General features: G+C 40.2%; 3 long non-coding RNA genes across 3 annotated transcripts; 1 reads left to right on the forward strand and 2 right to left on the reverse strand.

The window, feature by feature from the left end:
- Window positions 1–6,755: 6,755 nt before the first annotated feature.
- LOC310897761 lies at window positions 6,756–33,807 on the forward strand. The gene is made up of 4 exons (XR_014582574.1): window positions 6,756–7,067; window positions 18,886–18,977; window positions 23,946–24,029; window positions 33,269–33,807. It is a non-coding gene; the product is annotated as an uncharacterized lncRNA (long non-coding RNA).
- Window positions 29,065–38,040, reverse strand: LOC310897757. The gene is made up of 2 exons (XR_014582570.1): window positions 35,346–38,040; window positions 29,065–29,488 (listed from the first exon to the last, which is right to left on the reverse strand). It is a non-coding gene; the product is annotated as an uncharacterized lncRNA (long non-coding RNA).
- A 54-nt stretch (window positions 38,041–38,094) lies between these two features.
- LOC310897760 lies at window positions 38,095–47,111 on the reverse strand. Its single transcript, XR_014582573.1, has 3 exons — window positions 44,102–47,111; window positions 42,143–42,328; window positions 38,095–39,204 (listed from the first exon to the last, which is right to left on the reverse strand). It is a non-coding gene; the product is annotated as an uncharacterized lncRNA (long non-coding RNA).
- Window positions 47,112–72,089: the final 24,978 nt, after the last annotated feature.

The raw sequence follows: 72,089 nt of genomic DNA on the forward strand, positions 1-72,089 counted from the left end.
CACATGCATACACATGTATACATTTTTAAAGCATCTTATTGTGCATGATAGCAATTCCCAAATCATCATCCTTTTCAATTTTTGGTTTGTGGCAAATACAATAAAGGAAGCCCCAGTTGCTACATTGCTGCTAATTCCTCCAGCACTTGCTGTTTTCTTGCAGTCATCCTAAGAAGTCGTGACTCCTGTTCGAACTTATTTCAGGACTGCAGGAGCTATCTAAGATGCTAAAGTAATATTAAAAGTGTTTTTTAAGAGTTAAGACTTTTACTTCATGCTGTTTTCCTCAGGTATGAAACAAATCCTGTGAGATTCTCCTACTAGACCAAATGACCAGATAGATACCTCACTCCTGGCAATAAATGGCGTATCTATTCATGAGACAGAAACATAACCATTTTATTTCTTGTTCTTTCTGTTAATGGTGGAGTTCACACTCATTTAGGCTTTCTGTCAAAATTTATATTTGGAGAGTGTTTTGGATGTTAAAGGGGAAAATGTTTTTGATATATGGAAGTGCATGAGAATTAACTCTTATTGTATACTGCACATTGAGTGAACAACAGTTAGCGACTGCTGATTTTCATTTGCTAAAACCTTTAGGATTTATGGAGTCTTCTATAATCCTATCATACTCCCATCTATGAGTCAGGCTTGCTGTTGCTCTTTATTGCAGCTAATGTTCTCTAATGTCAGAGCATGGCATTAAAAACTTTTAAAAAGAGAGCATGAGAAAAAGATTAGGTTTTTGTGTAAAGTAGACTATCACCTTCCTTTGGAGACATTTACTGTTGAAACTTTGGAGTTCACTTCTGCCACTGGGGACAAAACAGACAGATTGTCTGTAGATATTTATTTATTATGAACCCCTGAAATACTTTCCTATTCCAAATCTCTGTGTTCCCTTTTTATCCCTCCTCACTAGCATGGCTCAAAGTAACACTAAGTCCTTGAACACATCCCAGCTACACTTATGCCATAGCAAAATTTGATCCAAACTTCTACAGGATGGGTTATCATGTCCCATGGTTTCAGAGAGGTCCTTTATTCTTCTTTTTGTCTTAGGGTTGTAGTCTCCAATACAACAAGCAACTGAGAAAGCTGAGATAATGAACATAATCTCAATATCAATGCCTTTTACATTTCATTCTTTATTTAAAAGGTCAGCTGTAATTAAGGTGCTTACTTATTTAAACACCTGTAGGTAAGGACAAACGATCTCATTGAAAAATGCCATGAATACTTAGATAAAGATAAGCTAGATATTTTCCAAACTGCTAGATCTAATTAAATTTCTCCTAAAATACTTACAGAACTGGTTGGAGCAGTCTCAGATTGCCTAGCTTTGAAAACTGAAAAAATAAAAATAAAAATAAATCTGAAGATCCCAAACACCCCAAAAGGATAAAAAAAGAGCTCCTTTTACCAAACCAAAGCAAAAAAAAAAAAAACAACAACAACAACAACAAAAACACGATATAGTTTCTTTCCTTGGCATGGTAACATGCTTGTACTTTGTGAGAAGCTGCAGTAGATACCATGTATCTTGACTTTAGTAATATTTCTGACCTTATCACTTATAAAATCCTCATAAGCAACCTAAGAAACGCAATGTAAATGAAACTAGAGAATGAATATCAAATTGGCCAGAAAAACACATAAACAGGGTCTCCACATCCAGGGAGTGTATGCTGTCAGAGTACAACACCATGCTCCAAGTAAAAGGAGCAGCAAAAGTCTCAACTCTCCAACACTGGCTGAAGCTGCTATGGAGCAGGTCAGGGACTCAGATGTGACAGATGCAGGCCTGCAGTGAGAAGAGTCAGACCTACTTACGATATAGATGATTCTGTCCTCATTACTGCAAAAGAACAGGAAAAACTCCATGCACCTTCCCATACACCTTCTTTGTTATAGCAAACTTACTCAGCTAAAATATTGCAGGATTTATCCCCACGTTTGATTACAGCTAAATCACTACCAAATGAATGCAGACTACTATGTTGGATTTGAGTTCCAGCATTTCCATATAGCGTTACCGCTCATTGATTTCAGATACCTGTTTACAGACACAATTTTTTTAAAGCGCTAGATTTTAGTAGTTCCCAATTATTTTCAACAAAGATCAATCCCAAGCATCTCTGAGACTTCAGTGCGAGGTTGATCACTTCTGACTAGTATGAAATATTTTAAATGTGCATGCTTCCATCTGAATACCCTCTCACTCTTAATACATGCCTGCAATTGCTCTAAGCTTGTGAGTTCACATCACAAATACAAAGTACATGCTGGAAAACCCTGGGAACATTTTACTGCTGCTGCACACTTTAATTAAATAAATTGCAATTGCCATTCTTTTTTTTTTTTCTTTTTTAAGGAAACAATAAGCCTTATTTGAGTCTGAAAATTATTTTGTTCTGAAAATTATGGGTACAGCTCTTGAACATATCATCATCTATTTTAGAAGCTTGTACTTTTTGACTATAGCATACTTCATTTTGACATGTCCATCATTTTTTAATTCGATGTATGCCATTATCCAAAAACCATTACTTGTACCATGAATTGCGTAATGCTCTATTATTTACTTCCAGCATGGTATAATCAGACACATGCATCTTTGTTGGCTTTGTTGCTGTTTTTCACTTTCCAATACAGAAACTTGAACACATTTATTTAACATTTTAATGAATCTGTAACAGTAATTGGTGCTTGGAGGATGGATTGCTTTTGTAACGTGCTCCTGTATTGAGAAGCATACCGAAGTGTTGTCCAATCTTTATCAAGTACTTAAGAAAAGTGTGATTTATTTTGGACTAGTTTTATTAGGCAGTTATTGATAGCCATTTAATGATTAGTATGCAAGAAAAAGCATTCAATTGCTTCTTTTAAACCTGTATTGTCATGTACTGTAACCAAAACAAACAATTTCCTTTTAGTGACTGCTTAAATCACAGAATAAATCCCTACCAGCACTAAATGAAGGGCCTCTCAAAGCACTCATTGAGCAAGCATATTGCAAAGTACTAGGTATTTTTTACTCATATATCTGTGACGCAAAATTATTCTGCGCAAGTTGTAAAGGTGGTAGCATCCCTTCCTCTTTACTCCTTTCTCATGTATACAGTGTAGTAAGACAGAGAACATACTTCCTTCAGAAAAAAAAATAATAATGCAGTGGTTCAAGCTGTAATGAATCTAGAATTTGTCTCTAGCAGGGTAATCTGCCATCCTCTGTTTTGAGACTGTACAAAGCCACCGAAGAAAAAAATAAAATTGAATTTCAAATAAAAGTTAGATAGTAGTTTTAATCATACCAAATGCAAAAAGTGGGGAACTATATCTAAGTATGAAAAATCAGACTGTGATATCAGACTACTTGCTCTATCCCACCAATAGCTGCTGTCACCAACTAGAAAATTATTAATCAATCATGGATTTATTCAAATTCATATTTTGAACAACATCTAAGCACATTTCTGAAATACATCAGCAAGAGGCCATCTGTGCATTTTCAACTGTACCATTTGTATTTCATAAAACCAAGCAGCTGTTTGCTGTGATTTTCCTGAGCCTTTAAAAGTGGCTTTCAAGACCCAAAGCCACTGAGGTTACAGAACATAAACCACAATGTGTCTATGTTTGCCTGGAAGGGGGATGATGAGAAAAACCCACGAGATGCATGGAGAAATTCTAAATGCTGAGTTATGTCTTCACAAGCTCAATTAGAATGGAAAGTAATTACCAGCATTATTTTGACCCTCCAGGCTATTTGTCCAAAGTCCCTCTTTCCATTAGAAAGTGTCTGATACTAAAGGTGGGAAGACAAACCTGAACTCCTGATAGGGAAAGACATCAGACAATATGTTAAAAATAATTACCACGTCTAATTCCACCAGAGTGAAAAACTTAGGTTACTACTGAGCTTCTATAATATGGGTAAATAAATGGAAGAAATGGCATTTAATCTACTGTGTACTGCATTTCTAAGCACAGATGAGTTGCATTTACTGGAGGGCAGCTAATATTTGAGTTGAAGACAGAAAGTAACAGTGAGTCACTGTCTTTATCTGAGACTTTGTTCACTGTTGCTGCCTGAATCAATATAAGCCATTTTGATTAAAATGGTAATGTATATCTCAGTACAAAAAAAAAGTATAACACAGACTTTATGTTTAAATACCATATTCTGTGATCAGTTGCATTTCATCTAAATATGATACATGCCTATTTATTATAGAAAAGAAACTCTAAGATCTTTGTTGTTGTTGCTTCACAAACCACTATAGGGGTACAGCTTTAAGAGATTAGATACAGGTAGGAAGATTAAGAGGAATAAAAAAGAATTGTATCTTCCAGTAATATATATATGTGTATATATATATATATATATCACAGAATAATTCCAGTTTGAAGGGACCAGGGGAGATCTCTCATCCAACCTCTTGCTCAGAGCAGGGTTAACACAGAATTCTGATCCTGTTGCTCGTGACTCTGTCAGGGCTTGAAAGCCTCCAAAGATGGAGACACCATGACCTCTCTATGCAGCCTCTTGCTGTGTTTGACTATCCACACAGGGCAAGTGCTCCTGTCCTGACCATTCCAGTCACCTCTCTTGTACTTCCTCCAGTACACTTTCTTCTGCTAGGGGTCCCAACCAGGATGCAATAATCTAGATGTCTGGATGTCTAATCTAGTCTAATGAGTGCCAAGATGAAAGGAATAATCACTTCTCTCAATCTAGTGTCTACAATCTTCTTGATACAGCCCTGGATGCTGTTGACCTCTGTAGCCCTGCTGGACCACGTTCAACCTGCTGCACTCCAGGACCCCCAAGGCCCTTTCAGCAGAGCTGCTCCTCAGCCTGTCTGGATATAAGGGGCCAATCTGTCCAAAGTGTAGGACTTTGCACTGAATGGCAAACTTGATGAGGGTGCAAATCTGTCTCCTCCTCCAGATTACTGGTACTGAGGCACCCCCCTCATGGTTGGCTTCCACCAGGTGTGATACAAGCCATTAATCACTGCTATTTGATCCTGGTGAGCCAGACAGTTTTTTCACTCACCCAGTAGTCCACTCATCTGGACTGTAATGTCCCAGCTTGGATACAAGGATCATGTAGGTGACTGTGTCAAAACCCTTGTAAAAGTGAATGTAGACGGCATCCTCTGATCTCTCATCACCCACAGCTCTAGTCAAGTATGATTTGCCCTTTGTAAGTCCATAGTGGTTACTTGCAACTACTCTCTCCTTCATATGTCAAAAAATAGTTTCTGAAAGGATTTGCTTCTAGAAACAGAATGAATTTGATTGACCTGTAGTTTCTCTGTTTGTCTTTCTTGCCATTTTTGAATATGGGTGAGACAGCTGTCTCTCACAGGATCTTACCAATCAGTTTCCTGAATAAACCAAAGCCTGTTCCCCTCGGCTCCAGGGTCTGCACTTTGCTACTTGCCTTCCTCACACCAGGCAGCAGCCCGGACTCCACACTTTCATGATCACCACAGTCGAGGCCAGGTCGCATCCCCAACCAGTTCTTCCTTGTTTGTGATTAGCACATCCAGGAGAGCATGATATCTACTTAACTTACCTAATATCTACATTAAGAAACTACCACTGACAGACTCCAGAAACCTCGCACACTGCTTGCCTCCCAGTGGGCTGCCCTTGCAAGGGCGATGCCAAAGTCTCCCCACAAGGACTAAGGCCTTTTATTTGCCAACTTCCTCAGACTGCTCAAAGAGCACTTCATCCTGCCCCCATATACTTACTACCCCAGCTTCTGTCTCCTCATTTAACTGCAAGGTGTTATCACCAAGACTCGTGTAGTTTAAAGATCTCTTTACCAGGCTGCTGGCAAAGATGCTTTTACCCATGTACTCAACTGGCTACCTTGCAGAACGTGTTTACTCCTATCCAAACTTTTCCCCTCATCTATTGGATAAAGGAGGCCTAACCAGGTCCTTCTCATTTGCCCCTAAAGCAGTCATTCTTGATTTACGCCATGTCACCTGAAGCAGCATCACTGCTGCCTGCATGGATGAGCAATATGGCTTAACAGCCCAAGGACCATAGCAGAAAGTGAAGGGGTACTTTCAGCTTTCATCGTCCAAGAAAACTGAACATGGTCTGCAACAGAGCAGTATCCACAGGGTGAAATGTGGGTCTGCTGGAGTCAATGGCAAAAATTATATTGAGAGAGAAATTCTGATTATTCTTCAACTTGGGCCTAATCCCAGCTGCATTTGACTGTACTAGCTGTAGTCTGAGGTGATGTATTTCCCAACTAAGTCCAAGGCAGAGGTAGCACAGCTGGAAATTGGCAGCCTCACTGGAGCTGCTTAGGTCAGGGCTCAGTGTGGGGTGCTCTCCATGTCGGTGCTCATAATCTCATTTCAACAAGGTAAATTACTACCCCTGAAGTGAACTAACAGTCAGCTAAAATTTTTAGGAGTACTTTGTCATTTAGTCTCATACAATGCCTAAAACAGGAGTAATACCTAGAGACCGCACAGTAATATTTAAACAATCAGGTTTATTATCTACTTATTTTAGTTAAATGCCATTTTTTCCCTAGAGGAAGAAAAATTTTAACCTTCAACAATTGCATTTGAAGTGAATGGGCCTGTAAAAGATACATCATCTCCTCTGATTTGATTCACCTTGCACAGAAGATTCCTGCTCATGAACTGTTAATATGACTTAGCCCAATCAGATCGGTTTCATTTGTGTCCTACTTCAAATCTTTAGGCTTTCCATCTGTCAAAAATGCTTGGGCGGCTGAATGATAAAGTCTTGTTGCTATGGTGATTAGTTCCATTACCTAGGTGACAGTGTTGGCATTATGTCACCACTAAAGCAACCTAACTCCCGAAATATTTTTAGTGTCTGTTGCAGATGAACTACAGTAAAAACACCATCTATCAATGACCCCAAATACCCAAGGATATTTGAAGGTAAGGAAGGTGTAGGTTGGCCACTCTCTGCATGACTTGAAGAAGGGCAAGTAATGAGCAAAATACTCAAGAGGACCATCTGCACACAGCAACACTGCCAAAGAAAGACAGGTAAGAACAAACAAACAAGCAAACATATGTGAACAAGAGTGTGAGAGAGAGAGGACTGCAGTATAGCTCCCTTGTTTTGGCAACAGCTGGATAAACTACGCCCTTCTGCTCCTGCTGCATCGCCCTCACCTAATTCATTTAAGTAACACAAAAGAATATTCAACAGATGCATTCATCTCCGTATTTTAAGCCTTAGTGTTAATTATCTTTAGCCATATAGTCACACTTTAAAATCCCGGTCAGAGGTCAATGTCCCATTGTACCAGGAACTGTACAGGCAAATACAATACTTGACAGCCCTCCAAGAGCTTACAGACCTACACAGGGTTTCAAGTAATGATGCCATTTTCAGTTGCTGCCATTTTCCTGTTAAACAGGAATTTATTAAAGCTTATATTTTCTAGTCACACCAGTTCATAGGGCCCAAAATGCAACTGAAGCCCACAGGTAGCCAATCTGGAAGTGATTAAAAGGACAATGATGGAATGATGGCAGCATCTGTTATGGTTTTTGTTGTTGTTTTTCTTATCCCTTGGCTTTGCCTTCTGTGGTATTCTGAAGTGAGCCTGTACTAGTTGTGTAGCCAGCAGCTGGATCACACCTGCTTTGACCAGGGAAACTGTATAGAACACAAGAGGATTTTCTTTCTACTTTTTAGAGAAATTAAACTCCATGTTTTGGAAACCAGCCAGGGAACCAGTAGTTACAGGAACACCCATAGCTGCATTAATGCAGATGAAGGACTTCATTAATCTTTAAATGTTCAGAGTGATTAACAAAAATGTTATTTTCACTGTTGCATATGCTAGGTCTTGTCTTCCCCCTGCTAGGTTAGTGTTTAAATGACTAAATACGACTGAGTGAAGAATTTGCATCAAATAACCAATGAGAAGAATTCTCTTCCCTTTTTCTGATGATGAATTACTCCCCAAACCAATAATTTATTGGCTTATTCATTATAGAACTGTGAGGCTATGCCTACAGCAAGTAGTCCTTGATACATAATACATTGGCAAACAATTACGCACACTCAATGCTTGCTATCCTGTTTAGTCATATAAATTATATGGCACCCTGAACAGGTGAAAGATAGATCCTAAGCATTGCAATTTGTTGCTTTTATATCACTTTTTGTCCTCTATTGGACTTTGTCAGGAACACTATGTCCCACTTGCACACAAGCAGCCTTTCTCTCCAAATATTCATTGACACAAATCACATTTGCGGCAGATTTCTAAACTTGCCTAGTTCAGAAATAGTTTATTTAGAGGCCTATGCTCTCCTTCATACTCTTGCCCATACCAGATGCCATAGCAAAGCTGAAAAAAAACCCACAGCAATAATGCCATTGTAGGGGAGAATGAAAAAAATAATAAGAGAGAAAAGTTTCCGTGATGAAGATGCAGAGTGACTTCACAGATGTAGGGATTATGCTGCCCTTACTCCAAATTGTCAACAAACTGCCAGAGGAATTCTACATGCGGACACGCTTCTGATGTGGTCTAAGGTCACGTCAGTAATTTCTCTCTCACGGGGATTAGTGTTTCATATTGGCCTTCTCCTGGGACATTCAAGTAAATTAACAATGGTGACGTGCCCTTTACTTGCTGGCCTGTGGACCTTCATTAGGGCAGCAGCAGATCATTGTTTTCTACCAGAAGCCGCAGCAAGCCTGTATTTTGCTAACCTGCCTATACATTATTTTTCGCATTTGATCTGACGTTGACACTCTGCTCTCAGAATATTTAATTCTGTCAAATTTTCTGTGCCTGTGCTCACTGACAATGAATGCAGCTGACAGTGTCAGAAGCCCACACTTACAGATCCAGGAAGACACAGTTTTGCAGAATAGTCCAAAAGGTGATAGAGGTTACACGCAATGCTCACCTTCTGTATTCATTGAAAATATAATTTGACTAACTGGATTTCTATAAGCTATTGAGAATTAGAACAAGGATCTCTAGCTGACTGAGAAACATGGAATATTAAAAAGCTCATTTGGTATTTATGAATAGTCACATTTAATACTATGGTTATATGTCAGAGAATCACAGAAGGTTACTTAATCTAGCTGTTCATCTGACAGTTGTCTTATCCATTCCTTCTGAGATATCCACTGCTCTTACATCCGAGGGACATTAGTGTTCATATGTGGAGTAACAGAGTTCTCATTCTTGATGCTCCAAGCCCTGTGCATTGTATTTTCCACTCTGTGCTGTGTAAAATCTGCTTTAAACACGACAGCCTTCAGGTTACATACTGGCAGACAGTGGCAAATACTTAAAAGAGTTTTGTATGGTAGGTTGAGAAGGACTCTTAATTTCTTATAGACACCTTTTTTCAGTTTCAAGGAGGCATCTTTGGCCTAGGTGCTTTATAATGATTCATAGCTCCAACAGTGGAACCACAAGGCAGATGTTGAATGGCTGTATATAAGGGAAAGAAGGTGACTGACTCAGAAAGTGGCAAATCCAAATAACCTCCTTGCACTACAAGGAGGTTACACAGATGCATCCAGGAGGAACTGCTCAGTCCAGAGCAGGGGATGAGGTGTCTCCAAGCCCACTCCAAATTACAACCTTAGACCCTATACCAGATCAGCCAGGGAGGCATCACTGTTCATTCACAGTCCAGTGTTGTGGTTTAACCCGGCTGGCAGCTAAACACCACACAGCCGTTCGCTCACCCTCCCCCCTCCCTCTCTGGGATGGGGGGAGAGAAACGGGAAAGTGAAGCCGGTGAGTTGAGATAAAGACAGTTTATTAAGACAGGAAAATAATAATAACAATAATAATAATAATAGTGATAATGGTAATAGTATTAACAATAATAATGTGTAAGAAAACAAGTGATGCACAATGCAATTGCTCACCACCCGCTGACCGATGCCCAGCCTATTCCCGAGCAGCCGGCCCCCCCACCCCGGCCAGCCACCCCTATATATTGTTTAGCATGACGCCAGATGGTATGGAATACCCCTTTGGCCAGTTTGGGTCAGCTGTCCTGGGTCTGTCCCCTCCCAGCTCCTGCTGCACCCCCAGCCTGCTCGCTGGCAGGACAGAGCAAGAAGCCGAAAAGTCCTTGGCCTGGTGTAAACACTGCTCTGCAACAATTAAAACATCAGCATGTTATCAGCGCTCTTCTCATCCTAATCCAAAACATAGCACCCTACCAGCTACTATGAGCTACTTAACTCTGTCCTAACTGGAACCAGGACATCCAGCTACTGGGAAAGCTGAGCAGCCTTCTCTGCCTCAAAAAAGCAGCAGCATCTGAAGTCAAGCAAGTGCAGGTGTACATTTTGAATCTGGACATTTCAAAAGAAAATGCTCAAACTTCACCTAAAGATCATTTAACAAATAAATAAGACGGCTATGTAAGGTGGAACCAACACCAAAATGTTGTGTTGTGCAGCAGTTTGGTCTATCAGCTGAAAACTGCAGTATCCAGTGTAACTGTAGAAAAACATCTAGGCATGCAGGAAATAAATCACAAGTGAGAATTGGTCAAGGCATCATCTATGAAGATTGAGGGCTATAAAAAATAATTTCAAGTGGTCAGGAACTCCATATCATATATCAGTTGTAAATGAGATGATCACTAAAAGGTGCTACCACTATTGTATGTATTTGAACCCATGTCTGCTCCATATGTAACATAAGTTCCAGTTTACAGATAAAAATGTTTAAAAGGTTGTTAGTTGTATAGGACAACATGACAAATCAAACTTTGCTATCCTTACCTATCCTTATCCTGTCATGGTGAACTCATTAACTTATGATATCATCTAGCTCCTATCATGAGAGAGTGTGGTGGTTTTACCCAGCAGGGCAGCTGAGCTCCATCACAACTGCGCTCTCACTCCCTCTCATCAAAGGTAAAGGGGGAGAAAACATGATGAAAAGGGCTCAAGGGTTGAGATAAGGATAGGGAGATCACTCAACAATTATCGTTATGGGCAAAACAGATTCAGTGTAAGGAGATTAATGTAATTTATTGCCTATTACTAACAAGCTAGAGCAGTGAGAAACAAACAAACAAAAAAAACACTCCCCCCCCCCCCCCGTGTGGGGCAGGGGAATGGGGGCTGTAGTCAGTCCCTAACACCTCCATCTCCACCGCTCCTTCACATTCACTCTCTGCCCCTGTTCCATGTGGGGTCCCTCCCACGGGATGCCGTCCTTCTGAACTGAGCCTGCGGGGGCTGCCCACAGGCAGCAGCTCTTCAAGAACTGCTCCCACACGGCTCCGTGCCATGGACAGACTCCCTGCTCCTGCGTGGGCTCCTCTCCACGGGCTGCAGCTCCGGCCCGGGGCCTGCTCCTGCGGGGGCTCTCCATGGGCCGCAGCCTCCTCCAGGCCACATCCACCTGCTCCACCGGGGGCTCCTCCACGGGCTGCAGCGTGGAGATCTGCTCCGTGTGGGACCCATGGGCTGCAGGGGGACAGCCTGCTCCACCAGGGGCCTCTCCACGGGCCGCAGGGGAACTTGTGCTGCGTGCCTGGAGCACCTCCTGCCCTCCTGCTGCACTGACCTTGGGGCCTGCAGGGCCGCTTCTCGCTCCTTGCTCTCCCAGTTGCTGTTGCCCAGCAGTATTTTTTTTCCCCCTTGCTTAAATCTGCTCTCACAGAAGCACAAACAACATCGCTTATTGACTTGTCTCTGGCCAGTGGCGGGTCTCTACTAGGGACAGATAAAATCGGCCTTTACTGGCCCATGCGGCAGCTTCTGAATTCTTCTCACAGAGGCCACCCCTTCAGACCCCACTACCAAAACCTTGCCACATAAACCTAATACAGAAAGACCTAGAAAATCTTAGATTTTCCATAGAAGCTAACCAAATTCATCCAAAGAAGTAATATCCAGAAAAGAACAGCTTGTACCAGTGGTACCTACATTGCAGAAATTAATATTATCAGTTTTGTACACCATGATTTATACTTAATAACCAAAATGTATCAGCTTCACAAAAATTCAAGGTGAACATGGTAAAAATGGAATAAAGATATTGCTTTGGACTGGGGTAAAGACAGCTTTCAACACAAAGATTTTAAAATGTTACCAGTTTGCTTTCTGCAATATTGGGATTAGGAAACTATTTTAGTTTTACCTTAGAGACAACTTAATTCAAGCTATGTAGTTATCATATTAGCTCAGGTGCAAGTATATCAGAAACTATTGTATATAATATGAGTTATTTATTTTAACTTGTTCTAATGTTGGAGAGAGAACATGGGGAATGTGCGGGTATAAATTCCTTATGCACAGTTCCTGATTTTCAATGATACCCAATTAACTCATTTTTATTTCCTTTAAAGAGAACATCTCAAAATCTGACATAGTGCAAACATTATGTCACCTAGCATCATCCAAGAGAAAATGTAAAACGTACGGACTGCCAACAGAAATGCCTTTAAACCCATACTTCATGTTACCCTTGGTAACCAATAAGGCACACTATCGTGCTGTAATATTTTTGTTTAAGACTTTAAAAAAACTAGAGCACTGGCTATTTAAGGCATACATATATAAATGCAAACACAAATTATCCTTAAAAAATGCAATCTTGCAAATAGCATTTGCATTTTCAACTGCAGCCATTTTAATTTTTAAGGGGGGAGGGGGAGGAGGGAGGGCAGGGAGGTGCAGAATAAAGGTTCTGTTAGTTAGTAGTCCTACAGGTCAGTTTATTGCCAGAACCTAGAAACACATGGATGTCTCATTTAGGGTGTAAACTGCCATGCTAAATCTCACAAAATAAAGAAAAAAAAAAAAGGGAAAAAAAAACACCAACAGTCAAACACATTTTTCCCAAAGGAGGAAAGAACAGATATTTCAGCTGATAATTATCAAATCCAGCAAAAATGGTCAGCACTGCAATTACTGTGTTTTTAGTCTGTGCACATTGCCTTCTTACCAACAAAACACTGTTGTTGCTGGCAGCAGGCACACCAGCCATCCAGGGTTTACCTTAGTGCTGCTTGCTGCAAAGGTGAGTCAGGCACGGCTCTTCCTCAGACACGGCATCTTTTAATGTTTAGTTTACAAAAAATAAATAGATGACCTTAGCAGGGCAGGAGAACCAGAATGGTCAGATCCAGTGGAAGGGACATTCCCTACTCCTCCCTGTGTTACAGCTTGGAGAGCAATGTACTGATACCAGTGGGACTATTTTTAAGCAGAGGGAAGGGCTTGATATTTTTCCTTAACCAAGCAGACAAACAATGACTGACTCTCTCTTTCTCCACGTCTTTGTGTCCTTTTTCAATTGTAATCCTACTGCATAGTATGAATTGTTATATATTTGCGTGTGCTTCCCCAGTGTCCAACAGTCACACCAATTATAAAGGAATGAAAGAAATAGACTGCTTTTCTTTTCTAACCATAATCTTCCAAAAATCTCAGCTATTTCTACTACTAAGACATGCCTTGGCTTCTGTGTACTTCACTGAATACCATCTGTACACATCCAAGGACAAAAATGTCCCTTTTGTTGCTAAGAAGTGGCCTTGTATAGCTCTCAAGTTGCTGAGGGAGTTTGGCGACACAGGAGATTAGTTTTCTTGCTGAAAAATATTCTATTGTGACAGCCATGTTATTCCTTTCTTTTTAAAAAACGGAGACAAGAAAGAGGCAATAGAAAGATTACTAACTATGCAAAAAAATATTAAATATTTTAATGTATTAACATGTATCTTTACAAGTAAGCACTGCTGTATAGTAGTCACCAGTATTCTCACTCTGATTTTCTCACCTTGCAAGTCACTCTAATAATGTAAGACCTATCCTCAGAAACACATTTATTTAAAAAAAAAAATAATCTGAATAGTCTTCATCGCTTGTATCAGCATCTTCTCATGGCATAAGCAACCTAAATGATTTTAAGTATATCCAAAGAATTTTACTTCGCACATGATGTGTTTTCACGAAACATTACCCAATATGATCCAGAGTGGCAGAAAGACAAGAGCGACTCAAGACCCCAGTTGTTCTTGGAAAAATTTTCAAGTTCTTAACATAACCATGCATTTTCTATGTATGCACCATACAGAATGGAATCTGCTTGACCTTCCCCTGCTTTACCTATGCCCTGGGAATACGGAGATTGTCCTGTTGGTGTTACAGAAGGAAAAAAACAAATGTATGTCAGGTTTCCCATTTATCTTGAAGTTTTGAAGTTTGAACTTAGTTTTAGATCACCAGTGTTCAGAGAACATGGCGTTCTGATCAGCTGGAAGGATCCATCTCGCAGAAAAGCTTAATGACTCTGAAGGAAAGTAAGATCAGGAAGAGGATGCCCATGCCTGGAATAAAATTGGCATGAAGAAAAGAAGTAGACTGAAATTGCAATTCTAGAATCTTAGTATCATATTTACCCTCACTTTGAGGTGTGGAAAATTAGTGGGCATGGCCTGTCAAATGGTAACAGTAAAATCAGAGTTTTGATTGCACTCCAAAATAACCAGTCCAAATATTTTAACTCCCTTTCTTCACTCAATAAAAATAATTTCAACTGAAATATTTTTGAGCACCTGTTTCTCTTTTATTCCAGGATGCTTATTTGCAACTAATGCATGAGAGAATAAAAATTTAAGTTCAAGTGCAAGAGAGGCTTAGGTAAGCTTCATTGGAATAACTAAGCCTTATTCATCAACCAATGCTCAAACATTAGAGCATTTGAAATCTGACCTACATTCAAAATATGTTGATTGTAGCGCTTAATTGTAATTTCTGTTTTTCAGTCTCCCCAGTCTGGGTCCATAATATTTTTGCTTCTCCAGAAATACCATTCTTAAGCTGTTTTATTTATCTTTAAACACATACAAAGGAAAAAGGTCCACTAATGCAATTTCACTGTCATTGCTTTCAAAGGTATTGAACTATAGACCCTACATATTAGGCAATTGGTGTGTGAACACCACATCCAGCAATCTCTCTTCAGGTAAAATATTTCAGTATGTAAATTTAGTTAAATTGTGTACAGTTAGAACGTGCAAAGCAACTTGTTTCATGGAGTACGTAAGACTCTAGATACAGTACTAGTATCTTGATTTCATTGCAGTATTGGATTTCCACATACATAATACTATCAATGTTGGAAATATTGTATATGCTCCAGGCAAAAATTCTGAGTTTCTCCTCAAATTATACTGTGAATTACTCTGCTTATTCAATACATTGAGGTAACCTGATATATATATATTATATAAAACAAAGAGCAAACCTTGGATCTAAAGTTATTTGTGCTTAGATGTGGAGTCCTCAAGTATTACTGTTACATGTGTATAAATTAAATCAACCATGAGTTTTGAATATCATTGGAGTAATTCTTTTCCCACCACTTTTAATGTGGCATTACCTTGCTACTCTGAACAAGAAATCAGGAATACATAAACTTCTGAAATCCATTCAATTTGCATTTTCAGCTACATAAAGGGTTTTTCCTTGTCATTTATTTTTATTTCAGTTAGTCCATAAAATTCAGCATGTTCAATATTAAAGTATAAGACATAAAATAGTTGATTCACCACACTTGCCAGTGGTTTGGTGGCAATTATGGAGAAATCTTTACATCAGCATTCTTTGATGTATTAGCTAATCATTAGTATTCATTTATTAAAAGGGGATTTGTGAATTATTCAGTGGAAGAATTGACACAGATGACAAAATAATAAAAATCCAGGTTTGAAGATCACAAAATTAGAGCAGAAAAAGAATATAGAGTGTGAGGTAATTGCTAAATCCTATGCATAGAGCATCTGGATTAGTCAGTGACATGAGTTGCCTTACTTCACCTCATTGTCTAACCATTAGGCATTGTCCAGCCTCAAGTAAATATTCTAGAAATAAACTGAATAGAAAAAAAATCTATCCTAAGAAAATCATCATTCTAGCCATTGTCTGTATCGACAAAGTCAGCATTCAGCTGGTAATCAGTACACCATAATCCCTGAGTTTCACACTAATTGGTAAAGTGACTTGTATTTGGCAACCCAGACTATGATATACTGATAACCTTCAGCTGAACATTACCTTTGACACACCGTGCTTCCCAAATCACTCCTCAGCTTCCCTAAACTGACTAAAACCACAAGGAAAAAAACAGCAAAATTAGTCTGCAATGGTCCTGATGTCCACACCCATTCAACTAACTTCCTTTGCCAAATTTTAATCTTCTTCCCCTCCCCTGCTCCTCCTAAAATAATAATAATCTGGTGAATTTCCAACAATATCTGAATTTGGATAAATTAAAAAATAGTAGGCAAGTTGTCACAATAAATTTTTCATCACCATTTACTCCACAGAGGAGGAGGAGGACACCTGTGGAAACTCTACAGAAGACATACAAATGAGTTATGTTCAGAACAGGTAGATGTATGAAGAAATGGAAATAGAGGATTACGAAGTGTAGAGTCAATTAGCACTGAAGAATGGACATTTAAGAGTAAAATGTAAATAGTGAATTTCTGGTGCCATTCTGGACATTAGTGGAAATACAACTTTAAAATGAAGACTTCAGATTTACTGTATCTTATTTATTTCAAAGCACAGTTCTCATGTTACAGGTGAAAACATAAGTTCTGTAGACCAATATTGGAATCTAAATTGAAAACCAAACACTGAAATTAAAACTAAAAAGGCAAGTTTTTCCAAGTGCCTATTCTATCACGAATGATAAAGTCCTTCCTGATTATTTTTTGTTGTTAATGTTCTGTAACAAAACCAGACCAGTTTTCTACAGATAGCCACTGCTGGCAGAATTTATTTGACATTGCTCAACATAAAGGCAGTCTCCTACTCAGCCTACAGAAGAACTGCACTTCTGTGTAAGAAAAAAAATCCTGTCTAACTTAATACCTTGTGTACAGCTGCAGACATAAATGGATGTTTAAGAAAGAGTAAGAGCAAGACTTCAATATATCAATGTATGATGCTCCCCTGTAATACTCTCTCAGCCTTCCACTTGGGGGACTTCATAACTGGATGATGCTCTCTAGTATTTAGCAGCTCCACGACTGGGTCCAATTTCACTGAAAACCTCCTATTGTTGTTCTAGTACTGCAAAGGTAACAGGAGGAAGGCCAGTATAAACTGTGTTTCATCATAGGAAACTGACAGATAGAATTAAGTGCAAAAAGTGCCATAGCTGTCTTTTTTTCTTTAACATAGTTGCTTTTAAAAACAGGACCATAAAATAATTAAAAGTGGAAAAAATGAACAACGAATAGCTTCTTCAGTACTTTTGGGGGAGAAAGATTGGCGTTCTTGTTTTCTTTTTAACACTTTACAAAAAAAAATATTGAAATGGTGATGAGAAAAAAAACAAAACAAACGAAAACACCAACACACTAGAATAAACTGAATTATAGAATCAGATGACTATTGAAGACAACCTATAATGTGGAACAATAGCTGTTAAAAATACCCTATTTTTTCAGTTCTCCTACTTGTCCAGCTTAACCAATAATCTGACATATAGCATCCAACTCTTCACCAGAGTTTAAATAAATCTGCTAGATGAAAATTCTGTTAATTTTATAAAATGCTAGCTCAAGCAGCAGTAGTCACATCTTTTGCCCTGGGTGTAAATATTGCACTCTGGGCATGGCTTTGCAGTTGAACTACATTTGGCCTATTCTAGTCTGGAGAGATTCTTCTTTCCTCAAAAGCCTTACTATTCAGAGTTGTGTGACCATGTCTGCCTTGCTAGATGAGAGAGAAAGAACCTGTTAATGTAGTTTGTTCAGTGATCTAGTTAAATGCCTGTCAGTGGTACTTCAGTATGCATTCAACTAGATCACTGAGCAAACTAGGTAAGAAGAGGCTGTCTCTCTCCTGAAAGGTATTGCTGATCCAAGAGTGACAAGAGAACAATACCTTACGTAAAGTGAGTATAAATATCTGATTAGTGCCGACATTGTGAAGGCAAGAGGACATCAAAATTTGGCAAGAAGAGCTTTGTCATTAAGTAATTCAACCACTGAATCACAAAATGATATCTGCATGGACTTCCTGCCTTTACTTCTCACACTTCAATACACTACAAACAACAGTGTAATTTAGAATCCTTTTCCCTGAACTATACTTTCTGATCTCACATCACAAGCGTACCAGAAGTCTTCTGTCATCTTCTAGGAAACAGTAAGAGGTTTGAGTACCACCCTTATTTAAACATTGTGAAATGTAACAGAAAAAGAGCAGTTAATCATGGAGTTAAATCACAATGAGGAGTAAGGAGAAATGAAACGTAAACACATAGCTCAGATGGAAGTCTGGAAATCATCTAAAGGAGACAGGTAGAAAGGGACAAATTCCTACTCTCTCCTTGGCTGTGATTAACATGTCTGCTTTGAAAAACAAGCTGCTCTATGCCAGCAAGACTCTGAAGACATACTTTAAACACATGTGGACGGATAGAGCCTCGGTCTTCAGTATAATCAGGACTTCACAAAAGCTGTGCCAGCATATTTTGCCACACCAGTCTGACAGTGAGTCCATGGGCCCATGTGGATCTTTATGTCTCTATTGCCATTACACGTGCCCTGCTTCCTTCTCCAAAGAGAAGGCGCTTCTGCCCCTATCCTTTGATTCAGCCAGCTCTGGAAATAGACATAAGAATCAACATAAGCAGCCTGATTTTTAGATGTGTTAACAAGACACAGCTCTCAGGGTTACCATATGGAAAAATCAGGACTCTTTCTAGGTGCCTAAGTACCCAAATATAAATACTTTTTTCTTAATTACCTGACAGAAAATCACTGTTTTCAATATTATTGTTCCAACTATATTCTAAGGGATCTCTTTCCTATCTTTCAGAGAATCGACTCAATTCTGCAGTTCCAACCGCATGCTGAAGTCCCTGAAGAGCCACTTCTATATCAGATGATTCATTTTCTGCGGATGATAAGGTACAATAAATGCAGCCACCAATAAACCACACCCACTCACAATTTGGCTTATGTAATTGCTACGTTTAAGGGTTTTTCACATGAAAACATACTGGTTGTTTTCCACACAGGTGCAGACTCAGTTTCTCTGCAGGCAGAGGACTCAGAAAAATATTGTTCATTTTAGGGAATCAAATACTGTCAAGGAAAGTATTCTTCTATACTAATTGATGGTGTGGGACTTCAGTCAGAACAAAATTCTCTTCATGGTCTGTATTTAGAAGGTAGTGAAAAAATCACTGGCAGCAAGCTTAGCTTGAGGTTAAGGATAAATGCAAAATGAGTGGAAATTCCAGCATTGCCTCTCATAACTATTTTGTCACTATTTGGACTTTTACTATGACTGTAATCTCCTACAAATAAAACTGTTTACCAGAAATACATCAAGAAGACGTTATCAGAAAATCAGTCAGATGGACAGCTTCAGCTGTAGCAGTGCCTACCTATCTTAAAGGCTCAGATTTATAAGGCAGAAACATTGCTTCTGGCAGTTTTCAAGAATAGGTACAGGAGGCGGAGATTACAGAGATGAGGGTGTTGTGTTGTGGTTAAAGGTTATAAAGCTACATTTACACAGCACTGTTCAATAGCTACAAAATTAACTTGGATATTTCAGGAAAGGACAACTACAAAATCATCAGTGCAGCAGAGACAAGGGGAAAATAACTTTTCAGCAAAACTCCTGTCAAAATGGAAAATAGGCAATTTATGCAGAGGTAGCAGGAAAAAAAAGTTTCAGCTACAGAAGCTTCAGCTTAGAAGCAGGATGTGGGAGACGGGGAGAGGATGAGGGGTATGAAATTTAGCATGCTTCCCAGGCACCTGCTGCCACAGTACAATTCTTGCCTCCTAAAGCCCATGAATCAAAGGTATTGAAGATTCAAGCATTTTTCTCCTGGCAGTGGGTGGCCTAGTCCCTAAATGCAGTTGCCTTTCTGCATGAGAAACAGCTGAAACTGTCTTTATGCACACTAGATGCATGTTATTATGCAGATCATATCAGACGTGTGCTTTGGTGAGTTTTCTCCTGATGTTGTCTCCAAGCTAAGCACGTCCCATCACAAACCACCACAGGCATACCCCAAAATCAAGCGAATTTGGAGATGACTATAAATAGCCAATTTTGATTTCTTTTTTCCTCTTCCTGCTCTCCAGTTTCCATCTGCTTCAGATTTTTTCAGTACTGACCTGGAGCTCAGCTCTTTTCAGAGCAGCAGGAGAAGAGAGCTCAGCTGAAGAGATGTCAGTCCAAGTACCTACCTGATTATTCAATGTAAATAGGTTGAACCTATCAAGGTATTTTCACATATTTTAAATCAAAATCAAATGCTTGCAACGATGGACAAACTGCACAGGTCCTCGAGATCCCTTCTGAAGAGGTTCCTCAGCAGTTGCCTGTCCAGTCAGACATCCCATCCTTAGCACTGACCAAAACATCTCTAGAGGAAAAATCCCCTTATGAGGTGGGTACACAAGAACATGCAGTCACTTAAAATCGCCCTGTATGTGCCAGGGCCATGCAAGGGCCCTAAGTCAAGAGGATCATCAAGAGGCCCCAAACTGGAGGATTTATATCCTTCTGTAACTCTTCTTACTGCTAGTGGTTTTGATTTCACAGGTTTTCCCCTCGCTTCTGTAGCAGAGAAGAGGGTTTACACAAGTCCTCATCTGCATTTTTTATATTATTATATGTACTATTCTAATGCCTTCTCATTTTCATTTCTTTCTCTTCAGTAAACAGTCCAATTATACACGAGAGACTTTCTGTAACACTAAATATCCATATTGTCTGTTTTGACAGACCCTCGGTTGCTGATACAACCCTTAATCTCTAGCTCTTTTGCTAGCCTGGATTTAATCACCAGTTATACCTTTACTACTGAAAAGAGAAGACCCTCCTGAGTAAAGAGAACAGTCTTTTCACCAAAAAGCTATTGCACAAGTGTTCAGTTTTTCAGATGATTTCTTTATCATTTACTTAATAACATGAGAGAGTCAGCACGCAGGCTCCCTGTGCTCCTCCTAATGTCCACCTCTCAGCACAACAGTTCTGCAGCAAATAAGTGGAAATAGCTCATTATTTAGTAATAGCTTATTTTAGTCACGTTAGCTTTTATGCACTGATGATCTAAAATGGGTACCTATGAGTGTTGTGTCTTCATCTATATCTATACACACATGATATAAAGAAGGGTGCCTAAATCAAGATTTAGGGGACTAATTGGGGATACTTACTTTGTAAAACAGCAGTGCTAAAAAGCTGCCATTTCAATTTGTAATATGCACCAGGTTTTTTTTAGCAGCTCTCCAAGTGCAATTTACCATTATTCGTTCAAATACCTTATAACTTTGAATGAGCTCAGCACCTAAAGATACCAATTTAGACACGAAAGGGAAAAAAATAAAATGTTTTAATTTGTTGCATCTAGTCCTTGGGAACAGCAGCTGGTAGCCAAGTATTACAAGAGCTTGATTTAGATGCTGAAATAGGATCTGAGTTTTTTTGAAAATTACATATTTAGTGGTAAAATCTATCAGCATTCAGTTCAGAAGGAATTATCATCTCTGTTGGGAAGGACACATTTGTTTTACTAGATAAAGTAACAATCATTTCACTTTCTTTCTCAGCAATAAATCCCACGTTCTGTGAATTTATTTCCCCTGAAGCTCCCCTGTGCAACATATACAATGCTCAAGGGCTGAAAAATGGAGGATGTGTGGGTAACGGGCAAGACCCAGGAAAGGACAACTGTACAAAAGTTGGACCAACCAACCAGCTATATTACAAGCTGGGCCAGCAAAAAGATGCAGAGGGTGTTAGTAATTGGAGATCCCTCACGGAGGGGCACTGAAGCACCCATTTGCTATCCAGACAACCTCTCTAGAGAGGTTTTCTGCCTGCTGTGGGTCCACATTTGCGGTATCACAAAGAGGCTACCAGAAAACCCTATATAAGTCCCATGCTATTTTGTAAAATTGTTTGTACTCAACTGATGCTATCGGGATTGTATTTTAGTCATTGCTACTAAGATCTTAAGTGTATTGAGCAGTTTCCTTACTTAAGTGTATTGAGCAGTTAGGGAAACCTCATCTGTGAATGGGTCATGTATATATTGCATATACAGCAAGTAAATATTGATTTATTGGCATACTAGGTTCTTAAATAGAGTAGTTCAATTATGTGTATATTTGACTCTGATTTATCTACTACATTGTGGGAGGATTAAGGTGGCATATAGCTCATGCAATTGAAGAAAAATAACATTTGTTCCATGCTACTTCTGAAAAAAAAAAGCTTGTATTTTATAACCTTTGCAAATAATCAACACAATTCACTGCTGAAAATTTCTTGTCACACATTTTCTAGCAGAAAACTTTAATTATACTGAACACTAGGTTGACAATGTTCTGCCCATGCCTAATACCTGCCAGTCTCATTTTTGAGGAAATACTGTCTATCCTATTAAGTAACAGTTTCACTTCTTTAGGCTAGTGCATGATCCTTGAGGAACAAAACCACCGACGGTTACCATTTTATGGAGTTTCATATGCTATTTACTATTTCCTCTTAAAGCCATAAGCCTGAGAATATTACACGCCCACCCACACATACAAGCACATTTTTCCTTTTAATTATGTCTCTATCCCTAGAGATTATAGTTAGGCCTGAAACTGTAAACTACATGCATCCTAAAATACAAAAATCCACAACACAAGATGTGTGTAATCTTAGGATCTTTTCACATGTTTTCCATGATTTTTGAGGACAGGAGCAGGAGAAGACTTCTGGTTTGGGAACATTTCTGGTAGGCAAGGTTTACCACCTTGCAGCTTATGCAACAACTCTGACTCACTTGTTACAGCCCATCTGTCAGGTTTGTGGTGCTCTGCCTGGAGCTGCATCAACCACTGCCACCAGCAATATGGGCACATCCTGCCTCTTGGCAGCCAAGGGTGACACAGTCAGGAGAGGAAGACACCACCACAGAGGCAGAGAATGCAAGAATAATACAACGTGCAAAAAGCCACTCACTCCTGGTGACCTTGGAGTAGCATCTACATGTAGAGGAACTGGAAGAAGCCTAGAAAGGACAAGTATGTCACACAAATGCATCACAACAAGCCTTTCGAGAGTATCAATTAACATACCACCAGCGTTTCCTTAATGTATTTGCAGGCAGCATGAGCTCAGATGAATTCAAAGCTCCAAGGCTGGAAACATGGCCCACTAAAGCCACGATGTGCCACAGTGCAGACACCATTATAGCCAACATCTCAGCGTGCTTAAGTTGACATTTATTTCCTTATTTCCTAGCATAGTAAACTTCTGGTAGAATTGGCCTTTATTTTGCATTTATTGAAATGTAAAAGATATTTTTTTTCACACTTTTTTTTTTTTTGGCAGCAGAACATATTTTGGAGTTGTTTTTTTTTAATTCTTTTTTTTTTTTTTTAAACCAGAGACTTTAACAAGTTAGCAATTTTAATGAGGAGAGGAATGTTAACTACTTGAATAAATACAGACCATGAAAGAAATGAAAAATTAAACTTTTTTTTCCCCTCTTGGAAGCTGGAGATAATTTCATATCTGTGGGAGGTGCTGACTGCCCAACTGTTTGTTTAAATATGTTATTTAAAGGGTTCTTACAAATACGGTTCTCTCATAACATTCAGCATTTCCATTACCCTAGCCATCAAAGTTATTTGCATGCTGAACACAGGGCAGCTCATGCATCTTCACTCAATTCATTACAAGAGACAAGGAAAATACAAAGCAGACAAAATCATGAATGGCTCTGCAGTGTTCCTATGATGCAGAGCATGAATGGCCCGGAAGGCTGAGCTAATCATTTCTGTATTGCCACCATTTTGGACTGTCATACTCACAGTTACTGTGCAAATCCAAGGTTTTTCATTTGTTTTTCCCAGAAAAATAAACACCAGCAGACTCAGCATATGATTATTGAACCTCAAGTTCTAAGCCAAAAGAAGGCTCAAAATATAAGAAAGAAGGTAAGAATACATCTGCCTTTGTAAACAAATCACAAAGGTGAATAAATGGCATCTATACTCATACTGTCAAAACAAAAATTTGGACCTAAGAAAACCAATTCTTCTTCTATGCTGCTATGTTCTCACTGTATTTATTAGTATCTGGATTTTTCCTATAGATCATTTACTACCTTCATATTTTTCCCTCCCTAAAAGGTCAAAATTTAGCATGTGGAGATTTATCATTGGGGAAAAAAAAAAAAAAGAAAAAAAAAAGATCTGTTTCCCTGCCAGCCCAAAGTCACAGTCAACACAAAAGACAGACCTACATGCACACTTAGCCATCAGAAAAAGACCTTCAGATTGGAAGAACAGGGATCCTAACAGAGCCATACAGAAAGGTCAAAGTTTAGAAAACAAACAAACAAACCACACACAAAAACAAACAACAACAATACAAAAAGCAAAACCAAACACCAGCCCAAAAAACAGTCGCTTGGAAACCTAATCGGTGCATTCTTTGACATCCATGTATGTTAGGGGACAGCTACAGCTTGGGGAGATATTGCACATTGGATAGGTGTGCCACACTGCATCTCCTGGCCTCAGTGGCACCATCTGGTTCTGGTTTTAATCTTTTTATTTTAAGAATACTAGATGATACTTCCCTTCGGAAAAAAAACACTTCCTTCGGCTACTGCTCCAAGCCCTGGTGGCAGCGACATATTATGCATACAGAGGAGGTGCTGCCACCTACTAATGGGCTTCATCCTACTGAACAAATCAAAAGCATCAAAAGGCAACAACAAGCAACTGGGGGATGATGAAATAATAGCATCTAATTCATCCTGGTGAATTCAGGAAGTGCTAAAAGGTCACCTCGCTGCTGCTTAGCCTTGTCTGCAGTATTTCCAAGTGCAAACTCGTCAAATTAGGTCACAACCATGGCTCATGTTGTACAAGACTTTGTTATTACTAGAGCTGTGCCAGTGGCAGCCATTCTGGTTCACAAGTGTTTAGATGAGCAAGGATTTGTTTCTCACACATTCGCAACCCTAACTTTCTTTTTGAATTTGCATATGTGAGCAGACTGAGACCATTAGGTCTAACAAATTCAGCCAAAGACATCAACAAAGATTTATTCAAAACTTTACAGAACAGAACTAATTTTAGGATTTTAACAAGGTTCAGGAAGGATGAATTGTGTTTGTTTCAAGATGTGACAAGAAAATTTAAATACTCATAACTGTTTGTAAATTTAGGAAAGAGCTATAAATCTCCCTCTCATTTGTCAGTTCAGATGAGTTCCAGTTCTGGTGCTCTACTCAAATATTTGGCAGGATTATACTTCTGTGCTTTATTTCCTAATTTGACCATTATGGCAACTAATTTATTTGTATGCAATTTAATTATGTTTAGCTGTTCTGCATCCTTGGTGCTCTCCAAATATTCAATTTCCAGCTATTTAATTTTCTTTTCACTCTTCTCCTGCATTTGGATGATTGCTCTTTACATAGATTGCTGGCATGGAAATGTCGCTTAAGTTGTATCATCTGCATTCAGAGTTGTTATTTTATTTTAATGCAAGGGGGCAAATCCCAGGAGTTTGACCTTTGGTCTTCAGGTGCTACAGGCTCACATACATAAGCTGTCCCCTTTTTTAACTTCCTTCTTATATTGATTCCTGTTCCACCACCAGGTACTATTCATAGAGTGGAGACCTCCCCTGATCCTTGCAAATGAATCTTTCCTTCACTTCCTCCCAGTGGGATGGGGGGGAGGGGAAATAAATAAATAAATAAAAATAAAACTAGTGGATTGAGATAAAGACATTTTAGTAGGAAAGCAAAAGGAAGTGGAAAACAATATATATATATATACAAAAAAAGTGATGTACAACACAATTGCTTACCACTAGCGAACTGATACCCTACCAGTCCCTGAGTAACGGTACCCTCATGTCCAATTCTCTCCGGTGTTATCAACATGATGCCATATGGTAAGAAATACAGCTTTGGTGAGTTTGGTTCAGCTGTTCTGGATGTGTTCCTTCCCAGCTTCTTGCATACCCCTAGCCTCCTTGATGGCAGGATGGTATGAGAAGCTGAAAGGCCTCTGACTTAGTGTAAGCACTGGTCAGCAATAACTAAAACATCAGTGTGTTATCAACATTATTTTCATCCTAGATCTGATACACAGCACCACACCAGCTACTATGAAGAAAATGAACTCTATCCCAACCAAATCCAGGACACCATGGAGAAATGCAATCTGCAAACAGGAAGCTCATTCTGCAAAAGATTTCATTTGGCAGTAAAAGGAGAGTTGTATTTCAAATACATTCACAAGATTCCCAAATAGATTTTTAGCTTTATTTGAAGCATTAAAAAGCAAACAAACATACTTTTATCTCATTTACATATCACTTAATGTGTTGTTATAATGACAAACTACAATTGCCAGATGACATATTAAAATAAAAAAGAAGAATCAACAACAAAATCTAATCATCTGCTCACCTTTGAGAAACTCTGCACATCTCTCCTCACTTTTTAATGCTTTTACCATTTTTTTTTCCCATTTGGATTCATCCTAACAGACCATGTAGTTCCCCTTACCTGTTTTCCTTCAAAACTAGGCTCTGACTCTCTCAGGTTACGTATCATTTCCCAATTTGAAAAAGCATTCAAACCCAAGAGAAAGATGAACTAAAAGTGTAGGGAGGTGTTGGGACATAGGATTCAAATTGATTCCTCAGCATGAGTTTATAGAAAGTGTTACCCTCAGAAAGAAAAACAAAGTTTATTTAATTCATTCACTGAGAAACTGCTAGGCTGCTGGTACCTGTAGTCGATTGTGGACAGAGAGAGAGAGAACAAGAATAAGCAGGAAGCCTTTTCTGCTGTCACCTAGAACTGCAAAGTGCAACAGGAACCTGAAATTACAAGAGGGACTGTTATTTTTTGGCAACAGAAAGATAGCGAAGTTGATGTTTCATCCTGATCCAGGGCCTCACTGGCATCTATGACATCCTGCCCTGGGTGCCTTCCACTTTGGTAGCTCACACAGCAATTTTGTGCCATAGATCTTTTACACTGATGATCTTTTACACCGATGATCTTTTACACAGGAAGCAGAACAGCTTCCACGAGATGTATTGCGTTTGTTTTCAGAAACCTCACAGAAAAACAAAGCAAGCAAACAAACAAAAAAGTAAACAGAGGAAAAGCAAAGAAAACTAACAACAACAACAAAATCAACCAAAACAAGGCCCCCAACATACAGATAGGCAAGGTCTCAAAATCAAGAAAATACCAGAACTGATTCTATCAATGCAACCTCAATTTGATCTCTTTTTATCATGATGTATATGCCATCTTTAAATGCAGGAGAAAACATTATGTATTTGTGACAGAGAATACCTAAATTTAAAACTTTTTATTTTTTTTAAACACTATACAAATTTTACATCTATATCCCAGAAGATGCTTGTTTTGGAACCTTGTATTTCAGCTATATGAGCAAGAAAACTAGTTACACCGACGTGAGAGTACATCCCTGAAAGGATACTCTGATTTGTTTTGTGCTGCCCTGCCCTGATATTGGCTGCGACAGAGTTTCATTTTCCTCCTAGAAGGTGGAATGGTGCTTTTCTGAATTTAGGATGAGAATAACATTGATAACACTGGTGTTTTAGCTGCACAGCTGTGCTTACACTAAGTCAAAGACTCTTCGTCTTCTCATGCTCCCCTGCCAGCGAGGAGGCTGGGGGTGCCCGAGGAGATGGGAAGGGACAGAACCAGGACAGCTGACCCAAAGCAGCCAGAGGGAAATTCCATGAACAATTAATATGGGGTGGTTTGCTGAGGTGGGGGGGACTACCGCTCGGGGACAGTCTAGGCATCACTCAGTGGGTGGTGAGCAATTGCATTGTGCATCACTTGCTTTGTACTTTCTATTATTATAATTATCATCATAATTTCCCTTCCTTTTCTGTTCTATTAAACTGTCTTTTTCTCAGCCCATGAGCTTTTACTTCTCCCCACCCACCTCGATTCTCTCCTGCATCCCACTTGGGGGGAAAGGAGGAAGGGGGAGGTCAGCAAATGGCTGTGTGGTGCTTAGCTGCCTGCCAGGTTAAATCACAACATGCTCCTCACTCCAGGTTCTGTAAACAGACCCCCAGCCAACTAAAACACCCAAATGTCAGCCAAGGACTGATTCTACTGTTCTCTTACTATTTGTTACGTGATACTCACCAACACCAACAGCCCATCCTGAATAACAGAAACATGAAGAGAACCTGCCCTAAAATACAGGCTTTTTGTCTGACACTTGAGCTGGAAAGCTGGGATGCATCAACAGACCTCTGACTTTGAAAAGGTAAATTGTGAGCAACGCAAAATGAAAAAAATTAAGTGCAAGTTACATATAATTTATGACAAAAATAGTTTACTCCATTATTGCAGTCAGTATAAATTCAGGGCATTGCATTGCTTCCTTGCATGCATCCAGTGCAGGGAGGAATTTCTTAGTGACATCTCTAAAGAATTATTACATCAGTGCTACTGATCTTACTGTAGCTCTTTTTACTTCTCTGTCAAGAGCCCATACCCAGACATGAAACACTAGTTCTTTTATAATTAAAATGAATATATATATTTTTTTCATCTCAGATGTAGAAGTTTGTTCACATTTACAATTGAAACTTCAGGTCTAAAAGGGACCACAAACTCAACAAAGAAACCCTTCTAAGCAGAGATCTAGATGCTACCACCCTAGGCTGTCAGTACATTTCATCTACCCTGTATGCCCATTTGTTTTTATATACACCAAACAGACACTCCTACACATCACACAATGTGGAAAGCCTGGATTTTGATGCATACACCATCAAGAGTCTGGTGGTAGCATCTGTTTCTGTCAGGAGGAGTCAGGGGCTGCTACACATTCCAAATTCTTAAGCTTACAAAATCAAATTGACACTGGCCTGTACTTAGGTATCTGGGAATAATAAAAACTTTCCGCGGTACATTTAACAGGTAATACTTATGAGTACTAATTCCACATAAAAAATAAAGTGTTTATTAAAGAAAAAACACACAATACAGGATCAATTAGAAGATATTCAGTAACAACAAGCCAGTAATAGGCAAAACAATCACCTTTGGCTCTTCAGCTATCTTTCAGAATGTCTTTGCCTGAGGTACTCAACATTTCTTTGCCTCAGTCTTCACTGCCAGTCAGGCTTCTCCCATCTCTCATTTCTCTGAACCCATAGATGAGGGCTGGGGGAGCAAAGTCCTTCCCTCTGTAAGTGAAGGGCAGGTTCAAGATCACTTGATGACACTGAACAGGTACAAGTCTATGAGGCCTGATGACATGCATCCCAGGGTCCTGAGGGAATTGGCTGATGCAGTTGCCAAGCCTCTCTCCATCATGTTTGAAAAGTCCTGGCAGTCAGGTGAAGTCCCTGGTGACTGGAAAATGGGAAATTCTATATTTCTGTGATTATCAGATCTACAAAGGTACAGCCTAACTACACCTTCCTCTTCTCTTCAGCCTTGTTAGAGACTACCTAATTTTCCAACTCAAGGGGAAACTAGGACATCCAGCCTTGATTGTGCCAAAGAGGTGACTTGCCACCTCTTGATCACCACCTATGCACTGAGTTGTGGCTGTTACCCCACAGGACCACCACCACCAATGGTAACATCTTTATCCATTTTCTTGTTTCACCATTTACCATCTGCCCCTGTTCTGCAGTTTGGGCCTGGTTAGCACTACCTTTTGCTTAGACTATGAGGAATTGTATCTTGACATTAGGCAGTAGCCCATCTCTCTTATCTCTGCACCTGAGGTCAGTCTGGTATGTGTGCAGTGTTAGCAATTTGGGCAGTAGTGTTTTGGTTGGGGTATCAGTATCACTACCTTCCTAGTGGTGGATTTTGCAGTAAAAGAGTCTCTATATCAGCTCTTAGAGCAGACACTGGTAAAATGTTGAAATTTCTATGAGAAACTCTTAACAGCATCTCTTCGGTTGCCTTCTTATGCTCAGCAAGCACCTACCCAGAGGGAGGTTTCAGATGGTTATAGGACCTTTAAGCAAGATCTTACCACTCCAGGAGGAACATCCTCTGTGCCCTTGCTGTCTCTCTATCACATTTCAGCTCATTATCCACTCCTTCAACAATGAGGACCTGGAGAATCAACCTTCCTTCGAGGCATATTTAGTTGAAATTTGCCATCATTTACTCACACCATGGAAGCAACACTATTTCACTACTGCTGCTTTCAAAAATTAAGTGAATTATAAGTAATGCTAATGTAACTGAGATCAGTTCTTTTTTCTACCTCCCCCACTCCTCCATTACCCCTAATACATAATACCAAGAGCTCCTTTTCTTTAGAGTCCTTCCCACAGGCTTGCATGATTATCAGACAATGCAGAATTGTGAGAAAGAGAATTGTCTGAGACCAACGTTGGCAGGAAACAGTGTCAAATTAACCAAGTTAACGTGATAGATTGTGATAAATTGAATGATTGGGGTATTACGTGCTTGAACTATGTGGTGCTGTGTATCACAGCAAATCTATTTCCTGAAACCTCTAACTTGGCAATTTCATCCATATAAAAATGCTACTAAATATGCCTCTACTTGTCAGGCAGTTTCCTCTCCTTTTCAACAGCTATAAAACATATGGGGTTTATGCTGCTAAGAGCCTTTGTAAATCATGCTTTAATACCTATAGGTTATACTTAGCTATAGACATGCCTTCAGCTGATGTCAATTGTTGCAGCTGTCTTGGCATCAGAGCCAAGATTATTTACAGCTGCTGAGCACCTCTTCTGCCATTCTCAGCACTCACAAAGGTAGGCAAATAAGACATGGTTTTGCTTTAGCTTTAAGAGGGCTTTTAATCAGAACTCTGTCTCAAGAAAGTAAAGCCAGACAGTCGCTCAAATCTTCGTCCTTGTCTGTTTCAACTTTAGAAGAGCAGATCCTTAGCTATCGAACTGTTAACCTTGACGCTCTCCTGTTACCACTTTTGCTATGCTTTCCCATACACAAACCTAAAGAAATATCTTTGACAATAATATACATACGTATATATAAATATTTTCGAAGGTATTTACCACTTGTCTTGCCCTCTGAAAAGAGGAGAAGGCAATCACCTTTACTGGAAGCAGTTAGTACAACATCAAATCATCTCACCAGCCTCCCTGTGCAGTCCACAGAGAGCATCAAAGCACCTCTGCATTCTGATTTACCGCACCTGATGGGAGAAAGTTCAGACACCTCCTATCTCCTAAGGATGGAGGGGAATGCCTCCTGGACTGTAACCAAAACAGGACTGCAAGCCTCTTTTCTCTTCCCTCCTGTTGGGAAGAGTTCAGTATGAAGAGAGTTGCTGCAGCCAAGCATGACACTTGCAGCACAGAGCCAACCTCCTGAGCTAGGTAGCAGGCACAGGTGCAAGATTCAAGTGCTGTGGTTCACATTCCCAGCTGAAGCTAATGCTCCTTCTGGACTACAGATATGCTACAGGTGCCTTGGACTATTAGTACTTCAAAAGGTTAATCTGGACACAGGGGAGTGGATCCTTTCCTTATCATTCCCTATACACCAATTAGCAAATCATTGCCAAAAATGAATTACACAGATTCAAGATTTTTTTTTCCCATTTGTTTAATTTTATTAACAGAAAAATTGATCTTTCAAAAATATTGCTTCTACATTTTTCAGTTTTCTTGTAAGGTTTATAATTACAGCTGAGCTTGTTTCCAGAACTACTTCTTAATGCAAAGCTCTAGACAGCCCTCACAGTATCACAAGCTTTGTATTGCTGCACTGCGCAAAAACCTCTATTGTGAGGTTTATACAACTTCCACACTATAGTTTTATAAAAAGTCAACCCAATAAAATGACAGGTAAAAGAGTAAATTACATCAGAACTGCTGGTATTAAAATAACCCCAACCTTTCCTACCTGCAGGAAGCATGTAGACATCACAGTGTTAAAAATTATTTTTTAGTCAATCTAGTTATGCATCCCACACACCAGAACTTATCTGACATGAAAGAGGATAGATACAAATATAGCACATAAAGTACAGTATTAATTTTAGTACAGACAAATTATGTTAGAGACTGTCAACATCCAGTCTGGCACGACTGCTATACAGCTACAACATTTGGGGAAAAAAAAAAAAAAAGGAGGGAGTTAGCATGGTCTCATTTGTCTCCTGCAAATGGGTCATTTAAAATTAAATTGTGCTAACCCCACCCTAGGCTTTGGGGAGCCTCAGTCAAAAGATGTTATTTCTGAAGCTGCTTATGCAATATTTCAAAGTGACTTATTGTGGCATTGTGTGCTCCACCTCAAGAAGTGCCACCACCTTGTGGAGCTCCTTGTGGGAGTGTAATGGGTTATTTGGGAGATGCCTGCACCACAGCACCCACGGAGAACATCATCTCCTCCCACACAGTGCTGCTTTCAGGATGTATTTGCAGTTTAGGTGCTTCTTGGTTTTCTTTCTGTTTTAATGATTTTAAGATCTTAATAATTTCTTTCATTTAAAGAAGGAAAACAAATCAACAACAACAACAAAAGGCCAGAAAGCCCTATTTCCTATTTATTTTTAGTGCCACTTAATGTGCATCCTGCTAAGCCAACAATCATCCCAGCATGAGCTGACTAGAAGCAGCAGCAGGTAGCTGCCTGGCTAGCTAGCAGGGAACAGATTGGATAAAAACAACAAAAATATAACCAAGACTAGGCTCACAGTGTAGAGTAAACCCAAGCAGGGGATTTTTTTTCACTCACTAAAATTTTAAAGACTCTAAGCTCATTTGACAGGGACCCTTGGCTCAGGTCATAAAAGCCCAGTAGACCCCCAGAGCTATTCTGGGTTCTACTACAAAGGTTGGACAAGAGTATATAACTCTGCTTCTAAATCACCCCTGCTACAAGTGCCTGACTTCTTTGCTAACATCTCCACTTGTAGTGGGTACGTTTTGGTATCACCTGGAAAGTGCAACCCACCACTGCACTAGGCTCTTGCAGGAGAAGCTTCTCCTGAACAAGGACAGGAGGGGGATTTGGCATCAAAGCCCTGTATCCTACAGAGATGCTTCCAGATGCAACTCACATATGCATGCTTGCTCAACAGCAAGTTTGCCAAGTCAACACTCAGGGCTGACATTTGGGCTTAATATCCAAAGCTCAAATGCTGCCATAAAGCCTTTTCTTTTACAGATACCTGCCCAATGGGAGAGCGTACCCACAGAGGAGTCAGCTACTACCTGCACCTCATGCATCACCTTTGAAACTGAGGTCAGCTTTCTAATTCAAAGATGGGCAAATATTTATGTACTAAAAAAAAAAAAAAAAAGTAATATAACTTGAATGTGACATTTATTTTTACAACAGCATTTCCAGGTTTTCCCAGCAAAAGGGATCTTGTTTCAGTACACGCTTTGTCTGCTGTGTGACGGTTTGCTAGAAAACCTATACTGACAGGCCTCTGTAGTACAAACGAGGCTTCTAGTTCATTGGTACCTGCCAGCCAAAATAATATACATGCAAATGCCTTAGCACCCAAATCAAGCTGCACAGCTGTGTTTTGGATGAAGGACAGGAGAAATCTAGATTTCAGAGTCAAATTCCACTCTTAGTTTTGCTTAAACTTTTCAGCAAGAAATCCCACCATAAAAATAATCTTTCATAAGAAAATTGTCTTCTCAGTATAATTCTCAGTATAATTAATAGACAAATTTACTGATCCTTTCCTCCCCTCTCCCCACCCCCCCCAACTATCCTACTGAAGGCAGTTTGCAAATTTTGTAATAAACGGCAAAAAAAGTTTCAGGGGAAGGGGAGGAAAAATAGTTTTCTTATGGTTGACAGCATCGTTTCTTTCAAAAGTATGTACTAGCAGCTATTTAAGCAAATATTTTAAAAGTTACCATTGTACAAAGTCAAAGTTCAGAACTTAAACACAGTCAAGAGACAGGTCAGCAGAAGCTAATATTAACTTTTCCTTGCAACTGTTTCTCCAAAAGTTATATATGTTAATGTTAAGTTGTGCAAATCCCAAATAATACCAGCTTTCTTAATTTCATTAATGAAGAAGATTATTTATTAGCAGAAAAAAAGTTAAGTAGTACTGACCCACTATGCAACCTCTTTGAGTTCAACAGGACTCCTGAACTCCTCCTGTAGGTTTACATAAGAAATCCTGTTACTGTAGTCAATATTTCTGCACTGTGAACAATGTAGCATTTAACTGCAGTACATATATTATACTGCAACTTTATTAGAGTGCCTGGGCTGTTTTCTAGCAAAAGACTAAAAGCATCTTCTGCTATTGCAGAAAGTCTCAGCTCAGTATATTACTTCCACCTTGATAAGTTGCTCATGGTTTAGTGTGACTTCATCTCTTCCCTAGCAGCAGGGGCAGTTTAAGGCATCCCTGCTTTTTCACCCCCTCCCGCCTCTGCTTTTTATGATTCCTACATCTATGCCACTGCAGCAGGGTTGGAAGTGAACCCAGCTGTCCAGCCAGCAAGCATCATGAACTTGGCAGAAAAAAAATAATATAGAAAAAAATCAACAATTACAGCTTTTTAATCTATGGTACTGATACCACACACAGGATATCCCCTTCACCATTCAGTTATCTGTGTTGGCTGGAAATTGGGTACAGCCACAAGCCCAGGGATAAAGGAGGAGAAAAGGGGATGGTGGTAGATGACCTCTTGATGACAGATTGCTAACAAGCTGTTATTTAGACAATAACCCCACCCAAGAAAAGCACACATTTGTTCTTAATGTTACTGAAAAATGTAACTACTTTAGCTGGGGCTTTGGAGTGCACAGCTGAGGCTCTGTGCTAATAGTCTTGAAAGAGACAATGATTTCCCTACAGAGTTTATGGTCTCTACTATACAACGATGCAGTATGGACACAGAACAACTATAAAAGTGCAGACAAAGCATGAAGAAATGCTAGGACAAGTGCAGTGGCATCTCACAAATCTGAACTCCTTAACATAGGACCCAGTAGAAAGCCATAAACTTGCATTTTTGTTAGAGCAAGCACACAGTCTCCAGACACACAATTAAGTATTTTCACTGTAAATTAGCACCTTGGGACAAAATGCAACAAAAGAAACCACAATTTAAAAGTGGTCTTACAAGTCACAGTAATACTTGTAGTAGCATGCAGTGGGCTTGCATTCTGCTAAGCAAATTGCTAGACACCAAATCCCAGGAAACTAAATAAGAACTTTGCATTTTAGTAAGTGGAAAATAAGGCTTGACTTTGCACCTACCTCAGAGCTGTTACAACAAACTGCAGGCACCAGGAAGTACTTGCACTGAGAAAACAGCAGCTGAGACACCTCAAAGAATTTGAAGAGCCCTGAGGTGCCTCCTGAGCAGGCCAGCAGGCAGGTGGTGGCAACCAAAACACTTCTAATTCTGCTGATACTTTCTGTAGTAAGTGGGATTAGGCTCATTACCACCTCCCACTTCTATTTGTCTTTTTAAATATCCTCCCCCTTGGGGAAAATCTATCACCTGCCTTGGCACAAGGCATGCAGTTTTCCAGGCAGGACATCCACCTTTTGGTGAAGGGACTGCTCACCTCAGTGCATCAGGAAAAGCCTGAGTGAAAGGCAGATATGAGAAACCATCTCAAATCATGCACTTTTTATCTTGTCAGCAGCATAACACTCAGAATTTACACTAAAGGCAAAATATAGGAGCAAGGTAATCCACAGAGCCCTTTCAGCTTTATGCCTCAACTTTGTGCTAAAATTAGGTGACATGGTGGTAAATCTCCAGCCTCTCTTTGTCCACTCAGCAGGCAGTCTGCCCCTCAAAAACCTCAGGTTAACCACTTGGTCACCAGGAAGCTGAATAACAGCACGGATGGTACCAACCCCCATGCGTTGCAAATCTGATGACAGGATTAACAAGAGCAAGGGACACTTCTCAGTGCCAAGGCCTATGCTAGAACACAGCACACAGCCCAGCAAACTGACAGCAGGATTCACTGCAGCTGACAAACTACTGCAGCAGGACCTATTTTGCACAGCTCCAGTCACAGCATGACACCTAATGTCAAAAAGCATCTGACAACCTTCGTCAGTCAAACGAGCCAGCCTGTCTGAGAAACACGTGCCAGGCTATAGGCAAGAAAAAGGAAGACAGCTAGCTGAGTCTCTTGGATGAAGAAGGCAGAGTGCATCCCAGGATACCTGGTTCAGCACTGGCTTGGTGGAAGCCATATTTATATATTTACAACTTTACATATTAATGGGCTTGCTTGTAAAATGGAATAAATACATCACTATTGTTTTTTGAGGCCATGAACATGAGCACATTCACTTCAAAGTTTGTCAGGGCAGGCAGTTACAATAGAGGCTCTGGCTTTCTGCTGAGTCTATACAGAGATGGCACTGTACTGCTCCTAGGTTTACCCTGTATGAGGGCAACAGCAGGGGGCAATAGTTCTCTCCTTTGGCTTGGAGTAGTTGGTCAAATGGCCGTTTGATAGATATGTTACTTGCAGGCAAAAATTGGTCTCCAAAATGCACCACATGGCTTTATTTAAGGTAGGTTGTGAGGGTAATCCATTAGAGACAAAAATCACAACATAATTAAAGTGCTCTGTTAATTTTAATTAAGCTCATCACACCAGCAAACCTGATGACTCTAAGGAAGTATTTATTGCTGGCATTCCTATGTTTTTTATTTTGGTTTTAAACAAACACAAACAACAAACAAACAACAACAAAAAACAACACTCAAATTGCAAACCAACAAGCAGCTAGGTGATCCTGATGAGCTTCCCCTCAAGTTGCTGCAGTCTGCAGTGAGCTCAGTGGGAGCCTATCCCTGTAATGAATATTGGATATCATATCCAGGTGGTCATACAAGTCACCGGGGCAGCAAATTACCAGTACAGGAGCCCTACCCATCAGCACTGTCCTCTACCACAGAACCAGCTTTCACAGAAGTACGACATTTGAATTACAAACAAGGGACACAAAAGATGTGAGAGAAACTCAAGACAGGATCTGTTTTCCATTGACTAACTGCAATGCTATCCTTCAAAAAAAAAAGAAAAGTTTCCATCTTTGTACACATGCAGTTATAGGAATTACCGAAATAAGGAATATTTTCTCATGCATACATTTGTAACATAAAACAAGGAGGTGGCACCAGGTACAGAAACTTACAAAAAATGTAGATGCCATTCAAAAATATTATCAAGAGTAAGCTGAGTATATTATACTTGTGCAATAAGCTTTGCTTTCATGAAAATAAATTAGACCCAGAATTAAATTATTAGTGTTCATTTCTATTGTCTCAGATCTTTGGGAGCATATCTGAGGCAGCTTGGTTCTGATAGTCATAAGCATTGATCACCTCCAGCATGACCACAAACATTGGAAACTGCCCACTGAAATGAAGACTGATATCTCAAGGCAGTGCCAAATTGAGCAGACCAGCTACTGTTGAAAACTTAACTACTCTGATGAAAAAAAAAAAACAAAAAAGGAAAGAAGGAAAAAAGAAACTCTGTAGTTAATCTGTTTTGCAATCAGTGAAGGATTTAGGCAGATAAGGGTGATAAAAAGGCCTCTTCCTCCTCCACTACTGTCCTCAAGAGGGATGAGATGGGCCAGTAGCAAAACCAAGAGCAGCCTTTAGGTTTTGCTATGCAGTGTGAGGAGATGTGGCTTGCTGGAATGTGGCAGCCTGCCCAGGAGCACTGCCCAGCTTGTGAGAGGCATGCAGTGGTGCTGCACCCAAAGACTCGACTTCATTCAATTACCTCTGAGCTCTGTCCCTGCCAGTTTTGGCTCAGGTTAGCTGGCTGGCCTCTGAGAGTGACTGTCCACAGACGCAGGTATGGAAAGTCCTTGTCTGGGGGAGGGTAGAGGTGCAGTGAGTTTAGCAGTTTGAGTACAAGGTGATATTCTGCCTCTTGTCTTCAGGGACAGAAAAATTGGGGCCAGCTGCAGGTATAGCCACAATCTGCAGTGAAAGGACCAGTAAAGACACAACAATAATTCTCATTCAGTGATAGTAATAAAGGCCAATCATAGAAAGAGTCAAATAAAACCACTGCAAGCAGATCTCTCTGTCTCTCTTTTTTTTTTTCTTCTTTCTAATTTACATGCTAAGTGGGATTTGACATAAGGAAACAATTTCACACATTAGTTTCAGAGCAAAAGTTTCATTTCATCCCCTGAAGTAGAAAACTGATTGCTTAAACCACATATTTTCCGATACATGCCCCAGCTTCAGGCCAACTAAATTTTCACAGGCATCACTCCAATGTCTCAATTTTCTTTCTCACTTCTCTCACTCTCTCCTATTTTTGCCTTCAGGAATCTGCTAGTATTGCTTCTGGAATTTATCATCTGTATTTGAAGATGTATTTGTACAACTAAGGAGCCTGTTTAGATCAAGGAATTCTCAAAAGGTGATTATGGAAGATAACATTCTAACAGATATGACAGTCAATTTAGAATATATTTTATAGTCACCCCAATCCCAAGTTATGAAATGGTGTAAAGAGAAGACAAGCCCCTTTTGCTTGGCCTTTCAGATGCTCTTTGGGTTATTCCACTTCTGCATATTCTTTAGGCCAAGAACTGGGGAAGATTATAATGACTAGAATACCACCAATATCCCCAAGTCCTTCTCATCAGGGCTTCTCATCAATCCACTCACCACTCAGCCTACATTCACGTTTGGGATTGCCCCAGCCCATGTACAGGACCTTGCTCTTGGCCTTGTTCAACTCTGTGAGGTTTGCATGGGCCCACCTCTCAAGCCTGTCCAGGTCCCTCTGGACGGCATCCCTTCCCTCCAGCATGTCGACCACACCACCCAGCTTGGTGTCACCTGCAAACCCACCAAGTTACTCAGCATACCTTCTGTCCTGCAATAACGACACGATCTCCCAGCTTCAGGCCAAGCGATAAGAGCATGGCCTTGCCTGTGACATGATTATGGTTTGGAATCACGGCTTTTGAGACATCACATGGCAGAGACACTGCATCCAGCAATATCTGCTTGATTTCTTTTGCACTGGCTGCTGCATCTGCCATTTCCAGTGGCATATCTACTGGATCAGGAACCACATCCACTGGGATCTGCCCTTTGTCATTCCTAAAGGCAGGATAGGATAAAGTGTAATAGTTTTAAACTAAAAGAGGGTAGATTTAGATGAGATATAAGAAAAATTCTTTATTATGAGGGTGGTGAGACCCTAGAACAGGCTGCCCAGAGAAGTTGTGGATGCCCCATCCCCGGAAATGTTCAAGGCTAGGCTGGATGGGGCTTTGGGCAAACTGTTCTAGTGGAAGGTGTCCCTGCCCATGGCAGGGAGCTTGGGGCTAGATGATCTTTAGGGTTCCTTCCAACCCAAACCATTCTATGATTCTAAGAAGTCAGATCACAAATTTTCTAAACCATTTTTTTGCACTTAGAAGAAACAGCAATTACTCTGAACTCCTGAGAGCAGGGTCAGTGGAACCCTGCTTCATGTGCTGCACCTGCAGAACATGGGGGCCTTCATAAAACAGTAGTTTTCTTTCAGCAATATATTCTCTAAAAATATACGGTATATAATCATAAATGAAGTCCTGCTACATCTCACTATGCCAAGTAAAACAAAAGCCCCAAGGCTCTCATCAAAGTTAAAGCAAGACAAACTGTGCTCCAAATCCCCAGAAAACAAGAAAAATGTTTGAACTGAGAAACATAATCCATTTGGATCCTATTGTTGCTGCAGTGCCAGGTATTCATGTTCTGATGGAAAATGATGGTGCATAATGTCAGCACGTGATGTATACAACTCACCAGCAACGTGAACAGTAGCCTGGAGTAACTGCACTACTGTCTGTTACTGCATGATGTTTACTAAATTTCATCACGTTGATATGCTTGGAGGTCTGACACATAATAGGTTAAGTGCAGTGGACATGGTTTAACTTAGCATATTCTTTCCACACTTGAAACTACACCTTCCACTTGCCTGTGCGTCTTCACCTGACTTAAAAATACAAATGTGTTTTTAACAAGATACTATCTTAACATTCAGCTAAAATAGCTTGTTCAGAACAGAAAAGCTTTTTTTTTTTTCCTTTTTTTTTTTTTTGATGGGACTGTCCTGATTTGCATTTTGTGTGCTCTTGAATGTAAACATAACCTACTATCATGCAAGCATCATTTCAAAGCACTCTCAACATATCTGTTGTACCAGGCTTTTCTATGCTATAAGAAGAAACACTTCCTGTTACTTTTTTCTTGCTTTTTCTTCTGTAGTGTTTGGGGAAATATAGTTATTGTTTCTAGAAGGAAGCGCACAAAACTGCAGCATGTAAGTTACTTCAAGCAACTGATAATACACCACTGCTCATACTACACTACCACATATAAATGGAATTGTGCGTTCTGTAAACTAGTGGGTATTTTATAACTGCTGACTCCTTTGCCCCTTCACAGCTCTTCCAGAGAACTAAATTTAAAGACTTTTCACACTGAAAGGATTACACAGGAAAAGACACAGATAATAACAAAGCTGCTCAGCTGTTAATGCTACAGCAGTAGTCATAGGCCAGTGTTAGTTGTTTAAAAAATATCACACTGTTAATTACTTAGGCATTAAGATTGGTTTAGCACCTCTACATTATCGAGCATGAAAGCCATTAGCAGCTGGGCACTTGCTGTTGCTGCTTTGCAGCTGTGGCGTGGCATTTATTAAGAAGCTTTGTCTTAATGCTTGTGGTAAGCTGCTCCTTTGAACTCTGTTACTTGTCCCTTTTAGCCAACTGATGTCAAACTTCACATTAGTTGTATTTTTAAATACATAAGTCTCATGTACATGGCTCATCCTCTCTCACATCATAGCTGATGACAGTTTGCAAGCAAAAAGTTTCCTTGGATAGTGCTTTCTCTTGGTATGAACAAAGCCAGTGGACTTGCATGTGGGATAACATCCTTGACTGTTAACAAAGCTTTGCACTTAGCACAGCATCAGAGTGGAAAGACCTTGAGCCAAGGGCGTGCTTTAGGGAGGATCCTAGCTCTGGATGCAGCCTAATTAGATGGCATGATCCTGAATATGGCAGGGCTATGTGTGTGGTCCTCATTGCCACATGTAACATCACTAATGTTAAAACATATGGAGAGAGGGGACTATTATTATCCATTTTACAAGTGATGCACTAAGGAAGAGAGATTGCTGCTTGTCCAAAATAGACCTGGGAGGCTCTTGGCAAGCAGAGCCAAGGCGGCCAGGCGGCCCAGCTGTGAACACAGCAGCATTACCTGGCAGCAGCAGCACCAAAGGAGAAATGTGCACAAACTGCTTAGGTTCATGTTCTCAGTTTTGAGCATATTCACGGAAAGCAACATAATCCTGTCAAAAATGACATTTTTCCAATAGGCTTGACATACTTATACATACACTGGGACGGCTATTAACTACAGGTGTTATGTCTTGAATTATGAAATTATCATCACTTCTTTGGGTTTTCATTACTCATTATTGCAAAGAGTTCTGCAACGAGCCACATAAATGCTGTTACACTGTTTTTGATGAGATTGCACGTATGAAGAAGAAACGTTCTCTGCTGGACCAGAAATGTAGTAAATGAAGACAGCAGAACTTTTGCCTTGGCTTTGCAAATACCGGTTGTTTAATGAAGTTACCCACAGAAATTCATGACAAGAAATTTTCTGGCAATTCTAAGGTGGTATGTAAATACACACATGAATCACAAAATTGAATTTAAACTTCTTTGCTTACCAGTTGCTCAAAGAAAAACAATTCTAATGATCCTTATGCAGCACAGATTATACTAGACAGCCTAGTACACTTGCCTTCCTAGTACACAGTGTTTTTATTTAATATGGTTGCCATTATTTTTTTATTTTTATTTTTCCTATAGATTCCAACTAGAATTTACTTGCAAAAATTCACAGCAATTCTTCATAGAGGGCTGAAATCTCAGCCCTAGTTCTTCACATTCCCCTCCCTCCCTTTAATTTTGGGTGAGCTACAGTCCCTCTCCATAAAGTGGGAGTAATTACATTTACTTACATTGCTCTAGAAGCACCACAATAAGAAAATGGTCATGTTTGTGAAAGCCAGCCAGAGAAGAAAATGGGATAAGACCTCATTCCTTGTTTCTTCCTTCCACCACCTGCTGGTGAGCAGAATGAACACCCTTTGCTGATGCCTTCACATCTTTAGTGGGGCTTATCTGATGGGAGAGAATGATCCACCCTAACAAATAATAAACAGAAAATGTAAAGTGTTAAAATCTTTTACCAGTTATAAATGTTTGAGCAAGCTGCAGCTTAGTTAAAAACCCTACCCTCAAGGCTTTAATGACCAGTCTCTGTTAAACTGTAAATGCCAGACAAGCCTGATGGGAAAAAATAAAAGATCCTACAAGAGGGAACCCCATACCAAAGAAATGTGTTTTCCTGTGGAAAGAGTCTCCCTAGGAGTTGTATGGCTGCTAGCTAGGTAACAGCAATAGTTCTTGCAATTTCCTGTCAATGTATAGGATCTTGGAAAAAGCCCAGGTATTTTAAACCATTAAGTCAAACAACTCAATCCCCTGCGTATATGGGGGATGGGAGGGGGTAGACGTTGAGAGAGAGAGAGGTGTAAGTCTGGAAAAATACGTGTTGTTTTAGCATGGCATGGCAAGCAACTTATTTCAAAATTGCGCTTTTTTTTTTTTTTAAGTTCTATTTGTAAATCTTTGCAAGATTTACAAAACAAGGCAGTTTAAATGACTCAGCTCACCCATTTTTATGTTACTACAAGGATAAACAACAACATGCTGTGTTTTGGGGGGAATATATGGCATCAAAGCACAAACAATTCAAAGATTGCTGAATACATTTTACTTCCAGCAACCAGAAGCTCTGCCTATGGACTGAGTCCAAGCATGCAACATTTCAACTTAGATGCATTTGCCAAAATTACAAGCACCTAAACAATACGGGCTTTGTTGTGATAAGGATGCAACACGCACCTATTTATGCTATAAACAAACTAAACTGAATTAGGATTATTCATAAACTCTCCTCTCAGATATAAGTGCATTGACAAAATAAAGATATTTACAATCTCAGATTGAAAATGGCACATGAAATTTGAATACTTTGATGGACCTGGCTAATCATAACTATGATTTCTATGCAGACACACAACTCAGATCTACCACATTTTGTTCTGCTTTGCTGTCTGATGCTTACGAGTGCAATGAATGAGTAGGTCTCAGTTCAGTTCCAAAAGCACAATGATGCCCACCACAGAGGTGGCAGTGCCAACATCAAGAGCCCCATTCCAAGCCCACCAAGTCCATCTGAATGCCAAGTACACTACTGCCATGCATACCTACTGCTTTTGACGCCAGTCCCCTACAAACACACTAGTCTGCAGCTGGAGGCATCCTGCTGAGACAAAACTGCATGCAGGAAAAGCGCAGTGCAGGTCAGGAAGCAAAGCTTGTCCCCCAGGGCTTCCCCCTTGCCTGTCAGTCTGGCAGCAGTTGACCTTGCTTGCTCCCTTCCCAGTCACGCCTTCATGCCTCACTCTCAGGCTACACCAAGTCTCACGCTTACTGGACTGTGAAATAGCTCTTTTTTTTTTTTTTTTTTCATTTGTGTCTCCTTGAGGAGCTGTGAAACTGGCACAGAGAGGAGGCAAGGGGCTGTGCCAGCCTTGGCAAGAGCTGTGCTTGCTCTCCCAGCCTTGCTGATGGAAATGCTTCCCTGCAGCAATGCAGGGGCACAGAAGTAGCAGCCGTGGCCAGCCCCCCATGAACCTTGGCATAATACACGGGCTTTCCATGGCTTTCTCCATGAAAGGAGAAGAAAGTTTTGCCCATCCAGGCAGCTAATGGCATGGCAAATGTCTTCACCATTTCAAGATTCACCACAGACTGCACCATGAAAGCCAGTCCCAGCCTGTGTGATCCCAGCATGTCCCTACTCTGGTGTTCTGGTTTATGGGTACTGCTACAGGCTGGTAGCTACTTACCACCCTATCACCACGTCCCCCGTTCACTGGTTGGATCCCCACATCCATGTCTGAGCTGTGGAGCACGCAGGAAGCTCCAGGACAAAGTGGGAGATCCTGCTGTCATCAGACCTGTCCCAAGAGGTTGGCATCCCGTGGTTACCCAGGCAGAGGCACAGCCACTTGTCCCCACTGCTGCCGGTCGCAGGCTGAGTTACATGGCTCGGGAGAGATGATTACTTCAGGTGGCTGTCACTGGTGTCCTGGGGGGCAGGGAGCACCCAGCCACAGACAGCAGAAGAGACAATTAATAACCTTTCCCTGCCTAATTAGTCGATGGTTTAGGCATCTGGTTTTGACAGGGTAGAAAAACACTTGAAGCTTCTGTTCAGTATCTGATGCTTTATATCTACAGGGATTTTAGTCTAGCATTTTTGATGAGTCTTACACTCACCCCCAATAAACATATATCTTTGCTCTTGTAGAAAACATCCTAAAAGGAACTTTGAGGAAACCTTTGATAACTCTTCCGTTGCTTAATAACATCCCCTTTGGTTGACAGGGTGATATCAAGACTTCAGATTGGAAGCTGGTGAAATGTTCAGATCAAAAAGGATGAATTTATCTTAACAGTAATCTATATCCGCTATGTCAGACACTGTGCTGCGGCACGTCCTGCTGTGTGCAGTATGCCACTTATAGAGCAATGATAAACCTTTCTAGATGGTGCCTAGCACAAAGTGTTTACCAGAATATAGATTGCTGTGAGATATAGTTAAAAGTTGCTCAGAAATAAGAGATCAGGGAGGCTGACCATTTGTGAGGAGGTCAGTGATGATTTTTTTTTTCTTTTCCCAGCAGCATCTGAGTGCAATAAAATATCAGAGTGAGAAAGAATTGCTATAGCAACAAAAGTATGTTCTCCTAATGGAGGCTGTGTAACAGCCGACTGCCACTAGAACTTGAAGGGGAAGGAATAAAATCCATCACTAAAGTAGGAAAAGGAAAAACATTAAAAATTAAGACTTTATTGTTCCATGATTTATGTTGATTTATTTCACATCTCCCTCCAGATGATCTTCCAGTAATTCACTGCTCTTATTTACTTTTTCACACATAAAATTTTGGGAACTCAGAAAAAAAGTGGTGCGAATGATGCATTAGTAGCTATATAATGATAAAGATTTGCATTCCACTGTAGTTTTATTGCTAGAAATACTAGGAATTGGGAGATTATATGCTAATGCCAATACACAGCAAGAGGCCATCCTTCCTGTCAGGAAGAGATTCACAATGACCAAACTCAAAAGGAATTGCCACTGAGAGATGAAGAGATGAAGAGACAAACTCAGGGTCGTCACTCAGCAAGCCAGTGGCATTGTCCGGACCGGAGCGTAGCTCTCTGGTTCTCCATCCCCTACCCAGCAGCCATTAAAGCTTTCTAGAAACTCAGTCACAATGCTTCAGGGTGAGCTGTAGATACAGGGAAGGTGGTTTGTGTCACTGTTTAACAGTTCACTGTTAAACTGTCCCAGATAACTATTGTTTCCATGTTATGCCAATGAGCCCTCATACTCACAGAGACATTAAAACCATCGTCCTCTTTCTTCCTTTCTTCTCTGTGACTGAGGCTGTGGTACCAGTAGCAGCAGGGAATACGAAAACTGCAAGATCAGGGGAAGCTTTTGCTTTCCATAGTCATTACACAGGATATCTGGAGACAAAAAGAGAGAAGACAGGTTAAGGAATCTAACTCTGAGTTACAACTAGTTTTCTCCTCTGCTTCTGACTTGAACAAAGATTCAATCACCTTCAAAGGTATTTTACACTGTCAGAGGCAGCCCTTGTCCTGTGTGGTAATGCTATTTTATGCTGGTCCTCAAATTATAATCTAAGTTAAAAGAAATTCCTTATTCTGTGGATGATCAAACCGAAACACCATATTAGGGCCTGTGGCAAAGAGGAGGAAAGCAGTAGCACATTCTGAATAGCAAAGTCCTACTGACCTGGTTGAGTCTTGACATACTCAGGACAGAGAACAGAAGAAGGAAGTACTGGAGAAGAAAAACCAAAAGTCTCTTTGAAAAGATTCTCTCCCCACAGAGAAAATATTTTCAGGCACATTTTGCAGTGGAGCTCATTTTATGTTGTCCTATTTATAACTCACAAGTCTCCATAACAAGCAAGCTCCTTAGAGGAAAGCAAGTGTGATTTGAACAGCATTGTACATCACAGTTCGATGTTCCCACTCTGGCTATGATTTATAACAAACGCATAGCACCGTGGGTCAGTCAGTGAGGGACATTCTGCAGCAAAGAAAATTGAATAAGTTAAAGTTTTCTTATGTGTGTGAAGGGCATTTTTATTTAAAGTTAAAGAGAAAAAGGTTTCAGGCCCACATTTCCCATTTTTCAATAGCTTCTGCTAATGAGAAACTATTAATCTCCTCTTTAAAATAAGGCATTGTATCAATTGAAAAGCTGAAAAAAGGAAAATATGATTGACCAATGAATGACCAAGGATTCAAGTTATTTTGAAATTACAGAATGAACCAATTTGCTACTCACTGTCGGTGAAACAAACTGTTTCATTGATAGTTTCCCACAGGCAGCAGAAGGTCAGCTCAGGTTAAAGTCATGCTGATGAGAATGAGTCCTGAGCCACACCAGTCAGCAGCTCCTTTGGTGGGAAGGGGCAGAGAGGAGGCAGATGTGCATTCTTCCCACAACTGCTCTCCTAAACCTAAGGCACAAACTGTGGCATATTAATTAATAAATTATTTATTTATTTTTATGGTGAACTCAGAAGAAACACGTGCCTATTTACAAAGATCAAAGACAACTGAAATTCAGTGGGTCCTTCACTTACACTGTAGTCAGCTTTACAGGTCATGGTGAGGATCATGATACACCCAAATGATAACGGAGCCTATTTTCTTCAACACAAGCAGTGGAAAGAGCAGGGTTCAGATAATCAAGGGTTGCCATCTCCCATCAGTGTTGCCTAGTGATCAGTCATGCTTTGTTTTCATTTCTCCCTGGTCCCATGAAACTTTTAGTGTTTTCTTGTCCATGGCCTGGCTACTATCATTTTCTGGGTAGTCATCTTCTTAGAAAGAGAATTGTACCCCTGAGATGCTTATATCAGAGTGTTTTTGTAAATGCTGATTCTCTGGGAGGGAATTCAAGGGCCCTGACTGGACAGAGGCCTTCCCCAGATCCCTGCTACAGACAGTGATGGGACTTGTGAGTCTGTCCCAATTTCCTGCTAGTCCTCAGCATCCTCACTGTTTTGGGTGTCACCGTGAAACACCTATTTTTCCTTAAGGGAAAAGCTTAATGCTGGATAGTGACCTCCGGTCAGGGGTCAGACAGGTAAACCACAGGCTATCTAGCAATAACATTTGAGGTTCAAGCTACCACACAGTAAAAGTTTTGAAAGAATCTCTTGCTTGTGTTCATTTTCTCTAATGTGATGAAACTAGCTTTGTTAAGAAGCACATGTTAGTTTCCAGTTAATGGCTTTGCAAGTTTGTACCCAGCTGGAAACTTTTCCCACTCCCAGAAGATCCAGTTTACACGATTACAAATGAGGTTATTTACATTCTTGGGTATGGGAAAAAAAGGGGAAAGTGTAAGGGGCTTGAAGAGGTGAATATTCCCACAAAGATGATCAGAGAGCTGGAGCACCTCGCCTATGAAGAAAGGCTGAGAGAGCTGGGGATGTTTAGTCTGATGGACAAGAAGGCTCCAGGCAGACGTCATTGCATCCCTTCTGTTCTTTAAAGGGTGCTTATGAAAAAGATGAAGAGCAACTTTTTGCTCAGTCAAATAATGACAGAAGAAGTGGGAATGGTTTTAAACAAAAAGAGGGGCTACTTAGATTAGATGTTAGGAGAGAATTCTTCACTCAGAGGGTGGTGAGGCACTGGACCACGTTGCCCAGAGAAGCTGTGGATGCCCCATCCCTGGAGGTGTTCAAGGCCAGGCTGGATGGGGCCCAGGGCAACCTGATCTAGCAGGTGACATCCTTGACCATGGCGGGGGGGGTGGAATTGGATTATCTTTAATATCCCTTCCAACCCAAGCCATTCTGTGATATGGTTCTAAGAAATTTTCCCATGTGCTTTCTACCATTCTTTTCAAGTTGCCACTGCCTGCAAAGCTGCTGTCTAGGCATCACCAGCACCTCGGGAAGAGAGAAAGAGCTCTAATAGCATTCAATACCTCTTGTTACGGCTTCTTAATTCCCAGAAGCAGCTCCTGTCATTGCTAACACCAGAGCTAAAAGGACAATCACAGGCACTGTTTGAACCTGCGCAATATGGTAGTGCTGCTCTTCTTAAGAGACTACTGACCCAGCTCAGTTGGGTGCATGGGTAACCAATGCCCCTTGAGACTTCCCATACAAGACTCTAGCAGCTACGACTGCAGGATGCAGATGTCCTCCCAAAGCAGCTGTGGGGAACCAGTAGGATCCTCTGGGGTGCGTTAAATGCATATGTATATCCGGACTACTGACTTTTGCCTCATCTTTCAGTGACTTATAGTTCAAGTACATCACAATCTAGCATGGCCCCTTCCCAAATAAATATTCTTGGTTTTGACATATTGTTTATTCACTCATGGATTCACTGTCTGAGCATGGATCTGCTCTCTCCCAGCTGAGATCTTCCCTCACTGAGGAACATACTGATTGAAAGGACCAGCTCTTTGAAAGGGATGTTCTTCAGGTGTTGTAAAGGTACTGGGATTTTCTGGAAATAACTTTTTTGCCCTAATATGACATGATATTAAAGAAACTGCAGGCACTCCTTATGCTATTGTTGATATAATAGGCATCAGTTGGAATTAGAACACCCTTTGCTGTTTTCCCTATCTGCAGATTATACAAATCTACTACCATGACTAGTGCTCAATCAAGCTTTGCTATCTTATTTTGCTCCTCAGACAAAAACTGCTTTTATTTAAGAGTTATTATACAGTGTGTTTACTTTAACATGAAGGCATATGACAAAAACATAAAATAAAGACTAGTTCCTCAAAATGAGTGTTATAAAACAAAACAATACAAAATGTCCCTTTCACTTACTTTGTTTGCAGATGATCACATTTGTTTTGTGGGCACAGATTTACCCTGTTCTGATCAAATTTCTATTAATAGAAATAAATTAAAAAAAACACACATGTGGCTGTGATAAACACCCACAATTATAGCACTTGATTTTCTCTTCCATAATTTAGCACAGCTTCAGCTGGTAAACTCTCTCTTCTCAGGAGAGAAAATTGTAATCCCTGAATTTCTGCACAACAGTTTGCAGGGTATATGGTGTGCTCCTCTAACTCATTTCATGTTGTCAATGGTGCCCAAAGCAGACATTGCCAGTCATACAGTGAAATGCCATGCTGTCACACTGGGCTGTAATGCAAAATTCATAATAATTTCAGGTCATTGGAGAACAGATTGTGAATCTTCTCTTACTCTTGAGTAGGTTATATCTGAAGTCCGTTGCTGGTTTTGCTCACTGCTAAAGGTTTTTATTCCCCAAATAAATAATACACTGCACAAAGATAAATTATATGTATATGCATATAAGTGTAGTAAACACTCAAAGGTACCCAGAAATTATAAGTCGGAGAAATGCACAAAACAGCTACCCTTTTACTTAATGCTTCATGTAGCTTACCATTTCCAGGTGGGAGAGAGTGTTAGAAGGAGAAAAACTGTAGACACCCCCTCTGCAATCTTTCTCATCCTTAGAGGAGCTGGGCAAATTCTCCTGGTGAGAACAGGGGGAAGCACTCACTGCATCAGTTCTGACCTGGTGTGCTCAGCGCAGGTGTGCTCAGCGCAGGCTTAGCTCCTGGTGGCAGTGACGGGCTGTGCTGTGGGTAGGATAGCATTCTGCTTCTCCTGCAGAAGAAAGAGAAAACACAGAAGGGAAATGAAGAGCAACAAATGGGAAGAATGAGAACAGTGAAGGGCAGGGAAACCAGGACTGTGTTAGGAAGGATAAATCCTGGAAAGGTAGAGGAAAAGAATAATCTTAGTGGTAGAGGGATGGGTTGGGTAGAATAGTGCTGAAAAAGAATAAAAATTGAAAATAAATTAGTGAGCAATGGTCACAAGGGCAGAAAGCAGAAAACATGCACTGAGCAAGCCCCATGAATATCAACAGGCAGGAAAAAAAAAAAAAAAAGGTTTACCAGTCCTACCCGTCCTACTTATTCATGAGATTCTTGAGTATCATTTACTAGCATTTCTCTAAAAGCAATGAGAATATGTAGTGAATGAAACCTATTTTTTTCTTTTTTTTTTTCTCTTTTTGTATCTACATGATAAAGTAAATAAAGCTTCATAAAGATGAGGTGCATGTTTGTGGGGGTTGTATTACAATGAGATAAATGAACACTCTGTAATGCTCTGAAAACCCTCATAACAATTCTTGTTTTCCCGATGAGCCATACACTAGGATTCTGCCCCTCATCAGTTCATTGTGACAGAAAGTCTGGACATTTTAATTAAAACTCAGAAGCCAAATTTAGAATCTTGTCTGGGGCTACACTCATATGAAAATTGTGGTCATTCAGTCCACAGTAGAATTCAATACTTTTTCCTTTTTATGTGAAATTTGAATAAGTGAATTTAAACAATTTGCATTTTTCATAATGATCAGGAAGTTGAAATAATGAAAATGATCATTAATATTTTAATTGAAGAACAAAAATACTTTAAAGCAGTCTTCAGATTTCTCTTATGTTTTGTTAAAAGACACCGATACTATAATGGCATTGTAATTTACAGAAATACATTATAGATTCACAGATTTGCTATTCATAAAATTCATTGATGCCTTTTCTCAAAAGTGCTTTACAAAGGATTTAGAAACATCTTTAATCTTGGAAAATAACATTGTACTTTGTGATTAAATATCTCCATAGCAGAGCTGTAAAGATACTAATACACATCATAAAATCAAAATCAGGATATAGAACAGTACAAAGGTTTTTCCTAAATTGACCATTTCTGTCATTACTAATGCTTTATTCAGTTATTATTGTTAATTTTTTTACAGCATCACAGAGCTTCTCAGAGCAGCACACTTCACAACAGCCAGTGGTGGTGCTGGAACCTATCTTGCATCAAAATTTCATAGTTTAAGTTTCAATCCAAGTGTTTCTGTGTCCTTTTAGTCAAAACCTTGAAACTCAGAATAAAATGAGTTTGCCTTAGGGGGCAAGCTGAATATTAGCGCAGAACAATACTGTCATAATTTTTTTTGTTTTGTTTGTTTTTGTTGTTGTTGTTTTCTGTTATCTGTTTTCGAGGCATCTAAGTATTAAAACAAAACATGATTGCATTTTACTGATGTTCATGCAGTCTAAAATAGTCGACAGACTTTAAAACTTTATCCAGGACAGTATCCAGAAAGCAGTATTTATAAATGCATACCCATGCTGTTACACAGTCACCGCCCAGCTCCCACTGCCTAATATCCTGTAAGGACTGCAGGAAGATCGAAGAATTCCTAAATTATTTCAAACCCTTTTACTTTTAGTGCTCTTTAACATTATATAATCAGTCATAATATTTTAAAACCAAACTATTTAGATATTCAAAAAATGGAAGGATAGAAGGTTGGCCTAATTCTTTAAATGTACATTTTTCTCCAATGCTATACTGACGAGTCTTTAACTTTTGATTATTGTTATAGTTTAATTGGATCTTTATGTTTCTGCTTCATTGTTATCTGAGAACACCCGATGACACACTTCCTTTGACCATTAAATATAGAGAGCAGACCAGGAAGTATTGTCAGCAAAGCAATTTTCACAACATTTAGAGATGACAAATGTATACAATATAGAAGCCACATACATTAATGCATATTATCTACAGAACTGACTGTAGACTGTATCTGACTACCAGAGGTGCAGGCCTAATAAACGCAGAACCCTTTAAATCCAAACTAATTTATTTGCAGAGAAATGGGGCATTGACATATGCTGATTATAATTTTTAATAATGCAGCAGGGTTTCCACAATTATATTCCTTTCAAAACCTATAATTGCAGAAGAAATACTGGCCTCAGTAGGACTGATGTGCACATAACTGGGGGCTAAATGCTGGTGTATCTATCTCCGAATGCAACACCCAGGGCTTGCTGCAGCCTTGATCTGAAAGGAAGGACCACAACCATCTCTTATATGAATGCATGTTTGCCACTGGCAACCCATCCCAAGGGAAGCATGGTGGCACACCCTGATCCTTGCTGTTGTATGAGCCGTTTGGGACTCACACCAGCCCTTTTGCCTGCCCCTGTTCACCCAGTGTAGATGATGCCCAACACTGGTGAGCACGACAGTGGCTCTCAAGGTACCAGCACTGCTTCAGCTGAGCTCTGCTCTCACATACCATGGAACAACACTGACAATCTGAGCAACCTCTGCTTTTGCAAAGTGAATTAATATCTGCTGCTGAGTGGTAAGCAATGAATTTGATGTTTGGGTTGGTCGTATTGTGCTGATCAAAGAGACGGGTGTGCAGCATCCCTGAAAACAGGCCACTTGCAAGAAAGAAGTATAATTATATGTCAAGAGGTGCATGAGTTTTCTCTGGAAGTGAAGAGCTTTTTACCTGAAAGGCAAAATGTGCAACGTAGAAGGGATTTTTGAGAATCGGTTTTCACCTTCCCACAATGACCAAAAAGCTCCTCCTGAAAGAATAATCATATCTAAACTCCTAGCCTATATGCCTAAAAAGACACTTCTTATCACTGTTAGTGGAGTCCCCTTTTGCTCTGTTCCTCACCTCAATAAAGGAAAGAGTTTGGCTGTTAATCAGTTTGCAAACATGGGGAATCATTTGAGAAGCAGGTGCTTGTGCTCATCTCCCTTGATTTGTACCTGCTGCCTCATTCCTGTGTCTCAATTCCCCTGCCCTTGCTCCACATCCTCCACGATGCAACCTTATCTTCACAAAACAGAAACAACTACCTCCAGATGCCCCGCCAGTGCCAATAAACTGGCAAGTGGGGAAGGAACAAAGGTACAGTTAAGGTACAAAGATGTAAATACTCCTTTTTTGGAAACTGAACACATTACCTTCACCACCCTAAGGTCAAAAAATATCAAGTTGTTTCTGAACTTCCCTCTCTCTGAAAATGCAGTCATGCTGATTAATCTTAAAATACCTTTGGCAGCTATCATCTCATTTTTTTATGTTACCCTTAAAACTTTTCTAATGGTAAGTACACATGAGTGAAAAATAACAGTTTGTTACATTTGTGTAACAAGCAATACTCATGCTTTGACCAATTAATTTTTACACTGTTTTTTTTTTCTCTTTCTGAAGTTATCAGAGGTGAGATTGAAAGCCCAGGCATCACACCACAGCTTAAATGTTCCAGCAAAACATCACTTTTTTTTCTATCCTTCCCCCTTCTCCTTCACTTTTTTCTTCTTTTTTAAACCAAAGGTGTACAGGATGGTGACCACGTATGTTGTCCTTCAAGAGACTCAGCCTTATCCCAGCACACCATTTACTCTGTTCTCAGGACTTAGTCTGTGCAGCCCTGATCACAGCAGTCACTCCCTGACATTGACTTCTGCTGATTCTGCAATTTAATTAAGACGGGATAGAGTTAGACCCCACATAGACACCAGTTAGACACCCTGGTCTCATATAGAGAGTGAGAAGCGAATCACTGAATGCAAAAAATGCATCAGAGATATGAGTGCTAAATTCAGGGAGTGTCTGATCATGTGTAGTGTTTTTTGTTTGGTTGGTTTTTTCCCCTTTCATCCCTCTTCTAAAAAACATTTAATAAAGCCTGATTGATGAAAAATATGAATAACTGTTGCAGGTACAATTCTGGATCTGTTGCCTATTCCACAGCCTGCTCTGGCATGGTGACGGGTAGCCCTGCCTTCCTCTGCTTGAACATCCTTCCTCCCCAGTAAAAGGCAACCTGTTTCCAGAGAGAAACGTTATTTCCAATTCAGCAAGTGCTGCTTAAACCAAAGGTCACCATTAGTTTTGGATGTTCTAATGCACTTTATGTATAATAGTTCTATATCAACATTATATTTCAGAGAATGAGGCCATTATATTTATTCCACCTAGGTTTCTTAGCATGCATTTAAAATACATTTTCATTAACTTGTGGTAGCCACTATATATTTTAACAAAAGGCTCAAAGGATTTCATCCTAGAGTTTCCAAGGTGGTTTTAATTTATGATTTTGCCTTTAGCCTATATATATTATTTGAAATTTAAAGTTTTGAGCCCCGGTGGTATATGTGTTTCAGTGACAGAAAGAAATTAAAAATATGAGTCTCAGCATATGCTGCTGGAAAGAAAAATTGAAGGTCAAATAATGTTGGACAGACAGAACTCCCAAATGATTTAAGAGGGGTAGGTAACTTAGCTCCAGACTCTGGCATGTGACTGCAGACTGCTGCTTGAATAGAAATCTCTCTGCAATGTACAAAGGCAAGTAACTACTCGTTGAATATTAGGGCTAGGGTAATTTGGATATGTGTATATCACTCGCAGTTGACTGACAGTCATAATACAATATTTAGCAGCTGGGAATTTTTGTTGTAATCTTAAAGCAGTTAAGCTATTTAAAAGATATTCCTTTTGCTGAACATGTTTTCATTGAAAAAGTAGATAACAGGACTAATTTGAAACAGAAATGGAGCTTAATATTTCAAAGCCCTTGAGACCCGATTAGACCATTGCACTCTGTACATAATCTCTCACTAAACTAAACTTGTTGGTGTTTTGGTCATATATAAAAGCACAGAGATTTTATATCTGCAATAAAGCTGGATTCTTTGAGTTCCTTGGTGTGCAAGCAAGAAAAAAAAAACTTATTTATCTAACAAAAGAATGAGATAGGGATGAAATGTGAATGTTAAAACAGACTAAAAATTGATTGGCACGAAATTTTTACTCTAGCTGTAAATTTTCCAAGTAGACTGCACTTACTGGGCAGATGAATAATTACATGCTTCTCACTCTGGAGTCTTTAGGCCAAATGCTGCTCTCAGTTACCCAAATATAAATCTCAAGTAAATCTATTGATGTTATTGATGTTACCGTAGAGTTTTGCCAGCTTCACTGAGAGCAGAATATGATGCCTTGTTTACAAAATTAAGCTCTGAAAGGTACATCTGTGTGTGCATTTTGATTTGCCAATAAAATAATTTTATGGAGCTAAATTTATGCAAATATTTCAAATTTAAATCTAAAGGAGACCTTCTAGTCTTGTGTTCATTAAAGATTATGCACCATTTTACAAGGAGGTACTCAAAAATACAATATGGAATACAATTAAAAGGAATAAATTCACAGAGGTTTCATATTTTACAAAGTCTTTGTGCCCCACGTGTCTTTAGTTGTCTGTTCCCCTAGGAGCTAGGAATATATGTGATCCCTGTCATCTTATTTGATTACCTTACAAACATTAATAAATTTCTCCTCCCAACTGCTGAGGGAAGAAGAGAGATGCCATTACCACTAGTTCACTAATCACACACGGAGTCAAAAGAACTCAGAAGACTGTCTGAAGGCCAAGTGTAGGATGCAGACAGGGAGAGAAATGCAATTTTGCAGTAGCCCCTTAGTGGCATACAAGCCCTTCTAAGGGGCTTTGTCATCATACAAGGATAAGGGGAGCAGGAGAAGATCTGTGCTAAGTCCCACATCAACACAAAGTGACTGCTGTTTTAAGCACGTAGGCATTAATTTACATCTTTGGGTACACTTATACCTGAGAGTACTCAGCTTCTTGTAGTTTGCTCTGAGCCTCTGAAGGCAGAACAGTATACAAAGTACCACTGCTTCTTTCCCCTGCATGGAAAAATTCAGCACTGCAGGTGGGGTGTTTGGGGAGCGCATCCCAGAAAATAAAAGTCACACCAGTTTCCCTATGTGAGGATCACCTGCAGGCTCTCACACAATTTTTATGCTTAAACCCACCCTGATTAAAACAAACCTTAAGGGACATCTGGAGATTAAGGAATTCATTTCTTAAATAGGCATTTGAGAAAAATGGTGAAGGAAGAAACATATTTCATTTTTTCTCAAAGAAACAAGACATCAATTCCACAATGAATATAGCTATAAATTATCATTTATTACCTTTAAAAAAAGTATCTTTAGCTTGCCTTTACAACCTTGCAGTACTTCTGTAGAGGGAGAACCAAATTCTTGCTAATTGCAGGAACTAGCCAGCTGTTGATAAGATGGCTTTGCTAACATGTTGTTGGGGCACTAAAAATAACAAATTATGTGTATCTGCTGGTGCTGCCAACCCTCATCCTACTTACCTTTGAAAAATGTTCCTGTTTGGATTAAATTAAATAATATCTGTGTAAAGAGATCTAGCGAAGTCGATGAGTCTACTGACTCACACCCAACTCCTACTAAAGTATCAGCTTCCCTGATACTGGTCAGTACAAGGAGACAACTGCCAAAATCACTTCAAATCAGCTGGTGGGGAGACATGACTACCTCATCTAGAACAAACCTCAAACAAAGCACTCCAAGCCAAATAGATTTTGATAGGGCAGAGAATAGAGTAACTGTTTAGGTAGGCCAGAGGTAGCAGGCAAGTCCTAAATTCACCAGCAGCAACATGCCCAGATCAGCCACTGAAACAATGGTACACAGAGCGTGACTTGTGAGGGTAGCTGGCACCATCACAAAGCACCTTCCACAGCACTACCAGACATGACCAGGTGAAAGTTGGTGTCATCATTTGAAAAGCTTTGAATTTTTCTGAGTTATTTTATCCTCCTTCCCCCCAAAATACTGAGACGGCCTAAAAAAATCCATGGAGTTGAATGTTGCTGCCGGTGGTGTAGTCAATAACAATCTCCTTATACTGTTCCAAACTAGCTTCGAAGATTGACATTTGTGTACTTGAGGGATGTATGTGCTGATACTCTATATTCTTCAGGTGTTTCCAGCTACTCCTGGATTTACTAACAAAAATGTTTTCAAGCTGTACTGTTCATACAGCCCATCACTGTAGACCCCATAAGTAACTCTTGAATTTTACACACCAAATTTCCATATGTCTATGTGTCTACTGTATTTTTCTTTAATTTGAAACATGAGTTTTCATGAGCTGAATTTCTAATTTATATTAATATCAGTTAGATTGGAAGTTCATACATCAAAAAACAAATCCTTCCACACCTCCTCGCAATGTTCTCTCCATTCCCACCTAACATCTTTCCTCACAACGCCATTCTGCACAGAAGACGACTAAGTGGGACGCTTTTAAGGAAAGCCAGTATTTTATCTTTGCCTGAGAAAAAATGAACCCATGAACCATAAAGAATATAAATAAAAGAATAAACAGATGCCCACTTAAACTGGAAGACAAATTGGATACATGATTTCATAGTTTTACAGTGGCTTTCAGTCCAGTGAATCTCTGATCTCTCTATTTCTACAATGCAAGCCATCCTCCCCATGTATCAGCGCATTGCTAAGGCTAACAGCAAACAGTGCTTCTAAAATGCTAGGCTGTCACCATTCCAGGCAAATTCTTCAGCAAGACTGTTTCTAACAGGAGTGAAAATTTAAAATCTGGAAGAACAATAAAACACATATACAAACAAAAACAAAAAAACAGGGAGCCAATGTTCTTCAAATGAGAGCAAAAACCTTTTCTAATTTTGAACATGATAGAATTTTCCATTTCAAATTACTATGCAAGAAGTAATTAAGTCATCTGTACAGAACATTTTTGAAGAAAAATGAGATAAATTCTCAATCCTGTTTCTCAGATGAGTAACCACACAGAGTATCCAGGCAAAAAGGAGATTTTCCAGCTTCAATTCAGTGCTTCTCCCTCGGCATAGTACTGTCTTTACAGAAACCTTTGTCTTTACAAAAATCAGCTGAAAACAAATAGGATGCAATACTCCTGATATTTATACAGTACAAAGGTTTGAAAAACCTAGATGAAAAAACCTAGAAAAACCTAGACTATGAAACTCGCTCCTTTCAAATGTCCCAGATAGCAGAAGATACTTTTGTCACGTCACTGCACTGTGAGACAACCTGACATGCTTTTATGACAAGTGGTTTATATGGATATCAGTCTCCCAGGTGCTTCATGGTATTTATATATCTTACATCACCAAACTGTAGCACAAAAAGCTTGTTTTGTTGAGTTTTAGGAGAAGCATCTGCTCAGCCTCCCATGCTGTTGTGCTTGGAGTCAGCTAGATGGTGCTCACGGGGTAGCAGCCAGTGTCCACAGACAGCACTGGGATTTTGCTCTGGGCCTCTTCCCTGCCTCAGACATCCTACGCAATCTAAGCAAATTGTCACAGCTGAAAAATCAGGAGTGGGAGGAAGGGGACAAATGAGTGAAAGGAAGCTATGCATCTCAGATATGGTACGAGCACAGAGCCTTACACAATCACTCTGGATCTCAAAGGTTGGGATGCTCGTACAAAGCCGGGACTGATTTTGTTGTATTCCCACCTGACAGCCTAAGAAGAGCACATTATGACAACCTGGGAAGAACCATGTTGTTGGAGAGACCTGGCACTGTGGAAGTTGTTTTTCTTGTGATAGATACCAACCTTAGCTGTAAGTTTCACCATGATCTGATGCAGTATGCCTTTACGGGTGTTTGAAGTTAGAAATAATTAGTAGTCTGTGAAGTTGCCTAGTTTTACTGGATGAATTGCATATTGCAGGTAGCAGCATGTAAAAACACATTGCACTAACTCACAGTAAATATGAAAAAAACTCAAAGCACTCAGGGAGTGTAGACAGATTTTTGTGTGGACAGAGTGCTCAGGGATCCATTGAGTGGCAGAATACTTATTAATTCTTAAATCTGAAGATTCCACTTGGTCCCTTGGGCTGAAAGCTTGTATGAAAATTTCATTTCAGAATGACAAGCCCATATATGCACAGGAATGGTTTTCTAAATAAAACTCTAGACCATTTTTTATTCATCTTCTGTCTAAAATGCCCAGAGGCATAGCTCCATAAAAGTTTTAAACTTTAAACAAAAGCTTCTTTTGAGTTGCAGGAAAACAAAACATTGTGAAAGCAACAGTTTATATTATTTATTGTGATGTTTACTTAGCAAGAGAAGCTGATGAGTTAATTCTCAGTGGAAGTGCTGAATTACTTTAGGAACAGAAGCCCAATTAATTAAGGATCATTTCCTATTGATTTCACTGTGCTATAGACCAGACTCAAAGTACCTGTTATACTTTTGGCACTATGTAAGATATAAATAATAAATAATAATATACTTAGGCCAGTTACTGCTGTCCTGATGACCTGTAATTCTCACTAAGGAAACACTTCTAAGGCTTTGCAGTGAACACAATAGAAGCCACAATGCCTCTTGAAAGAATGAGCATAGGAAAAGCACAGAAGTGCACAGAGGCACCATGCACACTCCAAGTTGAAGATGATAGTGTAATGAACAGATTTGAAAAATGGACAAAACTGGAAATAAATACATTTTTTTCCAATTCGAATGGGAAAATACCCAATTTCTTGTCTAAAGATGGGTGACATCTACTCACCAGAGCACAAAAAGGGGGTACATTCAGGATATGTGCTAGAATTCAAGTGCAGATGCACCTCACAACTTCATTTTGAGCAAAAATCAGGTCCTGGAAACATCCCTGTTTGACAGCTTTGATCAGCACACTGCATGGTCATAAAGCACCAGGGCATGTGCTCTCTCTCTAGAGGTGCTTATCCATCCTGGGTACTACTTGGAGCTCCACACTACAGCATTCAGCACTTTGTGGCCCCACTGCTGTCAGCCGCTCCATATTAAGCAGCAAAGCAATCTGTTCAGTTGTCCAAGCTCTGTTAAGGTTGTGATGAGATTTGGAGTGATGTTCTGGCTCACTTCAAAGTTGAACTAATAAAGATTATTGCAGAATGACAGATGTGTTTGGCTCAGTCTGGAAAATGTATCCAATATTCCATGCATTGCCAGAATACTCCATTAAGAAAATCAGAAAGTTCAGCATTCCTTCAGTACAACTGTGTTTACTTACAAAGAATGTATTCAACATTGTGTTCCTGAGAGAGAAAATGCAGAAACAAGCTGTCTGACTACAATTTTCAAATCTGTTTCTAGTGAACCTAGTGCCTGAAGGTATGCTCCCTCTGTATCTTCCCAAAGCTACTCTCCCCAGACTTCTCTCGGTTGGTCGCCTCTCTGCCTCTCCTAGCTGACTGTTTTCTGCCCCTGAAGTCCACACAGAAGTATCAAATATGACACAGCTTTTGTGTTTGTACCAAGTCACTAAAAAAATACTGGCCTATAAAGATTTTTTTTCTCTCAAGTTTGCCAGGCTATTAATTACTGTCTTGTACAGCAACTCCTGTTTCAGATCTCAATTCTACACTGAATTACATTTTCTTTGAACTTAGCCTAAAGAAATGACAGATAATACACCCATGAACTTCAGCCATGTTCACGGTGGCCACTGATATCCCACAGAATGGCAATAACAACATGAACAATAAAATACTCTGCTTCACTCAGACAGTAAGAAGTTTGGGCAAGTGACTCAAGCTGAGTCCCCAGATATGGCTGCCAGTAATGAAAAACAATTTATATCAAGGCATCTACTTTAAAAAGATGTGCAAGTAAGTACATTCATTATCTGAAGAAGAGGGTAAAATCCTACCCTGTTGACAGAGGAAGAAGAAAAGGAAGCTGGGAGCTGCACTTGGTATGCCAACACCCACCCTGAGGATACAATGACCACGATCAGTCTGAGACTCACCAGGAGAGCATCCCTCTAAGGTACAGGGTCAGGCTCATTCTAAAGAAGCTACAGACACATTAGCAAAGCTCCTAGCTCTTTATGGCCAGGTAGCCATCCTTTTGGGCAGGGCTGCATGCAGCAGAGCTAGCAGCAGCAGTTCGGCCTGAAAGTCTGGAGGAAAGTGGAAAAGAAGGGGAGAAGAGAGAAGCTCTCAGAGGCTTTGACTTCTGCTCATTAACCACCTCTTCTTTGAGCTTAGACTCAGCAGGAGGACATGGAAAAATCACAGAAGATGGCCTTTGCATTTCTTCTGCTGGTCAAAGTTCAGGTTTGCTTATAGACAGCCACGAGGAAAGGGTGACTTGGTGAGGCTATTCTTTGGCCTCAGGAATGAAAGAGCTTGAGAAAGTGATCTAATCCAGTCAAACAAACAAACAACCAAACCAAACAAACACAACAACAACCAAAACATTTTAAATGGTCATCAGTTATTTGAAGTAGGACATTATGTGAGAAGAGTTATTAGTTATCTGAAATCACGCATACTAAACGTGCATGTGACATAGCTGGGGTTCTTGCAGCTTGGAGAAGCAAAGGCTGGGGGAGCTAGCTGCTGTCTTCAGCTGCCTTAGAGGGGCTACAGATAAGACAGAGCCAGCCTTCTCAGTAACACAGCAAAAGGATGAGAGGCAATGACTGCATTGAAACAAGGGCAATTATGAATGATGTAAACAGCTTTGTGAAGGTGGTCTACCAATGGAGTAAGCACCCAGGAAAGCTGAGGATCTCTGTCCTTGGAGATTTTAACTCCAGCTTGAATTTAACTCCAAAACTGGTCTTACAGAAAGTCAAACTAAAAGTTCAAATTGAAGTTGAGATAATTTATAGTGGAAGGCTGTAGATGTGTATCCCATTTCTGCTGCCACTGACAATTCTGTCCTTTGTCCTTCCCTGCTGCTTGTCACCACCCTTCAGGGTGCTGCAGATGTGTCAGTCTCACTGCAAGCACAGCCAGTCCTCAACACCACTAAATGAGTTACATGTTTATGCCTATTTCAGGTTTCAGTGTATGCTGAAAGGTTGACACAAAGAAGTTAAGCAAAGTACATTTTTAACCATATGGTTAGGAATCTATCATATGTCTGACTACCTGACTTCCAGGGCAGAAAAACAGGTCTTGGAACAACTAGATTCAGTGGGACAGATGTTGCTGCAGTTCATATTTCATTATTGTTCTTTCCAATCAGTAATAAACAAACCAAAGCAAAACAAACAAACAAAGGTATAGTATTGAATAGACACAGCAGGAGCTCACTTCACTGAAAGCAAGACAGGAACCTCACCTACTGACTTGCAATTACTTAACTCCCTCCATACCACGTGCACCAGTTAGCTCAGAGAGAGCACAGCATAAACACGAAAACGTTCTGAGATGCAGTTGCCTACACCTGGAATACAGAAAAGGGTCGTGAAATAAGGTTTGGTGTGCATGGGCTCCTTTTGCACTCACAATGTATACTAGTGCATTAATTTCTGTTCAGTGAGCACTGCCTACCTGCAGTAGTCGTTTGCCTGCATGATTCCAGGTGAGGTCAGCTAGGTGACGGACAGACAGCAATATCACTTCAGTCCAGCTCATTCTTCAGGGGCTGCAAACAAGAATAGCATAGGGATAAAGACCACGTCAGATGCAGCTAAAAGAGAGGGTGTGGGAAATAATTTTCTGCTGAGTGTAAATTCATAAACAGAACTATTTTTATTAGCTTATTAACTATTATTAGTTTATTAACTATGCTAATAAGCAATGCAAATAAATATAATGATTAAAATAGTGTTTAAATTCAGTGCATAAGTGGCCATGCTCAAGGTTTTGCTTACTAATTCATTCCACTCAGAGGTTCAGAACAACTTGCAACAGAAAAAATAACAAGAGACCACAAATAAATAAATAAGTAAAATTAAAAATAATCCCCAAACCCAGAACACCCCCATGTGTGCTGTGAAGTGCCATTCCTGTGGAGTCTTTTACTGTTTTGGAACATGATCATTGTTCCATGATCATTTGGAACATTGAGGGTCATCACGCGGCACTTGCAGGGCAAGCAGGCGATCAGGCCCAGTCAGCATGGGTTTATGAAAGGCAGGTCCTGCTTGACGAACCTGATCTCCTTCTATGACCAAGTGACGCGCTTGGTGGATGAGGGAAAGGCTGTGGACGTGGTCTACCTTGACCTCAGTAAGGCTTTTGACACCGTTCCCCACAACATTCTCCTCGAGAAACTGGCTGCTCGGGGCTTGGACTGGCGTACGCTTCGCTGGGTTAGAAACTGGCTGGATGGCCGGGCCCAGAGAGTTGTGGTGAATGGAGTCAAATCTGGTTGGAGGCCGGTCACTAGTGGAGTCCCCCAGGGCTCGGTACTGGGGCCGGTCCTCTTTAATATCTTTATTGATGATCTGGATGAGGGCGTCCAGTGCACCCTCAGTAAGTTTGCAGACGACACCAAGCTAAGTGCGTGTGTCGATCTGCTCGAGGGCAGGAAGGCTCTGCAGGAGGATCTGGATAGGCTGGAGCGATGGGCTGAGGTCAACTGCATGAAGTTCAACAAGGCCAAGTGCCGGGTCCTGCACCTGGGCTGCAACAACCCCAAGCAGAGCTACAGGCTGGGAGATGAGTGGCTGGAAAGCTGCCTGGCCGAGAAGGACCTGGGAGTATTGGTGGATAGTCGGCTGAATATGAGCCAGCAGTGTGCTCAGGTGGCCAAGAAGGCCAACGGCATCCTGGCCTGTATAAGAAGCAGTGTGGCCAGCAGGTCGAGGGAAGTGATTGTGCCCCTGTACTCGGCTCTGGTGAGGCCGCACCTCGAGTACTGTGTTCAGTTTTGGGCCCCTCGCTACAGGAAGGACATGGACGTGCTCGAGCGAGTCCAGAGAAGGGCGACCAAGCTGGTGAGGGGTCTGGAGAACAAGTCTTACGAGGAGCGGCTGAGGGAGCTGGGCTTGTTCAGCCTGGAGAAGAGGAGGCTCAGGGGCGACCTCATCGCTCTCTACAGTTACCTGAAAGGAGGCTGTAGAGAGGTGGGGGTTGGTCTATTCTCCCACGTGCCTAGTGACAGGACGAGGGGGAATGGGCTAAAGTTGCGACAGGGGAGTTTTAGGTTGGATGTTAGGAAGTACTTCTTTACCGAAAGGGTTATTAAGCATTGGAACGGGCTGCCCAGGGAGGTGGTGGAGTCACCATCCCTGGAGGTCTTTAAAAGACGTTTAGATGTAGAGCTTAGGGATATGGTTTAGTGGAGTACTTAGTGTTAGGTCGAAGGTTGGACTCGATGATCTTGAGGTCTCTTCCAACCTAGAGAAATCTGTGAATCTGTGAATCTGTGAATCTGTAAATGATAAATAGCAGACACAGTATTATATGAGGTTTCTTCAAACTTATGTTTTATTTAACATGTGTCTTTCACCTGTCTTTTTGTCAAAGTGAGCTTCAAATATTTGTGAAACAAATAAAACCTCATGGTAGCAAAAGAGGACAACATGACCAAGGAGCAGGGCAGTTGGCATGGACAGAGTATGCACTTCACAGGTCACATCCAGTCCACTGTGCATTTGCACCCACTGAGGCTGGGCACTAAAAACGTGGATTTCACACCTCAGGTGTAAGAAATGCTTCTGCAAATTCCAATTGAGGTTGAAAAAACTATGGGCATAAATGGCACCTTCAATAATAGTCATATGGGAGCTTGCTCTGCAGAGACTACTGTGATGCCACTGGCTATATGTATGCACTCACCTTTTTCCTTTTCAGATTTGTACAACTGTCCATCTGCTGGAAAATAAACTAAGACACAAGTAGAGGAAGTTGGAGGTATTTTTCTTAAACCTCACCACAACTATTTTCTTCGCAGCAAATCATGTTACAACCCATCTTCTTTTTTTCCATGAAAGATGTAAATTTCAGATCACTTGAAAATTGTTTCAACTTTCTAACAGTATTATCTGAGCACAAAGTAGCTGTACAACATCGCTCTATTTATGTGATAGTGTTTTATATCCACTGGTGCTCACTTGCAGCAAGTGTAGATTAAAACAAAAACAGCAGAATAAATAAGAAATGAAAGGAAAAAATAGTGTGAGGTTTTTTTTTGTTGTCGTTTATTTGTTTGTTTTTACCCCTCAGAGTTCAGTTTAGACACAGTGGTTATTGATTTAATTTCACAGCACAGGTCCATGTTGATAAGAGATAGCACAGAATAATATATAAGTAACAAGGGAAATAATGGAAAAATAGAGAAGTAGGTTAACTAGTTTCATTTTGTTCTTATGTTGCTGCAAACATTAATCTTTTTTATTCATTAACAAATGGTAAAGCAGGTTTTTAAGTGGGTGGAAAAGAAAGATTTTTTTTTGAAATGTTAATGCTGTTGGTAGTTGAAAAGTTTCACAACAAATTCCTCACAAGTAAATTAACTTCTTTTTTTTTTTTTTTTTTTTTTTTACTGACCTTTACTCTTAGAAGTGTTTGCTTTTCCTGGAAAAGCAAAAAAAGGCAAAAAAAAAAGTTTGATTTATTATTTTTTAACTACTTAGTATAAAAGAATGGAAAATGAGAAAGGATAAGCCAAAAACAGAGGACATTTTCTTTAAGTTACTGCAACACATCACAAAAATTGCATTTCAAATAGAGCATAATCCTTTTCCACCTATATAGTGGTAGTGAGCTTCCCAGCTGAACCTTGTCCAGTGACACACAAGATCCATGCTGCATGAATATCCACACACCAAAACTGTAACTCTGAGGTGCTGTGGAAAACTTTTTAATTGGAATGGCTGATTTTCAAGCTCAAGTCTGATTTTCAAGCTCAAGTTTTGATTAATTCTACCTATTTAGGAAAAAAAACAATAGCAGCAACAACAACAACAGAAACTCCACAGAAAACAATATGAGATCAATGGCAAGAAGAAGAATTTTCTCACTTCAAGTCAGCCCTTGGTTGTTTTTTTTTTTTCCATTTATCACTTCTTTGATGTAGCATTGTGACTTGCACTACAGGTAGGGAGACAAGACCTGTATCTGGAAAAGACGTACAAAAATTTATATACTTAAGATCTGCCACAGAACAGTCCTGCATTCAGTCAGTTATGGTTCAACAGTTTCTCAGTGCTCACCCATTCCTGTAATATCTGCTTCCAGGAGAAAGATGAAGCACTGAGGAACATTACAGCAACACGAGTGCCTTCATGGAACAGAGGCACAGGTTTGGATCACAGCCTAAAGGTTTATATCAACATCCATTCCCACATTTTGGAAGATGGGCTTTTTCAAAAATAGGTGCAAAAAGACTTTTTTAAAAATTCGCCTCACTGCAGCAAATCTTATGAACCACCAAATTTAATTTAGGGTATGTTCAGTGTTTTTCTCTTTTTATTTAAATTGCCCCAAACCCTTACCACAGAAGAAGATGGGCAATTTGTCCCATTGCCTTTTATACAGACTATATTAAGCATGATTTGGAAAGTGTGGCAACCCTGACGTTCAGTGTAACAGCACCAAATTTTTGGAGGCTTGGATCCAAATCCAGATTCAGCAACGTGGCATGAATTTACCTCTACATAGCAATACAGAGCTGCTCCTAGAGGGTGTAGTTAAAATGCTTTATCACCAGTCTCTGCCTATTCAAGTTAACACTTTTTAACAGCAGATGTAATCTTTCCTGAGTGAAACCAAGCTTTTACAAATTGCTGTTAATGTGAATGATGCTTAACTTGTCTAACTGTCTCTTCTAAACAGCTTATGTTTTCCCTAAAGCTATTTAAATTCAGCTTTCTTAACCACAAACTGAACTTGGATAACTGAGCAGGTCGTCATCACTTCAGAGATGGAGGCTGGAAGACTTTGCTATCTTGACGAAGCGAGGTGAACATGCCTGATTTACATTGTATACAAAATTTGTGGCATGGTAGAGGTTTGAGGGGCACTGCTTCAACAGCTCTTGGGGGTGGGGGGTGTCAGATGATGCTTCCAGACCTCTCTCAACAGCTCGAGGTGGCATGCCACGGCCACAAAATGAGTCGGGTTGTTGCATTAATTTTAACTGCTCAGGCACGTGGCACTACGTGATGACAAATCAGGAAGGACTTAATTTCAAGAACTTTTCTTTTCTTTTTTTTTTTTTTTTCCAAATGTACCAAGTGTATGCTGTAGTCAAACAACTTTAAGACAGTAAAACAATCTGACAAATGAAAGGGATTTATAAATTGCCTGTTATACAAGTTTTCAGAAAAGAGAACAGCAGGCTCATTGGTTTTAGGTCACCAAATCATTGTTGCATGCCAGTGCCAGTATTGAATTTGGTGTAATATTTTAGATGTTCTCCAAAGCAACGGAGCTTTCCATCTCCTAAGAATTTTGCAGACAGTTCAAACCTGTACTTCATTTTTTTACCCAATGTTAATGGTTCAAAAAGTCATTTTGCACTGCTAATTGAATTTCATTTTGGCACAGTAAATTTAGAAATCCACATACTTAACCAGCCATAATGCTACCAGAAAACCACTTAATCGGCAGATGAATATACCTTGAAACATAACCTGTGAGTACATTTATCCACCTAGGTATAAATATTGTCATAGTGACTCTAATGGAGGGTGGGGAAATGGGGCAGTAAGGAAGAGAAATCACACAAAGCAACCACTCCCATAAATGGGGAAAAAAAATGCAACAAACATGATATTAACTTAAACCTCCTAATTTTCTGTTGTAGATGTTAACTGACAGTTTTGCAGCAAAAGCAACTGTCTCTTCTTTGAACTTGGGGAAAACTGTGCGGGCATGCTGGGGTATGCTGAGGCTATGCTTTCAGTTGGAGGGAGGCACTACTACCACCAGTTTTCCATGCTACAGAAGGTTGATTTATTGCAGATACATCAATATATTTCAGTTTTGCTTAAGGGGTGGAAGATTGCATGCATGCTAACCATGGGATTGCTTCACAAACCCTTCCCAATAGGTGACTTACTGGCCCCTGAAGTGGAAGATGCAGCAGGGAGAGGACAGCCCAAACAAGGCTTGCTATGTTTTAACCCTAGCACCACAACATCAGCCAAAGTGCTGATGTTCCTGCAAAGGCAAGCTGTCAGGTGAAAAAGGGTACCTTTTTGTAAGAGTTTGCATGGCCTGTGCCAGGTCACAGAGGCTTTCCAATTTGCTCTCTGTTAAACCAATTTAATAATACAAGACTGACAAAAAGGACTCACAATGCAAAAAGTGAAGTAAAAAGCAAGAAGAAAAGGCAAAGTAAAAGGAGGTCTATTCTCAAAGGTAGTATCTTTACTTTTAAGGTTGCTTTGTACTTCTTTAGGCTTGCATAAAACAACACCTGAGAAACACAAATACTTCCAGCGTGCTTCCTTGAAGGGAAAGTACTTCGGCTGTCCAGGACTGCCCAGGACTGCCCCAGCTCAGAATCTCATCCTTCTGGCACATGAGACTTCCTGTCTTAGTCAGGAGTAAGAGCTGGGCAGCTCCAGGAGAAATTGCTTTGGGAAAAAGGAAAAAACAGCCTCTTGTTAGAAAGATTGACCTGTTTGTGTCCCCAGATTTGATGCAAGATATACAAACTCATGAGTATGTATATATATATATATATATATATATACACGCAGAGCATATATTCATCCACAGAGGATGGATAAGAGCTTAATACTACATGGTACAAGCCTTCCCTGTTTCCTCTGCTCTGTGATCCTGACCCAGGAGCCTCAGTCAGGAGAATTCTCCTTTTTGGATCCCTTCAACAATCCCTCCAGATTTTGCTCATCTGCCTTCCTCCACTGCATGGTTCTCCTCTTCTCTTTCTGCAGATGCTTGTTCTTGCTACCAAGACTCTGAAGTAGGATGATCTCCTTGCTTGATTTTTATTGTCCTCAAGCCATGCAGCAGCATGGAGAAAGACTAGCCTGCTGTATTAGTCTCTGCTTCCCCTGAGGAGCACTATTCAAAGGAGTGCTGGAGGATGGCAGCAAGGTGCCCAGCTGCTGTCTGAAAACTTGACAATTTCTGACATTTATCCTTCCCCAAGACATCAGGGAAGTCCTTTGTACATCCTCAGTTTTCATGTTCTGTAAACATAATCTCAAACCACAAGCCTTCAGAGTCCTGCAATTCTTCATAACTTTTTCATCAAAGTCAAGAAGGGCAGCACATATGTGCAACAGCTGTGCAAAAGTGTACAAAAATGATGGAGGAAAAAAAATCTATTTTCCCTGATTTTCTAATGTGAATAATTTTCTTCTTCATGTTCCCAGTGGCTGAGTCGAGAGTCTACATTTTTGTTTTGTTTTGTTTTCCTGGTGCACCACAGAGATTCCCATGATGCAACTTCTTCTCCTTACTGTCATGGGAGCAGTTTGTATTTTATAGATTTATACTTAACTGAGAGATGAGGAGACACTGTGCCAGATTTTTTTTTAATCCAAATGTAATTGCAAACAAAAATTACACTTCGTGTTACTCATTTCCCGCTCTCACACTGACAAATAAAACTCATGAATTTTCTAGAAATGGGAGAGACATGGAAATGGTCAAACTTTCTTGTATGAAGGAAATCCACCTTCATGTCACTTGTAATTAAAATAGCAGAGCATAATTCCCCCCAGATTTGTTAACCTTGAGGACACACAGAACTGTGAAAAGGTAGTAATCTTCAGCGAGTGACAAGTTTTCTGGACCCACAGTCACGCATCTTCTTGAATGCTGTTTCCAGCCACTCTGTGTGCCAACAAACTGCTTACTACAGTTATGACTGTTATTACTATACAATAGTAAGATTGCCCAACACTTTCCATATTAAACATGCTTTCAGAAGCTAATGTTCTGGGCAGAAATGTTCTATGCCACTGTCTGCCTCAAGTCAATTAGCTCCGTAGAGTGCAGAATATAAATATAACATCATGCTCACACAGATTTGCACAAATTAGAAGTTGTGATGAAAAAAAAAGAGAAAAAGAGATGCCTTGCAAAAATTCCAGTTATCTATGTCATGCTTTGATGAGGAGATCTGAAATATAGCAGGATGTCATGTTCATGTTAAACATTGCTGTTGCTGCAAAAATCTGTACCAAGTTGACCATCTTAAAAGCTTTTGTATGTTTTTTGTTTACCCCCATCCTCTGTGCTTGCTCTTAGGAAAAACTGCTTATAATTTTGCACTTTAAGGCCCAGCAATGGGCTACTGTGACTTGGAGGGTTGGATCTCATCTATTGCTCTGCTTAGATTTTGGCTGGACTGGGGCAATGGAGAGGAGGACAACAGGGAGATTGTCAGCAATAACAAAACAGATGGGTGGGGCTGTTATAGAGGACATGGGGATCAGTTTGAGAAATGAAGCCTGAGGTTGACAGCTGGGAAGAGAAAGAAACAAGGAGAGTGAAGGAGAAGGGGTGAGACAAGTTATTAAGTGACCATCAAGGAGACAGAGATTGGGAAAGAGATAGAAAACAGGAATAAGCAGGATTGCTGGAAGCAAATTCATGGTATGGTTTCCATAAACGGAAATGAAGGAAGAGACGGAGCCCAGGAGAGAGGGCTCCTTTCAGTAGGACTGTGAAAAAAGGGTACTTGTGCTCTTGCAGCAAGTCTTGCTTGGGTGCCCACAGCACAAAGATCCACTAATGAGCAGTGTGCAAGTTATGAATTGGTAGACAACAAACTAGAAAAGAAATAGGACCAAATTCTGTCTTGAAATTATACTACAGCTGCTAGTTACACAGATAAGGTGGCAGAAGCAGCAGGCTGGAGTTTCTGTGCAATGCGCAGAACTCCATGGTGTTGGCTGCTTCCTGATCCCGGTGTCTGGGCTGGAAGGCAGAAACTTACTTCTCCCTCCTAACTCTCCCCACATCTTCCCTCTCTGGCCAGCTGCTTTTGTTGGATGGTTTCTTATGGAAGTCATTTGCATTATGGAAACTTCAGTGTTGCTCAAATACTGGAGGTGGATCACAAAGAAGGAAGGACTGGTGAGAATGTTTTGAGGTGTGGGAAGAAGAAAGTTGCTAAGAGAAGAGACTAATTTGAGCTCCTAAATGTCTCAGTACTTGCTCATGCATATTCCTAGAACAGGGATGAGATAGAAATCACTGCATATCCAGCCCTGACAGCAGCTTAAAACCTGGATGCCATGTTATTTTTCCTTCTCAGTGGTGAGGCAGAAGAACATACAAGATTTTTAGGTTGGGACTCTACTGCTTCAGTTAGGATCTGAGCTATGCATGCCTGCACTGAGAAAGATGCTCCTTCCTGTGCTCACATTTTTGGTTATGGATACATAGGAATAAGCAGGTTCTTAAACTCTATATAATCTCAGAACAAATGAGCACAGCTGAAACTGTCAGAGCCTTGAGCGCAATCATTTAGTACCTAGACAACATAGAATCACAGAATCACTTATGTTGGAAAAGACCTCCAAGATCATTGCGTCCAGCTGTTAACCTACCATTGCCAAGTCTACCACTGAACCATGTCCCTAAGCACCACATCTAAACATCTTTTGAATACCTCCAGGGCTGGTGACTCGGCCACTTCCTTGGGCAGCCTGTTCCAATGCATCACAACCCTTTGGTGAAGAATTTTTTCCTAATATCCAACCTAAACCTTGCCGGCACAATTTGAGGCCATTTTCTCTGGTCCTACCACTTGTTCCTTGGGAGAAGAGACTGACCCCACCATGCTACAACCTCTTTTGAGGTAGCTGTACAGTGTGATAAGGTCTCCCCTGAGCCTCCTTTTCTCTAGGCTAAACAACCCCAGTTCCCTCAGCCGCTCCTCATAAAACTTATTCTCTAGACCCTTCACCAGCTTCATTGCTGTTCTTTGGACATGCTCTAGTCTGCCTGTAGTGAACATATCTGAGAAAACATGGTAAACAAGGAAAGAGAAGATACAACTTGCTCCAACAAAATAATATCCTTTACCTCCCCCATCTACTCCTCAGCCATCCGCTTCATGAAGCAACTGAATAAAAAAGTCATGATCCAGAGGGTAATAGCTCACTAAGAACATCTCCTAGGTCTACTGCATGCATGTTACAGTTCAAACCATAGCTTTTGCTCACTGCTGACAGCCAAAACCTCATCTTTGTAATCTATGTTTTGGGTGTAGAGTTCTCTGCTCTAATTATTCTGCAAGTATCTCTCCTCACAGCCTAGAACAGACTTTCTACGGGC

Source organism: Anser anser (genome assembly GCF_964211835.1).
Source record: "Anser anser genome assembly, chromosome: 3".
Lineage (NCBI taxonomy): Eukaryota > Metazoa > Chordata > Aves > Anseriformes > Anatidae > Anser > Anser anser.